The 71,128-nt window shown below is 46.7% G+C and overlaps 1 protein-coding gene and 3 long non-coding RNA genes across 5 annotated transcripts; all 4 read right to left on the bottom strand.

Moving 5' to 3' along the window:
- Window positions 1-46,923: 46,923 nt before the first annotated feature.
- Window positions 46,924-68,123, bottom strand: LOC148390169 (uncharacterized). 2 transcript variants are annotated; one of them, XR_015861801.1, is made up of 3 exons: window positions 67,062-68,123; window positions 65,123-65,211; window positions 46,924-47,061 (listed from the first exon to the last, which is right to left on the bottom strand). It is a non-coding gene; the product is annotated as an uncharacterized LOC148390169 (long non-coding RNA). The 2 variants fall into 2 exon arrangements; XR_015861802.1 differs by lacking the exon at window positions 46,924-47,061 and adding an exon at window positions 59,671-60,055.
- On the bottom strand, window positions 50,675-53,085 carry LOC148390172 (janus kinase and microtubule-interacting protein 3-like). The gene is made up of 8 exons (XM_088392471.1): window positions 53,012-53,085; window positions 52,743-52,805; window positions 52,558-52,656; window positions 52,235-52,468; window positions 52,049-52,114; window positions 51,919-51,987; window positions 51,475-51,842; window positions 50,675-51,395 (listed from the first exon to the last, which is right to left on the bottom strand). The coding sequence occupies exons 1-7, from the start codon at window positions 53,078-53,080 to the stop codon at window positions 51,615-51,617; spliced, it is 828 nt and encodes a 275-aa protein (XP_088248597.1). The 5' UTR covers window positions 53,081-53,085; the 3' UTR covers window positions 50,675-51,395; window positions 51,475-51,614.
- Window positions 53,172-53,794, bottom strand: LOC148390171 (uncharacterized). Its single transcript, XR_015861809.1, has 3 exons — window positions 53,708-53,794; window positions 53,467-53,571; window positions 53,172-53,322 (listed from the first exon to the last, which is right to left on the bottom strand). It is a non-coding gene; the product is annotated as an uncharacterized LOC148390171 (long non-coding RNA).
- On the bottom strand, window positions 55,059-56,114 carry LOC148390170 (uncharacterized). Its single transcript, XR_015861810.1, has 3 exons — window positions 55,902-56,114; window positions 55,449-55,642; window positions 55,059-55,324 (listed from the first exon to the last, which is right to left on the bottom strand). It is a non-coding gene; the product is annotated as an uncharacterized LOC148390170 (long non-coding RNA).
- Window positions 68,124-71,128: the final 3,005 nt, after the last annotated feature.

Raw genomic sequence — 71,128 nt, 5'->3', positions numbered from 1 at the left:
TGCCGCTGGAAGTGCAATGAGGCTCCGCGATCTCCTCCGCGGTGCTTATAAACAGCCGATCCGCTCGGCGGGAGCTTATTTCGGCCCTTTGGCGCGTGTGCACGGCCTCCCGGTGGAACCGGGTGGTGTGCGCGAGTGTGCTGGCCGCTGGAAGTGCAATGAGGCTCTGCAGTCTCCTCCGCGGAGCTCATAAACAGCCGATTCGCTAGGCGGGAGCTTATTTCGGCCACTTGGCGCGTGCGCACGGCCTCCCGGTGGAACCGGGTGGCGTGCGCGAGTGTGCTGGCCGCTGGAAGTGCAATGAGGCTCCGAGATCTCCTCCGCAGTACTTATAAACAGCCGACCCGCTAGGCGGGAGCTTATTTCGGCCACTTTGCGCGTGCGCACCGCCTCCCGGTTGTTCCGGGCGGCGTGCGCGAGTGTGCTGGCCGCTGGAAGTGCAATAAGGCTCCGCGATCTCCTCCGCGGTGCTTATAAACAGCCAATCCGCTAGGCGGGAGCTTATTTCGGCCACTAGGCGCATGCGCACGACCTCCCGGTTGTTCCGGGCGGCGTGCGCGAGTGTGCTGACCGCTGGAAGTGCAATGAAGCTCTGCGATCTCCTCCGCGGTGCTTATAAACAGCCGCTCCGAGAGGCGGGAGCTTATTTCGGCCACTTGGCGCATGCGCACGTCCTCCCGGTTGTTCCGGGTGGCGTGTGCGAGTGTGTTTGCCGCTGGAAGTGCAATGAGGCTCCGAGATCTCCTCCGCGGTGCTTATAAACAGCCGCCCCGCTAGGCGGGAGCTTATTTTGGCCACTTGGCGCATGCGCACGTCCTCCCGGTTGTTCCGGGCGGCGTGCGCGAGTGTGCTTGCCGCTGGAAGTGCAATGAGGCTCCGCGATCTCCTCCGCGGTGCTTATAAACAGCCGATCCGCTAGGCGGGAGCTCATTTCGGCCACGGCGCGTGCGCACGGCCTCCCGGTGGAGCCGGGCGGTGTGCGTGAGTGTGCTGGCAGCTGGAAGTGCAATGAGGCTCTGCGATCTCCTCCGCGGTGCTTATAAACAGCCAATCCGCTAGAAGGGAGCTTATTTCGGCCACCTGGCGCGTGTGCACGGCCTCCCGGTGGAACCGGGAAGCGTGCGCGAGTGTGCTGGCCGCTGGAAGTGCAATGAGGCTCCGCAATCTCCTCCGCGGTGCTTGTAAACAGCCGATCCGCTAGGCGGGAGCTTATTTCGGCCACTTGGCTCGTGCGCACGGCCTCAAGGTGGAATCGGGCGGCGTGTGCGAGTGTGCTGGCCGCTGGAAGTGCAATGAGGCTCTGCGGTCTCCTCCGTGGTGCTTATAAACAGCCGGTCCGCTAGGCGGGAGCTTATTTCGGCCACTTGGTGCGTGCGCACGGCCTCCCGGTGGAACCGGGAAGCGTGTGCGAGTGTGCTGGCCGCTGGAAGTGCAATGAGGCTCCGCTATCTCCTCCGCGGTGCTTATAAACAGTCGATCCGCTAGGCGGGATCTTATTTCGGCCACTTAGCGCATGCGCACGGCCTCCCGGTTGTTCCGGGCGGCGTGCGCGAGTATGCTTGCCGCTGGAAGTGCAATGAGGCTCCGCGATCTCCTCTGCGGTGCTTATAAACAGCCGATCCGCTCAGCGGGAGCTTATTTCGGCCACTTCGCGCGTGCGCACGGCCTCCCGGTGGAACCGGGTGGCGTGCGCGAGTGTGCTGGCCGCTGGAAGTGCAATGAGGCTCTGCAGTCTCCTCCGCGGTGCTCATAAACAGCCGATCCGCTAGGCGGGAGCTCATTTCGGCCACTTGGCGCATGTACACGGCCTCCCGGTTGTTCCGGGCGGCGTGCGCGAGTGTGCTTGCCGCTGGAAGTGCAATGAGGCTCCACGATCTCCTCCGCGGTGCTTATAAACAGCCGATCCGCTAGGCGGGAATTTATTTCGCCCACTTGGCGCGTGCGCACGGGCTTCCGGTGGAGTTGGGCGGCGTGTGCGAGTGTGCTTGCCGCTGGAAGTGCAATGAGGCTCCGCGATCTCCTCCGCGGTGCTTATAAACAGCCGCTCCGGTAGGCGGGAGCTTATTTCGGCCACTTGGCGCATGCGCACGTCCTCCCGGTTGTTCCGGGCGGCGTGCGCGAGTGTGCTTGCCGCTGGAAGTGCAATGAGGCTCCGCGATCTCCTCCGCGGTGCTTATAAACAGCCGATCCGCTAGGCGGGAGCTTATTTCGGCCACGGCGCGTGCGCACGGCCTCCCGGTGGAGCCGGGCGGTGTGCGTGAGTGTGCTGGCCGCTGGAAGTGCAATGAGGCTCTGCGATCTTGAAGGAATGAGGTCGAAATACAAAAAGTCCTGCCTCGCTACAAAAACAGATATGCTCAAACCTCATTGAATAAAGTACATAAGCAGACAAGTATATTCACATATTAAATAAATAAAAGAAACATTTGAAGCATATAATTATACCTACACACCAAATCAATAAAGAAGACATAACTAGACATTTTTGATAAGTGGTGATGAGAAAGGTTTTTATAACTTTATGATCTGATATATATATTTCTGAGGACTTTGAAATAACAAATGACTTTTGATATATTGCCTAAATACCTTAATGACCCTTAAGGAACTGTGGAATGCATGCCTGATGTTTTTTCTCTGAATCATGGACACGGCCACAGTCGTCTTGACCGTTCAGTACTTGATTGTATCTTATGTTTTGACTAATGCTAGACGCCAGTTTTTGATTACTACTGAACGTTCTGCACAGAGGGAAATATCTTGGCCTCACAAAGAAAAAGATACGGTTGAATGCGGTACGACAGTGTATGTCCGAGATTGGAGGAGAATGTTCACAGGAAGGTCACGTGGAGATAAAACCAGCTGGTGCCAGAAGGAGCCACCCGAGAACTCGGCCAAAGATGATCGCCAAGGCCGAGATACGGGATGGAAGACAACAACCCCCTCCACACACACACACCAACAGCCCCCACCAACACACCGAATCGCCCATAACCAGCACCACTCGCATGGAAGCAGACTCTCCTTCGAACTTGCCCCACCCCGAAGACTCATCGCCCATCAATCCCGGCCCACAATGTGCTACTGAATATAAAACTGATCTAACAACCTTGGACTTTGCCCTTTTCTGAATGGAGACTTTCCGCTCTTGAAGGGCCCAGCGCTGTATTGCACTTTCCTGAAAACAGAGCTTTTTGAACAAGAATTGTGATTGAACTCAACCAAGCTGTCTAAGTCTAATTTCTGCTTCAGTGTCTTTGCATTTTCCTAAATCTGAAGAAATCAAACGAGCACGCAGTGAGTAAATTGAATAACAGGTGATTGGCAAAGGCTTTTGCCGTGAGGCGCAGATAACGCGCTCCCTAAATTGTGGACAAAATCCAACAAATGGTGACCCCGACGTGATTTCTTCAGAAGGGAAAGTGCATGCTCCACAAAGGATTCTTCCTTCTCCGCTCTTGCTCAACAATATTCCAGTCCGATCGGCACAAAAGGTAAGGGGGAAACTTTTTTTTTTCTCTCTCCCAGTTCAGCAATATTGTGGAGTGAAAGCGGAATACAAAAATTAATAATTTCAGCTCTGTGTTCAGGAATGGTGGTTGTATAGAAGTGTGTGTTTGTGTGGAATTTGGTAAAAGTGATTTGTGGAAAAAATTAAAAATACAAAAACAGGTGAAGGCGTCGCTGATATAGCAGTACGGATGCCGAGCGACTCCAATAGTGTGACCTTAGAACATTATAGGGCTGTCTAAGGCGAGGGACATCTGGGATGTCCGAGTCGTGGTGAATTAAGAGAAAGGTGGTGAGGACTTTGTCTGATCAGCAAAGGGCGCTCACACCGCTGGAACTTGTGGGATGCCAGTGACTAGCATATGGGCACCTGAGTGGCCTCAATAGTAGACACTTAGGAACTTATACTGTTGCCTAAGGTCGGGGTCGATTGGATCGGCCAGGCCACCAATACGAGTCAGGGACTCGTGAAAAAAAAATATAATTAAAAAAAAAGAAAAAAAAAAAAAAAGAAAAAAAAAATGGTGAAGGCATCGCTGATATAGCAGGACGGATGCCTGGCGACTTCAATAGTGCGACCTTAGAGACTTATATTGTTGTCTAGGGCGAAGGGTAACTGGGTTAACCAGGTCGCTACATAATTGTTGAAGTGTGTCTATGATGATATTGTGTGGAAAGCAGGCTTGGCTGTCAGATGGGACAGCGGCGCAGCTGAAGAAGTGAGTGATTAGTTGTGGTGCTGTTCATGGGATGGAAGTGATGATTTGTGGTTCATGAAGAACAATAAGTTGATTTGTATAAAATTGTTGATTTTATTTTGATTTTGCATGAGAGTTGGACTCAGAAAAAATGGCTTAACAAGAATTTGATAAAGAATGTATATTTAATTAGCATGAAGGTTATATCCCATTGTGTGGTGGGGTTAAACTGTAACCATTTTTGTTTTCAAAAGGGTGCAGCTCTAAAGTTTGGGCCAAACGGTCAGGTGGGCACAAATGCACCTTTTGGACAGAGGTGGGGGGTTACATTGTGCGACGTGGTGATGGCGAGGCTCTCCGCACTTCAGTTGCCCCCCCCACCCTTGTTATCAACTGGGAAGATTGTCATGTCTATGTTGTGGGCCCGTGTGTTTGTTTATGTGTATGTTTGTCTTTGTGTATCAGTTCGTTATAAAGGATGGAATTGCGTTAAATTGGTGCACGGAAACGGTGTGCTAGACAATGGTTAATCAGATTTGCATTGTTAAATGTAAAAATTAGAAATGATAGAATAATCTGAGGGTTGTGGTCAGAAACTCGTCCAACGAGGAGAGTGCCCAGCCCTCATAAAAATGTGAGAGTAAGAGAGAACATACATTGTAGAATTGGATAAAATTAAATTATGATTGCAGATTTTAAATTTAGGGGGAATTATTGATTGGTTATGACATAAGACTATACAAGGACACATGTAAGGATAAGTCAAAGATTTGAATCACTTAGAGTTAAAAACAACAAATAAAAACGACATTGCAAGGGGGCACTTTTTATTAAAAGAACACCAAGTAAAGTAAGTAGGGGGCATTCGTGATTGGGATTAAATTAAGGATAAAATTAGGTCAATGATTAGAAATCAATGGTGCTCTACACAAAAAGGCTTAAATTTTTAATGGGGAAATATTTGGAGTACTGTGTTGGTCTACATAGGTCATGGGCCGAGTTTATTTGGTTTTGATTGTGGTTTGGGTTTATTTTGTTTATTGTTAGGTTTTCCTTGTGTTTATTGTTAAGGTGTTCCTTGTTATTCTCTTATCCCCTGCATTGTAAATGTCTTCTTTATGCAGATAGATTAACAGGCTAGGAATTTAGTGAGGAGAAAATTGATCAATTGATGGGGGTTAATAATTGTCCAAATCCTAGTTACATGTTTTGAGGGACCAGAGCAATGACATTATATTTAATTTGCAGGCCATTATTTCGTATGTGATGACAGTGTCTAGATAAGTAGACTGTTTTATCAAAAATGTGAGAGTGAAGGAGGAGGTTTGATTTGTAATCTGGCATTTGGGTGCCACTTTTAAGAGTCTGTGCAGGAGCATAGATTGTTTTTGTTTGTTTTTAAAGATATATTTGACAGTTTATCTCGGTGCAGTAAGGATAAAGCAATTTTGAAAGACTTAAAATTAAAAGCAAAATTACATTTTAATTCTGACACATGCCAGCTAACATGAGGATGGCAAATAAATGAATAAATACTCGCTCAAATGCGGCATGTGTTTTAAATTGGGCGATAAGACATTCACTTTCAAGCACTATCATTTAGCGCTGCTGACAACAATAACTTATGAGATGGTAAACCAAGGAGGAGTGTCATAGTTGGAACACAGGCGCTGTATGACCTATAGATTGAACAATAACATTCACCGCATATACAACCATGTTGGTAGATTGTTAAATTACATTACAGTTTATTACAAAGGATTTCGGAACTTTATTTGATGATAAACACTGGAACGAGGATTTTAGCCGTGTTAATGGGTAGGGTGGATGGATTACTCGAAAAAAAAAAAAAAAAAAAGCTTTTGATAAGGGCGGCTTGATAGTAAGATGATGTGTGTGCGCAACTGATAGGATACAATATGTTAATGGGAAGATTTGGGGTGTAAGGAACAAATACTACACATGAAGACTGATAACACGAAGATAGTTTTGTGAAATTTGTGTCCCAGTGTGTTCTGCCCTCGCGCATGGCACAAGTCCTGAACTGAGTCCTTGTACTCTACTGGCTGCCTCAAAATCAACAGAGGACTGTCCCTGGTCATGAGACACCTTTGACCTTTGGGAGAACAACAGGAACTATTATCATGCTTGAAGGGGCAAGCACAGCTCTTCACAGGACAAGAACCATATAGTTGGTGGAATACACACAGTTGCAGATCAAAAAGAAAATGGACTGAAAGAACAAAGACAAGATGGACGCATTTGAGAATGGCGGACGGTCCAGCCCTGAATCATCATCATGAGAATCTAAGAGGAGAGGCTGCTAAAGACTTGCACGAGTCACATGAAGTCAAACTGGACACATTGCTAAAGACTGCTGAAGCATTACAAAGTTGGTGGAGTGTGGGACAAAAGGGATGGAAGTGTGTTTGGGTGCTGGGGCAGACATAACTGAGGAGTTTTGATAAAAGTGGGAATAATAAGGCTGCTTATTGACACTGAAACGGGGATAAAAAAAAATAAAATACATAGATAGGGACAGTGAAGATGCACTGACAAATTACACAACCGCGTGATCAGAAACTTTGCAAGGTGGACATTGATCAATAGAAATTAAATCTTTTGAATCATAAATTTTTATATGTAACTTAGCATTTCGAAGACATAATTAATCTAACTGAAATAATGAAATTTTATAATTGGACCAGTGAAAATTTGGATTCGGGCAACAGAAGGCTGAATTGCTAAACTTAATTGACCTTTATCAAAACAACAGAATTTAATTACACATCAACTGCGACTGACTTATAGGATGCATATTTCAGCTTGAATGGGTGAGGGGCCATAAGAAAGTTGGAATTCTGGATAGTCGGCAAAATAGTAATACAGTAGGGCTTTAAATAACAAATACATTGACATGACCCTTGCGACAATTGATTTAAATGGCAATTTATGATCGGCATTTGGGGTTAGGATTAACAATCCATCCATCCATCCATTACTGGTGTGGCTTGTCCTTACGAGGGCCACAGATGATTAACAATAATAACTAGAATTATTCATTTCTGTAGAAATTGCGTGTGAAAGCGAAGAGGCTGAATAAAAATTCGGGGAAAGCTACAAGGTTATGTTTAAATTTGGAACGTGATGAATTGGCTAGAAAATTGATAAAAATTTAGAAAGAATTTTGTAAAATTGGGCGTGAATTTTAAAGTTGAAAATTTGAAATTTGGGGAGTGGGAAGTTTTGGAATAGGTAGGCATAAGATGAACAGTTAAAAAAAAAAAAAAAAAAAAAAATTGAAATGAGTTGAGTCAGTGGAAAAAAAAAAAAAAGAAGAAAAAAGGAAAACTAGAAGAAATTAGAAGGGAAAAAAAAATGAAACTTTGCAAAATTTTACCGCAATGTTGGAAGTGAGGATGTGAAATTTGAATTTGAATCTCGGAGGTTAAAAGTGTAATGGAGTAAATCAGATGAATTATGTGGAAGTAGTTAAGATTAAAATAAAAGGAAGAGGAATGCAGAAGAAGTTGAATAATAATAAAGTCAAGGCAATTCAAATTTATTTATATATCCCACAAGCAAGTCTCAAAGGGCTCCAAATGTACAAAAATTGCCAATTTAAAATACAAGAACAATAAGTGTGAGGGCCACAATGATGATCATGACAGCAAAAATATTTCTAATTGGTTTTGATAGGAACAAAGGGGGAACATGGAAGAAGGTTTTCAAAATTTGTGATATAGCGTCACTCAATTATCAAGAGTAAGTATTTCTTTTTAATTCTAAGAATTGGCATCAACAAAAATGAGAACGATAATCCAAGGTTATAGTGTAAGTGGCAGGAGGAAGCTGTGTATATTTTTTAAACATTATTTTCAGTATCATTATTTCTTAGGAGGGTCAGTAATGCTTGTGAGGAGATGAATGAAGGAACAAGGTGACAGTAAAAGGGAGTGCTCTAAAAATTTTTGGTTTTTTGCCAGAGGTAGTTATTTGGAGGGATGAATTTAAACTGAAAGCAAAATGGAACTGTTTAGTGGAAGAAATATGAGAAGGTGGAAATATTGAAGTTACAGCTCAACACAAAGTGTCAAATAGTCTAAGTGTGAGATGTGAGCAAACTAAATGGGGAGTTAAATCATGTTCCAGTATTATGCATATTGGCAAACGATGTGAGGACAGGAGACCAGACAATTAGATATTAATTTTGGATTTAAAATAAAAAAGGGAAATTTTAATTGTGGAGAAAATTTTGCATAGGGAGGGTTCTTTTTACAATTTAATATTGTATGTTTTATGTGTGTGTTGTGGGATGACAGTTTGTCTGTCATGCTGTATGAATGTCAAGTCTGTACTTGGGATGGGGTTTGTGTATTGTGAATGGTTAACATGATTTAAGGTTGGGGTGATGTGATCACAGCAGAGGATAACATTCCTCTCACCTGAAAAATATAAAGATACTACAGATTTGAAAAAAGCAAGATTGATCAGGGCTCATTTTGGACTAAATATGGGTTTAGGATTACTCTGGGGCACCATTGACAACAAAAGACTTCAATGGAGAAGGCCCATTTCAAGATTATGACCAGACGTGACTATACCAGCATTGACAATCAAGACTCTGAGCCAAGACAGTGTATGACAACAACTCTGGACTTACCTGACAGTGTGACGAAATGTATGTGACGGAATTTGTGATGACTTGCTTTGTTTTGATGTTTTACCTAATTGTATTGCAGCCTCTAACAGCAACCCAGGGAGCAGATTGTGCTTTATTTGTTAAACTTGCTTTACTTTGCAGGTTGTCAACTGCAGTCTTGGAGAATTTTGTGTCATGTCTGTGAACATGCATTAACAACTAACCCCTTACTTTTCATAACGAGTTTGTAAATGTGATCGGTTTCATGACAGGCTCGGCAGGCTCCAATTTTCTATTTCATGCGTTTGACATGCGCCCATGTGTGGATTATTTTTATCATTATGAATTTTATTTTTTGGTATTATGGATGTTTATTGTACGGAGAGCTGCATGCACAGCTACAGGTGGGTGGTGGCTTTTGTTCATACAGCCATGGGAGATGCTGCCAGTCGAGTTTCAGGGACTGAGAATTGGTGATTCCAGGCTAGGATGGCATCTGGAGGTACACCGAAGTCCAGCTGGCGATGGGTATGTCACCATGGATATTGTTATTTTTACTTTTTAACCATTGTGACACATTTTTTAGAATGTGTCAAAAGGGGGAGGTAGAAAAATAATAAAAAAAAAAAACAAAGGGGGGAATTGTGAGATTTTAAGTGTTTTCAGATTTGATGGTTTTTAAGTCTTCAACATGCTGGACGGAGGAGAAGAAGCAGCTCGGCAGAAATGAAGTGAATGGGAGACAACATCATGAGATGGAGCCAAAGCCTGGTAACAAGTGTGAAGAGTTTCAAAATAGCTCATAATAAACTGTAGACCTTCACAAGATAGGATCAAATAGGTGGGAGAGTATTAAATGTAAAAAATTAGAACAATAACATACAGACTCCAAACAAATTGGGAACAGGTGGATTATGAACGTTAAAGTTTGAATAACACATTATTCACGTGATTGCAGGATAAACAATGGAAGGGATTGATAAACTGAACAAATTTAAGATGATTGCGGTAGTATTATGTCGAAAACAAATAGATTCAACAAGTTTTTTCCCTATAAAATGGTGCCGTTTGGGTTTGAAGTACATAGTCGCTTCAAAGGAGGAAAAGCATGATTTAAGATACGTGATTGATCAATGAGAAGGCTATCCCTTGTACCAGGGGGGTCAAACTCATTTGTTCACGGGCCGCAGTGTAGTCATAGCTTCTTTCGGAGGACCGGTATGACTGTCATACCCAAATAAATGTGTGAGCACCTCATATTATATAGAGTAAAAGCTACAAAACAAACTGACAAGTAACTCGCTTTCAAATCAGACAAATAAAAACTGGTCTAATATTTAAAAATAAAATATTATTAAAAGTGAAGACAATTTGCAATTCGAGTAATGACTCATGAATAAAAAGCACAATTTGTCTTCGGGGGCCGCATAAAATCATGTGTCGGGCTGCATCTGGCCCCCAGGTCTTGAGTTTGACACCTGTGCCTTATACAAAGGTAAAGTAGGATTAGAATTTGATAAAACAGATATGGACATCATCATATTCCATTAGAGTTTGAATTGCTTGCAATACAATTACAAATTAGTTAACACCTGTGTGATTGATTGATTGATTGATTGATTGATTGGGTGGTTGATTGATTGATTGGTTGGTTTATTGATTGAGTGATTCATTGAGTGACTGACTGAAGGGCTGAGTGGCCGAATGGGCAATTGTTCGATGTCTGTCTGTCTATATGTATGTACTATATATGTATGTATGTATTTCGTTATTTGTTTTACGTATGTAATTCGTTATTTGTTTATGTATTTCTCTTTCACATTTTCTTTCTCATCTTCCACTTCTTTCGGCTGCTCCTGTTAGGGGCCGCGACTGCAGAGCGATCGTTTCCATATCTTTCTGTGCCACCAACCATCTGCATGTCCTATCTTTGTCTCTGCCACACTCTCCATTATTTTGGCTAGTAGATTTCCAAGCCTCGCTTCTAACATTCTTTCCGATAACTTCATGCTTTGCTTAATAAACATAACAACACCTCTGTAGCTACTACAGTTCTGCGCATCGCCGTGGTCTGAATTAAGAAATAGAAGTCAACACCTTTCCGGGGAACTTCTCGCTTTTTAAGAATCTCCCCTGCCATCTCTCCTTGATAGTTCCATGCTGTCACTGGAATGTCGTCTAGGCCAATTGCCTTTCCACTCTCCATCTTTTACAAATGTCTGGGTATGAATTTTATCTATATTTATTTTTCTCACTCATTGGCGGCCCCACAGAGGGACTTGTAGCGGCTCCACAGAGGGACGTGGTGTGCCAACAGAGGGACCCTGGTGGCATCAACGATTTTGGTGACCTCAGTAAAACTGAGGTCAACAGAGGGAGTGAAGGAATGAGGTCGAAATACAAAAAGTCCTGCCTCGCTACAAAAACAGATATGCTCAAACCTCATTGAATAAAGTACATAAGCAGACAAGTATATTCACATATTAAATAAATAAAAGAAACATTTGAAGCATATAATTATACCTACACACCAAATCAATAAAGAAGACATAACTAGACATTTTTGATAAGTGGTGATGAGAAAGGTTTTTATAACTTTATGATCTGATATATATATTTCTGAGGACTTTGAAATAACAAATGACTTTTGATATATTGCCTAAATACCTTAATGACCCTTAAGGAACTGTGGAATGCATGCCTGATGTTTTTTCTCTGAATCATGGACACGGCCACAGTCGTCTTGACCGTTCAGTACTTGATTGTATCTTATGTTTTGACTAATGCTAGACGCCAGTTTTTGATTACTACTGAACGTTCTGCACAGAGGGAAATATCTTGGCCTCACAAAGAAAAAGATACGGTTGAATGCGGTACGACAGTGTATGTCCGAGATTGGAGGAGAATGTTCACAGGAAGGTCACGTGGAGATAAAACCAGCTGGTGCCAGAAGGAGCCACCCGAGAACTCGGCCAAAGATGATCGCCAAGGCCGAGATACGGGATGGAAGACAACAACCCCCTCCACACACACACACCAACAGCCCCCACCAACACACCGAATCGCCCATAACCAGCACCACTCGCATGGAAGCAGACTCTCCTTCGAACTTGCCCCACCCCGAAGACTCATCGCCCATCAATCCCGGCCCACAATGTGCTACTGAATATAAAACTGATCTAACAACCTTGGACTTTGCCCTTTTCTGAATGGAGACTTTCCGCTCTTGAAGGGCCCAGCGCTGTATTGCACTTTCCTGAAAACAGAGCTTTTTGAACAAGAATTGTGATTGAACTCAACCAAGCTGTCTAAGTCTAATTTCTGCTTCAGTGTCTTTGCATTTTCCTAAATCTGAAGAAATCAAACGAGCACGCAGTGAGTAAATTGAATAACAGGTGATTGGCAAAGGCTTTTGCCGTGAGGCGCAGATAACGCGCTCCCTAAATTGTGGACAAAATCCAACAATCTCCTCCGCGGTGCTTATAAACAGCCAATCCGCTAGAAGGGTTCTTATTTCGGCCACTTAGCGCATGCGCACGGCCTCCCGGTTGTTCCGGGCGGCATACGCGAGTATGCTTGCCGCTGGAAGTGCAATGAGGCTCTGCGGTCTCCTCCGCGGTGCTTATAAACAGCCGATCCGCTAGGCGGGAGCTTATTTCGGCCACTTGGCTCGTGCGCACGGCCTCAAGGTGGAATCGGGCGGCGTGTGCGAGTGTGCTGGCCGCTGGAAGTGCAATGAGGCTCTGCGGTCTCCTCCGCGGTGCTTATAAACAGCCGGTCCGCTAGGCGGGAGCTTATTTCGGCATCTTGGTGCGTGCGCACGGCCTCCCGGTGGAACCGGGAAGCGTGCGCGAGTGTGCTGGCCGCTGGAAGTGCAATGAGGCTCTGCTATCTCCTCCGCGGTGCTTATAAACAGCCGATCCGCTACGCGGGATCTTATTTCGGCCACTTAGCGCATGCACGCGGCCTCCCGGTTGTTCCGGGCGGCGTGCGCGAGTATGCTTGCCGCTGGAAGTGCAATGAGGCTCCGCGATCTCCTCCGCGGTGCTTATAAACAGCCGATCCGCTAGGCGGGAGCTTAATTTGGCCACTTGGCGCGTGTGCACGGCCTCCCGGTGGAACCGGGTGGCGTGCGCGAGTGTGCTGGCCGCTGGAAGTGCAATGAGGCTCCGAGATCTCCTCCGCAGTACTTATAAACAGCCGATCCGCTAGGCGGGAGCTTATTTCGGCCACTTTGCGCGTGCGCACCGCCTCCCGGTTGTTCCGGGCGGCGTGCGCGAGTGTGCTGGCCGCTGGAAGTGCAATAAGGCTCCGCGATCTCCTCCGCGGTGCTTATAAACAGCCAATCCGCTAGGCGGGAGCTTATTTCGGCCACTAGGCGCATGCGCACGACCTCCCGGTTGTTCCGGGCGGCGTGCGCGAGTGTGCTGACCGCTGGAAGTGCAATGAAGCTCTGCAATCTCCTCCGCGGTGCTTATAAACAGCCGCTCCGAGAGGCGGGAGCTTATTTCGGCCACTTGGCGCATGCGCACGTCCTCCCGGTTGTTCCGGGCGGCGTGTGCGAGTGTGCTGGCCGCTGGAAGTGCAATGAGGCTCTGCGGTCTCCTCCGTGGTGCTTATAAACAGCCGGTCCGCTAGGCGGGAGCTTATTTCGGCCACTTGGTGCGTGCGCACGGCCTCCCGGTGGAACCGGGAAGCGTGCGCGAGTGTGCTGGCCGCTGGAAGTGCAATGAGGCTCCGCTATCTCCTCCGCGGTGCTTATAAACAGCCGATCCTCTAGGCGGGATCTTATTTCGGCCACTTAGCGCATGCGCACGGCCTCCCGGTTGTTCCGGGCGGCGTGCGCGAGTATGCTTGCCGCTGGAAGTGCAATGAGGCTCTGCGGTCTCCTCCGCGGTGCTTATAAACAGCCGGTCCGCTAGGCGGGAGCTTATTCCGGCCACTTGGCGCGTGCGCACGGCCTCCCGGTGGAACCAGGAAGCGTGCGCGAGTGTGCCGGCCGCTGGAAGTGCAATCAGGCTCCGCGAACTCCTCCGCGGTTCTTATAAACAGCCGATCCGCTAGGCGGGAGCTTATTTCGGCCACGGCGCGTGCGCACGGCCTCCCGGTGGAGCCGGGCGGTGTGCGCGATTGTGCTGGCCGCTGGAAGTGCAATGAGGCTCTGCGATCTCCTCCGCGGTGCTTATAAACAGCCAATCCGCTAGAAGGGAGCTTATTTCGGCCACGGCGCGTGCGCACGGCCTCCCGGTGGAGCCGGGCGGTGTGCGCGATTGTGCTGGCCGCTGGAAGTGCAATGAGGCTCTGCGATCTCCTCCGCGGTGCTTATAAACAGCCAATCCGCTAGAAGGGAGCTTATTTCGGCCACCTGGCGCGTGCGCACGGCCTCCCGGTGGAACCGGGAAGCGTGCGCGAGTGTGCTGGCCGCTGGAAGTGCAATGAGGCTCCGCAATCTCCTCCGCGGTGCTTATAAACAGCCGATCCGCTAGGCGGGAGCTTATTTTGGCCACTTGGCGCGTGTGCACGGCCTCCCGGTGGAACCGGGTGGTGTGCGCGAGTGTGCTGGCCGCTGGAAGTGCAATGAGGCTCTGCAGTCAAGTCAAGTCAAGTCAAGTCAAGTCAAGTTTATTTGTATAGCCCTAAATCACAAACAGTCTCAAAGGGCTTCACATAGCCAAAAATTGACAATTATTCTCAAAGCATCCCCTGATCATAAGCTCCCAAAAGGGCAAGGAAAAACTCAAAAAACCCCTGCCAGGGGAAAATGAGAAACCTTGAGAAGGGACCACAGATGGAAGGATCCCCCTTTCAGGATCACCAGGTTATAATGGATGCAGAGAGTGCAAAAGTACTGGTGGAACCGGGTGGCGTGCGCGAGTGTGCTGGCCGCTGGAAGTGCAATGAGGCTCCGCAATCTCCTCCGCAGTACTTATAAACAGCCGATCCGCTAGGCGGGAGCTTATTTCGGCCACTTTGCGCGTGCGCACCGCCTCCCGGTTGTTCCGGGCGGCGTGCGCGAGTGTGCTGGCCGCTGGAAGTGCAATGAGGCTCCGCAATCTCCTCCGCGGTGCTTATAAACAGCCGATCCGCTAGGCGGGAGCTTATTTCGGCCACTTGGCTCGTGTGCACGGCCTCAAGGTGGAATCAGGCGGCGTGTGCGAGTGTGCTGGCCGCTGGAAGTGCAATGAGGCTCTGCGGTCTCCTCCGCGGTGCTTATAAACAGCCGGTCCGCTAGGCGGGAGCTTATTTCGGCCACTTGGTGCGTGCGCACGGCCTCCCGGTGGAACCGGGAAGCGTGCGCGAGTGTGCTGGCCGCTGGAAGTGCAATGAGGCTCCGCTATCTCCTCCGCGGTGCTTATAAACAGCCGATCCGCTAGGCGGGATCTTATTTCGGCCACTTAGCGCATGCGCACGGCCTCCCGGTTGTTCCGGGCGGCGTGCGCGAGTATGCTTGCCGCTGGAAGTGCAATGAGGCTCTGCGATCTCCTCCGCGGTGCTTATAAACAGCCGATCCGCTCGGCGGGAGCTTATTTCGGCCACTTGGCGCGTGTGCACGGCCTCCCGGTGGAACCGGGTGGTGTGTGCGCGAGTGTGCTGGCCGCTGGAAGTGCAATGAGGCTCTGCAGTCTCCTCCGCGGAGCTCATAAACAGCCCATCCGCTAGGCGGGAGCTTATTTCGGCCACTTGGCGCGTGCGCACGGCCTCCCGGTGGAACCGGGTGGCGTGCACGAGTTTGCTGGCCGCTGGAAGTGCAATGAGGCTCCGCTATCTCCTCCGCAGTACTTATAAACAGCCGATCCGCTAGGCGGGAACTTATTTCGGCAACTTTGCGCGTGCGCACCGCCTCCCGGTTGTTCCGGGCGGCGTGCGCGAGTGTGCTGGCCGCTGGAAGTGCAATGAGGCTCCGCGATCTCCTCCGCGGTGCTTATAAACAGCCAATCCGCTAGGCGGGAGCTTATTTCGGCCACTAGGCGCATGCGCACGGCCTCCCGGTTGTTCCGAGGGGCGTGCGCGAGTGTGCTGGCCGCTGGAAGTGCAATGAAGCTCTGCGATCTCCTCTGCGGTGCTTATAAACAGCCGCTCCGAGAGGCGGGAGCTTATTTCGGCCACTTGGCGCATGCGCTCGTCCTCCCGGTTGTTCCGGGCGGCGTGTGCGAGTGTGCTTGCCGCTGGAAGTGCAATGAGGCTCCGCGATCTCCTCCGCGGTGCTTATAAACAGCCGATCTGCTAGGCGGGAGCTTATTTCGGCCACGGCGCGTGCGCACGGCCTCCCGGTGGAGCCGGGCGGTGTGAGTGAGTGTGCTGGCCGCTGGAAGTGCAATGAGGCTCCGCTATCTCCTCCGCGGTGCTTATAAACAGCTGATCCGCTAGGCGGGATCTTATTTCGTCCACTTAGCGCATGCGCACGGCCTCCCGGTTGTTCCGGGCGGCGTGCGCGAGTATGCTTGCCGCTGGAAGTGCAATGAGGCTCCGCGATCTCCTCAGCGGTGCTTATAAACAGCCGATCCGCTCGGCGGGAGCTTATTTCGGCCACTTGGCGCGTGTGCACGGCCTCCCGGTGGAACCGGGTGGTGTGCGCGAGTGTGCTGGCCGCTGGAAGTGCAATGAGGCTCTGCAGTCTCCTCCGCGGAGCTCATAAACAGCCGATTCGCTAGGCGGGAGCTTATTTCGGCCACGGCGCGTGCGCACGGCCTCCTGGTGGAGCCGGGCGGTGTGCGTGAGTGTGCTGGCCGCTGGAAGTGCAATGAGGCTCTGCGATCTCCTCCGCGGTGCTTATAAACAGCCGATCCGCTAGGCGGGATCTTATTTCGGCCACTTAGCGCATGCGCACGGCCTCCCGGTTGTTCCGGGCGGCGTGCGCGAGTATGCTTGCCGCTGGAAGTGCAATGAGGCTCCGCGATCTCCTCCGCGGTGCTTATAAACAGCCGATCCGCTCGGCGGGAGCTTATTTCGGCCCTTTGGCGCGTGTGCACGGCCTCCCGGTGGAACCGGGTGGTGTGCGCGAGTGTGCTGGCCGCTGGAAGTGCAATGAGGCTCTGCAGTCTCCTCCGCGGAGCTCATAAACAGCCGATTCGCTAGGCGGGAGCTTATTTCGGCCACTTGGCGCGTGCGCACGGCCTCCCGGTGGAACCGGGTGGCGTGCGCGAGTGTGCTGGCCGCTGGAAGTGCAATGAGGCTCCGAGATCTCCTCCGCAGTACTTATAAACAGCCGACCCGCTAGGCGGGAGCTTATTTCGGCCACTTTGCGCGTGCGCACCGCCTCCCGGTTGTTCCGGGCGGCGTGCGCGAGTGTGCTGGCCGCTGGAAGTGCAATAAGGCTCCGCGATCTCCTCCGCGGTGCTTATAAACAGCCAATCCGCTAGGCGGGAGCTTATTTCGGCCACTAGGCGCATGCGCACGACCTCCCGGTTGTTCCGGGCGGCGTGCGCGAGTGTGCTGACCGCTGGAAGTGCAATGAAGCTCTGCGATCTCCTCCGCGGTGCTTATAAACAGCCGCTCCGAGAGGCGGGAGCTTATTTCGGCCACTTGGCGCATGCGCACGTCCTCCCGGTTGTTCCGGGTGGCGTGTGCGAGTGTGTTTGCCGCTGGAAGTGCAATGAGGCTCCGAGATCTCCTCCGCGGTGCTTATAAACAGCCGCCCCGCTAGGCGGGAGCTTATTTTGGCCACTTGGCGCATGCGCACGTCCTCCCGGTTGTTCCGGGCGGCGTGCGCGAGTGTGCTTGCCGCTGGAAGTGCAATGAGGCTCCGCGATCTCCTCCGCGGTGCTTATAAACAGCCGATCCGCTAGGCGGGAGCTCATTTCGGCCACGGCGCGTGCGCACGGCCTCCCGGTGGAGCCGGGCGGTGTGCGTGAGTGTGCTGGCAGCTGGAAGTGCAATGAGGCTCTGCGATCTCCTCCGCGGTGCTTATAAACAGCCAATCCGCTAGAAGGGAGCTTATTTCGGCCACCTGGCGCGTGTGCACGGCCTCCCGGTGGAACCGGGAAGCGTGCGCGAGTGTGCTGGCCGCTGGAAGTGCAATGAGGCTCCGCAATCTCCTCCGCGGTGCTTGTAAACAGCCGATCCGCTAGGCGGGAGCTTATTTCGGCCACTTGGCTCGTGCGCACGGCCTCAAGGTGGAATCGGGCGGCGTGTGCGAGTGTGCTGGCCGCTGGAAGTGCAATGAGGCTCTGCGGTCTCCTCCGTGGTGCTTATAAACAGCCGGTCCGCTAGGCGGGAGCTTATTTCGGCCACTTGGTGCGTGCGCACGGCCTCCCGGTGGAACCGGGAAGCGTGTGCGAGTGTGCTGGCCGCTGGAAGTGCAATGAGGCTCCGCTATCTCCTCCGCGGTGCTTATAAACAGTCGATCCGCTAGGCGGGATCTTATTTCGGCCACTTAGCGCATGCGCACGGCCTCCCGGTTGTTCCGGGCGGCGTGCGCGAGTATGCTTGCCGCTGGAAGTGCAATGAGGCTCCGCGATCTCCTCTGCGGTGCTTATAAACAGCCGATCCGCTCAGCGGGAGCTTATTTCGGCCACTTCGCGCGTGCGCACGGCCTCCCGGTGGAACCGGGTGGCGTGCGCGAGTGTGCTGGCCGCTGGAAGTGCAATGAGGCTCTGCAGTCTCCTCCGCGGTGCTCATAAACAGCCGATCCGCTAGGCGGGAGCTCATTTCGGCCACTTGGCGCATGTACACGGCCTCCCGGTTGTTCCGGGCGGCGTGCGCGAGTGTGCTTGCCGCTGGAAGTGCAATGAGGCTCCACGATCTCCTCCGCGGTGCTTATAAACAGCCGATCCGCTAGGCGGGAATTTATTTCGCCCACTTGGCGCGTGCGCACGGGCTTCCGGTGGAGTTGGGCGGCGTGTGCGAGTGTGCTTGCCGCTGGAAGTGCAATGAGGCTCCGCGATCTCCTCCGCGGTGCTTATAAACAGCCGCTCCGGTAGGCGGGAGCTTATTTCGGCCACTTGGCGCATGCGCACGTCCTCCCGGTTGTTCCGGGCGGCGTGCGCGAGTGTGCTTGCCGCTGGAAGTGCAATGAGGCTCCGCGATCTCCTCCGCGGTGCTTATAAACAGCCGATCCGCTAGGCGGGAGCTTATTTCGGCCACGGCGCGTGCGCACGGCCTCCCGGTGGAGCCGGGCGGTGTGCGTGAGTGTGCTGGCCGCTGGAAGTGCAATGAGGCTCTGCGATCTTGAAGGAATGAGGTCGAAATACAAAAAGTCCTGCCTCGCTACAAAAACAGATATGCTCAAACCTCATTGAATAAAGTACATAAGCAGACAAGTATATTCACATATTAAATAAATAAAAGAAACATTTGAAGCATATAATTATACCTACACACCAAATCAATAAAGAAGACATAACTAGACATTTTTGATAAGTGGTGATGAGAAAGGTTTTTATAACTTTATGATCTGATATATATATTTCTGAGGACTTTGAAATAACAAATGACTTTTGATATATTGCCTAAATACCTTAATGACCCTTAAGGAACTGTGGAATGCATGCCTGATGTTTTTTCTCTGAATCATGGACACGGCCACAGTCGTCTTGACCGTTCAGTACTTGATTGTATCTTATGTTTTGACTAATGCTAGACGCCAGTTTTTGATTACTACTGAACGTTCTGCACAGAGGGAAATATCTTGGCCTCACAAAGAAAAAGATACGGTTGAATGCGGTACGACAGTGTATGTCCGAGATTGGAGGAGAATGTTCACAGGAAGGTCACGTGGAGATAAAACCAGCTGGTGCCAGAAGGAGCCACCCGAGAACTCGGCCAAAGATGATCGCCAAGGCCGAGATACGGGATGGAAGACAACAACCCCCTCCACACACACACACCAACAGCCCCCACCAACACACCGAATCGCCCATAACCAGCACCACTCGCATGGAAGCAGACTCTCCTTCGAACTTGCCCCACCCCGAAGACTCATCGCCCATCAATCCCGGCCCACAATGTGCTACTGAATATAAAACTGATCTAACAACCTTGGACTTTGCCCTTTTCTGAATGGAGACTTTCCGCTCTTGAAGGGCCCAGCGCTGTATTGCACTTTCCTGAAAACAGAGCTTTTTGAACAAGAATTGTGATTGAACTCAACCAAGCTGTCTAAGTCTAATTTCTGCTTCAGTGTCTTTGCATTTTCCTAAATCTGAAGAAATCAAACGAGCACGCAGTGAGTAAATTGAATAACAGGTGATTGGCAAAGGCTTTTGCCGTGAGGCGCAGATAACGCGCTCCCTAAATTGTGGACAAAATCCAACAAATGGTGACCCCGACGTGATTTCTTCAGAAGGGAAAGTGCATGCTCCACAAAGGATTCTTCCTTCTCCGCTCTTGCTCAACAATATTCCAGTCCGATCGGCACAAAAGGTAAGGGGGAAACTTTTTTTTTTCTCTCTCCCAGTTCAGCAATATTGTGGAGTGAAAGCGGAATACAAAAATTAATAATTTCAGCTCTGTGTTCAGGAATGGTGGTTGTATAGAAGTGTGTGTTTGTGTGGAATTTGGTAAAAGTGATTTGTGGAAAAAATTAAAAATACAAAAACAGGTGAAGGCGTCGCTGATATAGCAGTACGGATGCCGAGCGACTCCAATAGTGTGACCTTAGAACATTATAGGGCTGTCTAAGGCGAGGGACATCTGGGATGTCCGAGTCGTGGTGAATTAAGAGAAAGGTGGTGAGGACTTTGTCTGATCAGCAAAGGGCGCTCACACCGCTGGAACTTGTGGGATGCCAGTGACTAGCATATGGGCACCTGAGTGGCCTCAATAGTAGACACTTAGGAACTTATACTGTTGCCTAAGGTCGGGGTCGATTGGATCGGCCAGGCCACCAATACGAGTCAGGGACTCGTGAAAAAAAAATATAATTAAAAAAAAAGAAAAAAAAAAAAAAAGAAAAAAAAAATGGTGAAGGCATCGCTGATATAGCAGGACGGATGCCTGGCGACTTCAATAGTGCGACCTTAGAGACTTATATTGTTGTCTAGGGCGAAGGGTAACTGGGTTAACCAGGTCGCTACATAATTGTTGAAGTGTGTCTATGATGATATTGTGTGGAAAGCAGGCTTGGCTGTCAGATGGGACAGCGGCGCAGCTGAAGAAGTGAGTGATTAGTTGTGGTGCTGTTCATGGGATGGAAGTGATGATTTGTGGTTCATGAAGAACAATAAGTTGATTTGTATAAAATTGTTGATTTTATTTTGATTTTGCATGAGAGTTGGACTCAGAAAAAATGGCTTAACAAGAATTTGATAAAGAATGTATATTTAATTAGCATGAAGGTTATATCCCATTGTGTGGTGGGGTTAAACTGTAACCATTTTTGTTTTCAAAAGGGTGCAGCTCTAAAGTTTGGGCCAAACGGTCAGGTGGGCACAAATGCACCTTTTGGACAGAGGTGGGGGGTTACATTGTGCGACGTGGTGATGGCGAGGCTCTCCGCACTTCAGTTGCCCCCCCCACCCTTGTTATCAACTGGGAAGATTGTCATGTCTATGTTGTGGGCCCGTGTGTTTGTTTATGTGTATGTTTGTCTTTGTGTATCAGTTCGTTATAAAGGATGGAATTGCGTTAAATTGGTGCACGGAAACGGTGTGCTAGACAATGGTTAATCAGATTTGCATTGTTAAATGTAAAAATTAGAAATGATAGAATAATCTGAGGGTTGTGGTCAGAAACTCGTCCAACGAGGAGAGTGCCCAGCCCTCATAAAAATGTGAGAGTAAGAGAGAACATACATTGTAGAATTGGATAAAATTAAATTATGATTGCAGATTTTAAATTTAGGGGGAATTATTGATTGGTTATGACATAAGACTATACAAGGACACATGTAAGGATAAGTCAAAGATTTGAATCACTTAGAGTTAAAAACAACAAATAAAAACGACATTGCAAGGGGGCACTTTTTATTAAAAGAACACCAAGTAAAGTAAGTAGGGGGCATTCGTGATTGGGATTAAATTAAGGATAAAATTAGGTCAATGATTAGAAATCAATGGTGCTCTACACAAAAAGGCTTAAATTTTTAATGGGGAAATATTTGGAGTACTGTGTTGGTCTACATAGGTCATGGGCCGAGTTTATTTGGTTTTGATTGTGGTTTGGGTTTATTTTGTTTATTGTTAGGTTTTCCTTGTGTTTATTGTTAAGGTGTTCCTTGTTATTCTCTTATCCCCTGCATTGTAAATGTCTTCTTTATGCAGATAGATTAACAGGCTAGGAATTTAGTGAGGAGAAAATTGATCAATTGATGGGGGTTAATAATTGTCCAAATCCTAGTTACATGTTTTGAGGGACCAGAGCAATGACATTATATTTAATTTGCAGGCCATTATTTCGTATGTGATGACAGTGTCTAGATAAGTAGACTGTTTTATCAAAAATGTGAGAGTGAAGGAGGAGGTTTGATTTGTAATCTGGCATTTGGGTGCCACTTTTAAGAGTCTGTGCAGGAGCATAGATTGTTTTTGTTTGTTTTTAAAGATATATTTGACAGTTTATCTCGGTGCAGTAAGGATAAAGCAATTTTGAAAGACTTAAAATTAAAAGCAAAATTACATTTTAATTCTGACACATGCCAGCTAACATGAGGATGGCAAATAAATGAATAAATACTCGCTCAAATGCGGCATGTGTTTTAAATTGGGCGATAAGACATTCACTTTCAAGCACTATCATTTAGCGCTGCTGACAACAATAACTTATGAGATGGTAAACCAAGGAGGAGTGTCATAGTTGGAACACAGGCGCTGTATGACCTATAGATTGAACAATAACATTCACCGCATATACAACCATGTTGGTAGATTGTTAAATTACATTACAGTTTATTACAAAGGATTTCGGAACTTTATTTGATGATAAACACTGGAACGAGGATTTTAGCCGTGTTAATGGGTAGGGTGGATGGATTACTCGAAAAAAAAAAAAAAAAAAAGCTTTTGATAAGGGCGGCTTGATAGTAAGATGATGTGTGTGCGCAACTGATAGGATACAATATGTTAATGGGAAGATTTGGGGTGTAAGGAACAAATACTACACATGAAGACTGATAACACGAAGATAGTTTTGTGAAATTTGTGTCCCAGTGTGTTCTGCCCTCGCGCATGGCACAAGTCCTGAACTGAGTCCTTGTACTCTACTGGCTGCCTCAAAATCAACAGAGGACTGTCCCTGGTCATGAGACACCTTTGACCTTTGGGAGAACAACAGGAACTATTATCATGCTTGAAGGGGCAAGCACAGCTCTTCACAGGACAAGAACCATATAGTTGGTGGAATACACACAGTTGCAGATCAAAAAGAAAATGGACTGAAAGAACAAAGACAAGATGGACGCATTTGAGAATGGCGGACGGTCCAGCCCTGAATCATCATCATGAGAATCTAAGAGGAGAGGCTGCTAAAGACTTGCACGAGTCACATGAAGTCAAACTGGACACATTGCTAAAGACTGCTGAAGCATTACAAAGTTGGTGGAGTGTGGGACAAAAGGGATGGAAGTGTGTTTGGGTGCTGGGGCAGACATAACTGAGGAGTTTTGATAAAAGTGGGAATAATAAGGCTGCTTATTGACACTGAAACGGGGATAAAAAAAAATAAAATACATAGATAGGGACAGTGAAGATGCACTGACAAATTACACAACCGCGTGATCAGAAACTTTGCAAGGTGGACATTGATCAATAGAAATTAAATCTTTTGAATCATAAATTTTTATATGTAACTTAGCATTTCGAAGACATAATTAATCTAACTGAAATAATGAAATTTTATAATTGGACCAGTGAAAATTTGGATTCGGGCAACAGAAGGCTGAATTGCTAAACTTAATTGACCTTTATCAAAACAACAGAATTTAATTACACATCAACTGCGACTGACTTATAGGATGCATATTTCAGCTTGAATGGGTGAGGGGCCATAAGAAAGTTGGAATTCTGGATAGTCGGCAAAATAGTAATACAGTAGGGCTTTAAATAACAAATACATTGACATGACCCTTGCGACAATTGATTTAAATGGCAATTTATGATCGGCATTTGGGGTTAGGATTAACAATCCATCCATCCATCCATTACTGGTGTGGCTTGTCCTTACGAGGGCCACAGATGATTAACAATAATAACTAGAATTATTCATTTCTGTAGAAATTGCGTGTGAAAGCGAAGAGGCTGAATAAAAATTCGGGGAAAGCTACAAGGTTATGTTTAAATTTGGAACGTGATGAATTGGCTAGAAAATTGATAAAAATTTAGAAAGAATTTTGTAAAATTGGGCGTGAATTTTAAAGTTGAAAATTTGAAATTTGGGGAGTGGGAAGTTTTGGAATAGGTAGGCATAAGATGAACAGTTAAAAAAAAAAAAAAAAAAAAAAATTGAAATGAGTTGAGTCAGTGGAAAAAAAAAAAAAAAGAAGAAAAAAGGAAAACTAGAAGAAATTAGAAGGGAAAAAAAAATGAAACTTTGCAAAATTTTACCGCAATGTTGGAAGTGAGGATGTGAAATTTGAATTTGAATCTCGGAGGTTAAAAGTGTAATGGAGTAAATCAGATGAATTATGTGGAAGTAGTTAAGATTAAAATAAAAGGAAGAGGAATGCAGAAGAAGTTGAATAATAATAAAGTCAAGGCAATTCAAATTTATTTATATATCCCACAAGCAAGTCTCAAAGGGCTCCAAATGTACAAAAATTGCCAATTTAAAATACAAGAACAATAAGTGTGAGGGCCACAATGATGATCATGACAGCAAAAATATTTCTAATTGGTTTTGATAGGAACAAAGGGGGAACATGGAAGAAGGTTTTCAAAATTTGTGATATAGCGTCACTCAATTATCAAGAGTAAGTATTTCTTTTTAATTCTAAGAATTGGCATCAACAAAAATGAGAACGATAATCCAAGGTTATAGTGTAAGTGGCAGGAGGAAGCTGTGTATATTTTTTAAACATTATTTTCAGTATCATTATTTCTTAGGAGGGTCAGTAATGCTTGTGAGGAGATGAATGAAGGAACAAGGTGACAGTAAAAGGGAGTGCTCTAAAAATTTTTGGTTTTTTGCCAGAGGTAGTTATTTGGAGGGATGAATTTAAACTGAAAGCAAAATGGAACTGTTTAGTGGAAGAAATATGAGAAGGTGGAAATATTGAAGTTACAGCTCAACACAAAGTGTCAAATAGTCTAAGTGTGAGATGTGAGCAAACTAAATGGGGAGTTAAATCATGTTCCAGTATTATGCATATTGGCAAACGATGTGAGGACAGGAGACCAGACAATTAGATATTAATTTTGGATTTAAAATAAAAAAGGGAAATTTTAATTGTGGAGAAAATTTTGCATAGGGAGGGTTCTTTTTACAATTTAATATTGTATGTTTTATGTGTGTGTTGTGGGATGACAGTTTGTCTGTCATGCTGTATGAATGTCAAGTCTGTACTTGGGATGGGGTTTGTGTATTGTGAATGGTTAACATGATTTAAGGTTGGGGTGATGTGATCACAGCAGAGGATAACATTCCTCTCACCTGAAAAATATAAAGATACTACAGATTTGAAAAAAGCAAGATTGATCAGGGCTCATTTTGGACTAAATATGGGTTTAGGATTACTCTGGGGCACCATTGACAACAAAAGACTTCAATGGAGAAGGCCCATTTCAAGATTATGACCAGACGTGACTATACCAGCATTGACAATCAAGACTCTGAGCCAAGACAGTGTATGACAACAACTCTGGACTTACCTGACAGTGTGACGAAATGTATGTGACGGAATTTGTGATGACTTGCTTTGTTTTGATGTTTTACCTAATTGTATTGCAGCCTCTAACAGCAACCCAGGGAGCAGATTGTGCTTTATTTGTTAAACTTGCTTTACTTTGCAGGTTGTCAACTGCAGTCTTGGAGAATTTTGTGTCATGTCTGTGAACATGCATTAACAACTAACCCCTTACTTTTCATAACGAGTTTGTAAATGTGATCGGTTTCATGACAGGCTCGGCAGGCTCCAATTTTCTATTTCATGCGTTTGACATGCGCCCATGTGTGGATTATTTTTATCATTATGAATTTTATTTTTTGGTATTATGGATGTTTATTGTACGGAGAGCTGCATGCACAGCTACAGGTGGGTGGTGGCTTTTGTTCATACAGCCATGGGAGATGCTGCCAGTCGAGTTTCAGGGACTGAGAATTGGTGATTCCAGGCTAGGATGGCATCTGGAGGTACACCGAAGTCCAGCTGGCGATGGGTATGTCACCATGGATATTGTTATTTTTACTTTTTAACCATTGTGACACATTTTTTAGAATGTGTCAAAAGGGGGAGGTAGAAAAATAATAAAAAAAAAAAACAAAGGGGGGAATTGTGAGATTTTAAGTGTTTTCAGATTTGATGGTTTTTAAGTCTTCAACATGCTGGACGGAGGAGAAGAAGCAGCTCGGCAGAAATGAAGTGAATGGGAGACAACATCATGAGATGGAGCCAAAGCCTGGTAACAAGTGTGAAGAGTTTCAAAATAGCTCATAATAAACTGTAGACCTTCACAAGATAGGATCAAATAGGTGGGAGAGTATTAAATGTAAAAAATTAGAACAATAACATACAGACTCCAAACAAATTGGGAACAGGTGGATTATGAACGTTAAAGTTTGAATAACACATTATTCACGTGATTGCAGGATAAACAATGGAAGGGATTGATAAACTGAACAAATTTAAGATGATTGCGGTAGTATTATGTCGAAAACAAATAGATTCAACAAGTTTTTTCCCTATAAAATGGTGCCGTTTGGGTTTGAAGTACATAGTCGCTTCAAAGGAGGAAAAGCATGATTTAAGATACGTGATTGATCAATGAGAAGGCTATCCCTTGTACCAGGGGGGTCAAACTCATTTGTTCACGGGCCGCAGTGTAGTCATAGCTTCTTTCGGAGGACCGGTATGACTGTCATACCCAAATAAATGTGTGAGCACCTCATATTATATAGAGTAAAAGCTACAAAACAAACTGACAAGTAACTCGCTTTCAAATCAGACAAATAAAAACTGGTCTAATATTTAAAAATAAAATATTATTAAAAGTGAAGACAATTTGCAATTCGAGTAATGACTCATGAATAAAAAGCACAATTTGTCTTCGGGGGCCGCATAAAATCATGTGTCGGGCTGCATCTGGCCCCCAGGTCTTGAGTTTGACACCTGTGCCTTATACAAAGGTAAAGTAGGATTAGAATTTGATAAAACAGATATGGACATCATCATATTCCATTAGAGTTTGAATTGCTTGCAATACAATTACAAATTAGTTAACACCTGTGTGATTGATTGATTGATTGATTGATTGATTGGGTGGTTGATTGATTGATTGGTTGGTTTATTGATTGAGTGATTCATTGAGTGACTGACTGAAGGGCTGAGTGGCCGAATGGGCAATTGTTCGATGTCTGTCTGTCTATATGTATGTACTATATATGTATGTATGTATTTCGTTATTTGTTTTACGTATGTAATTCGTTATTTGTTTATGTATTTCTCTTTCACATTTTCTTTCTCATCTTCCACTTCTTTCGGCTGCTCCTGTTAGGGGCCGCGACTGCAGAGCGATCGTTTCCATATCTTTCTGTGCCACCAACCATCTGCATGTCCTATCTTTGTCTCTGCCACACTCTCCATTATTTTGGCTAGTAGATTTCCAAGCCTCGCTTCTAACATTCTTTCCGATAACTTCATGCTTTGCTTAATAAACATAACAACACCTCTGTAGCTACTACAGTTCTGCGCATCGCCGTGGTCTGAATTAAGAAATAGAAGTCAACACCTTTCCGGGGAACTTCTCGCTTTTTAAGAATCTCCCCTGCCATCTCTCCTTGATAGTTCCATGCTGTCACTGGAATGTCGTCTAGGCCAATTGCCTTTCCACTCTCCATCTTTTACAAATGTCTGGGTATGAATTTTATCTATATTTATTTTTCTCACTCATTGGCGGCCCCACAGAGGGACTTGTAGCGGCTCCACAGAGGGACGTGGTGTGCCAACAGAGGGACCCTGGTGGCATCAACGATTTTGGTGACCTCAGTAAAACTGAGGTCAACAGAGGGAGTGAAGGAATGAGGTCGAAATACAAAAAGTCCTGCCTCGCTACAAAAACAGATATGCTCAAACCTCATTGAATAAAGTACATAAGCAGACAAGTATATTCACATATTAAATAAATAAAAGAAACATTTGAAGCATATAATTATACCTACACACCAAATCAATAAAGAAGACATAACTAGACATTTTTGATAAGTGGTGATGAGAAAGGTTTTTATAACTTTATGATCTGATATATATATTTCTGAGGACTTTGAAATAACAAATGACTTTTGATATATTGCCTAAATACCTTAATGACCCTTAAGGAACTGTGGAATGCATGCCTGATGTTTTTTCTCTGAATCATGGACACGGCCACAGTCGTCTTGACCGTTCAGTACTTGATTGTATCTTATGTTTTGACTAATGCTAGACGCCAGTTTTTGATTACTACTGAACGTTCTGCACAGAGGGAAATATCTTGGCCTCACAAAGAAAAAGATACGGTTGAATGCGGTACGACAGTGTATGTCCGAGATTGGAGGAGAATGTTCACAGGAAGGTCACGTGGAGATAAAACCAGCTGGTGCCAGAAGGAGCCACCCGAGAACTCGGCCAAAGATGATCGCCAAGGCCGAGATACGGGATGGAAGACAACAACCCCCTCCACACACACACACCAACAGCCCCCACCAACACACCGAATCGCCCATAACCAGCACCACTCGCATGGAAGCAGACTCTCCTTCGAACTTGCCCCACCCCGAAGACTCATCGCCCATCAATCCCGGCCCACAATGTGCTACTGAATATAAAACTGATCTAACAACCTTGGACTTTGCCCTTTTCTGAATGGAGACTTTCCGCTCTTGAAGGGCCCAGCGCTGTATTGCACTTTCCTGAAAACAGAGCTTTTTGAACAAGAATTGTGATTGAACTCAACCAAGCTGTCTAAGTCTAATTTCTGCTTCAGTGTCTTTGCATTTTCCTAAATCTGAAGAAATCAAACGAGCACGCAGTGAGTAAATTGAATAACAGGTGATTGGCAAAGGCTTTTGCCGTGAGGCGCAGATAACGCGCTCCCTAAATTGTGGACAAAATCCAACAAATGGTGACCCCGACGTGATTTCTTCAGAAGGGAAAGTGCATGCTCCACAAAGGATTCTTCCTTCTCCGCTCTTGCTCAACAATATTCCAGTCCGATCGGCACAAAAGGTAAGGGGGAAACTTTTTTTTTTCTCTCTCCCAGTTCAGCAATATTGTGGAGTGAAAGCGGAATACAAAAATTAATAATTTCAGCTCTGTGTTCAGGAATGGTGGTTGTATAGAAGTGTGTGTTTGTGTGGAATTTGGTAAAAGTGATTTGTGGAAAAAATTAAAAATACAAAAACAGGTGAAGGCGTCGCTGATATAGCAGTACGGATGCCGAGCGACTCCAATAGTGTGACCTTAGAACATTATAGGGCTGTCTAAGGCGAGGGACATCTGGGATGTCCGAGTCGTGGTGAATTAAGAGAAAGGTGGTGAGGACTTTGTCTGATCAGCAAAGGGCGCTCACACCGCTGGAACTTGTGGGATGCCAGTGACTAGCATATGGGCACCTGAGTGGCCTCAATAGTAGACACTTAGGAACTTATACTGTTGCCTAAGGTCGGGGTCGATTGGATCGGCCAGGCCACCAATACGAGTCAGGGACTCGTGAAAAAAAAATATAATTAAAAAAAAAGAAAAAAAAAAAAAAAGAAAAAAAAAATGGTGAAGGCATCGCTGATATAGCAGGACGGATGCCTGGCGACTTCAATAGTGCGACCTTAGAGACTTATATTGTTGTCTAGGGCGAAGGGTAACTGGGTTAACCAGGTCGCTACATAATTGTTGAAGTGTGTCTATGATGATATTGTGTGGAAAGCAGGCTTGGCTGTCAGATGGGACAGCGGCGCAGCTGAAGAAGTGAGTGATTAGTTGTGGTGCTGTTCATGGGATGGAAGTGATGATTTGTGGTTCATGAAGAACAATAAGTTGATTTGTATAAAATTGTTGATTTTATTTTGATTTTGCATGAGAGTTGGACTCAGAAAAAATGGCTTAACAAGAATTTGATAAAGAATGTATATTTAATTAGCATGAAGGTTATATCCCATTGTGTGGTGGGGTTAAACTGTAACCATTTTTGTTTTCAAAAGGGTGCAGCTCTAAAGTTTGGGCCAAACGGTCAGGTGGGCACAAATGCACCTTTTGGACAGAGGTGGGGGGTTACATTGTGCGACGTGGTGATGGCGAGGCTCTCCGCACTTCAGTTGCCCCCCCCACCCTTGTTATCAACTGGGAAGATTGTCATGTCTATGTTGTGGGCCCGTGTGTTTGTTTATGTGTATGTTTGTCTTTGTGTATCAGTTCGTTATAAAGGATGGAATTGCGTTAAATTGGTGCACGGAAACGGTGTGCTAGACAATGGTTAATCAGATTTGCATTGTTAAATGTAAAAATTAGAAATGATAGAATAATCTGAGGGTTGTGGTCAGAAACTCGTCCAACGAGGAGAGTGCCCAGCCCTCATAAAAATGTGAGAGTAAGAGAGAACATACATTGTAGAATTGGATAAAATTAAATTATGATTGCAGATTTTAAATTTAGGGGGAATTATTGATTGGTTATGACATAAGACTATACAAGGACACATGTAAGGATAAGTCAAAGATTTGAATCACTTAGAGTTAAAAACAACAAATAAAAACGACATTGCAAGGGGGCACTTTTTATTAAAAGAACACCAAGTAAAGTAAGTAGGGGGCATTCGTGATTGGGATTAAATTAAGGATAAAATTAGGTCAATGATTAGAAATCAATGGTGCTCTACACAAAAAGGCTTAAATTTTTAATGGGGAAATATTTGGAGTACTGTGTTGGTCTACATAGGTCATGGGCCGAGTTTATTTGGTTTTGATTGTGGTTTGGGTTTATTTTGTTTATTGTTAGGTTTTCCTTGTGTTTATTGTTAAGGTGTTCCTTGTTATTCTCTTATCCCCTGCATTGTAAATGTCTTCTTTATGCAGATAGATTAACAGGCTAGGAATTTAGTGAGGAGAAAATTGATCAATTGATGGGGGTTAATAATTGTCCAAATCCTAGTTACATGTTTTGAGGGACCAGAGCAATGACATTATATTTAATTTGCAGGCCATTATTTCGTATGTGATGACAGTGTCTAGATAAGTAGACTGTTTTATCAAAAATGTGAGAGTGAAGGAGGAGGTTTGATTTGTAATCTGGCATTTGGGTGCCACTTTTAAGAGTCTGTGCAGGAGCATAGATTGTTTTTGTTTGTTTTTAAAGATATATTTGACAGTTTATCTCGGTGCAGTAAGGATAAAGCAATTTTGAAAGACTTAAAATTAAAAGCAAAATTACATTTTAATTCTGACACATGCCAGCTAACATGAGGATGGCAAATAAATGAATAAATACTCGCTCAAATGCGGCATGTGTTTTAAATTGGGCGATAAGACATTCACTTTCAAGCACTATCATTTAGCGCTGCTGACAACAATAACTTATGAGATGGTAAACCAAGGAGGAGTGTCATAGTTGGAACACAGGCGCTGTATGACCTATAGATTGAACAATAACATTCACCGCATATACAACCATGTTGGTAGATTGTTAAATTACATTACAGTTTATTACAAAGGATTTCGGAACTTTATTTGATGATAAACACTGGAACGAGGATTTTAGCCGTGTTAATGGGTAGGGTGGATGGATTACTCGAAAAAAAAAAAAAAAAAAAGCTTTTGATAAGGGCGGCTTGATAGTAAGATGATGTGTGTGCGCAACTGATAGGATACAATATGTTAATGGGAAGATTTGGGGTGTAAGGAACAAATACTACACATGAAGACTGATAACACGAAGATAGTTTTGTGAAATTTGTGTCCCAGTGTGTTCTGCCCTCGCGCATGGCACAAGTCCTGAACTGAGTCCTTGTACTCTACTGGCTGCCTCAAAATCAACAGAGGACTGTCCCTGGTCATGAGACACCTTTGACCTTTGGGAGAACAACAGGAACTATTATCATGCTTGAAGGGGCAAGCACAGCTCTTCACAGGACAAGAACCATATAGTTGGTGGAATACACACAGTTGCAGATCAAAAAGAAAATGGACTGAAAGAACAAAGACAAGATGGACGCATTTGAGAATGGCGGACGGTCCAGCCCTGAATCATCATCATGAGAATCTAAGAGGAGAGGCTGCTAAAGACTTGCACGAGTCACATGAAGTCAAACTGGACACATTGCTAAAGACTGCTGAAGCATTACAAAGTTGGTGGAGTGTGGGACAAAAGGGATGGAAGTGTGTTTGGGTGCTGGGGCAGACATAACTGAGGAGTTTTGATAAAAGTGGGAATAATAAGGCTGCTTATTGACACTGAAACGGGGATAAAAAAAAATAAAATACATAGATAGGGACAGTGAAGATGCACTGACAAATTACACAACCGCGTGATCAGAAACTTTGCAAGGTGGACATTGATCAATAGAAATTAAATCTTTTGAATCATAAATTTTTATATGTAACTTAGCATTTCGAAGACATAATTAATCTAACTGAAATAATGAAATTTTATAATTGGACCAGTGAAAATTTGGATTCGGGCAACAGAAGGCTGAATTGCTAAACTTAATTGACCTTTATCAAAACAACAGAATTTAATTACACATCAACTGCGACTGACTTATAGGATGCATATTTCAGCTTGAATGGGTGAGGGGCCATAAGAAAGTTGGAATTCTGGATAGTCGGCAAAATAGTAATACAGTAGGGCTTTAAATAACAAATACATTGACATGACCCTTGCGACAATTGATTTAAATGGCAATTTATGATCGGCATTTGGGGTTAGGATTAACAATCCATCCATCCATCCATTACTGGTGTGGCTTGTCCTTACGAGGGCCACAGATGATTAACAATAATAACTAGAATTATTCATTTCTGTAGAAATTGCGTGTGAAAGCGAAGAGGCTGAATAAAAATTCGGGGAAAGCTACAAGGTTATGTTTAAATTTGGAACGTGATGAATTGGCTAGAAAATTGATAAAAATTTAGAAAGAATTTTGTAAAATTGGGCGTGAATTTTAAAGTTGAAAATTTGAAATTTGGGGAGTGGGAAGTTTTGGAATAGGTAGGCATAAGATGAACAGTTAAAAAAAAAAAAAAAAAAAAAAATTGAAATGAGTTGAGTCAGTGGAAAAAAAAAAAAAAGAAGAAAAAAGGAAAACTAGAAGAAATTAGAAGGGAAAAAAAAATGAAACTTTGCAAAATTTTACCGCAATGTTGGAAGTGAGGATGTGAAATTTGAATTTGAATCTCGGAGGTTAAAAGTGTAATGGAGTAAATCAGATGAATTATGTGGAAGTAGTTAAGATTAAAATAAAAGGAAGAGGAATGCAGAAGAAGTTGAATAATAATAAAGTCAAGGCAATTCAAATTTATTTATATATCCCACAAGCAAGTCTCAAAGGGCTCCAAATGTACAAAAATTGCCAATTTAAAATACAAGAACAATAAGTGTGAGGGCCACAATGATGATCATGACAGCAAAAATATTTCTAATTGGTTTTGATAGGAACAAAGGGGGAACATGGAAGAAGGTTTTCAAAATTTGTGATATAGCGTCACTCAATTATCAAGAGTAAGTATTTCTTTTTAATTCTAAGAATTGGCATCAACAAAAATGAGAACGATAATCCAAGGTTATAGTGTAAGTGGCAGGAGGAAGCTGTGTATATTTTTTAAACATTATTTTCAGTATCATTATTTCTTAGGAGGGTCAGTAATGCTTGTGAGGAGATGAATGAAGGAACAAGGTGACAGTAAAAGGGAGTGCTCTAAAAATTTTTGGTTTTTTGCCAGAGGTAGTTATTTGGAGGGATGAATTTAAACTGAAAGCAAAATGGAACTGTTTAGTGGAAGAAATATGAGAAGGTGGAAATATTGAAGTTACAGCTCAACACAAAGTGTCAAATAGTCTAAGTGTGAGATGTGAGCAAACTAAATGGGGAGTTAAATCATGTTCCAGTATTATGCATATTGGCAAACGATGTGAGGACAGGAGACCAGACAATTAGATATTAATTTTGGATTTAAAATAAAAAAGGGAAATTTTAATTGTGGAGAAAATTTTGCATAGGGAGGGTTCTTTTTACAATTTAATATTGTATGTTTTATGTGTGTGTTGTGGGATGACAGTTTGTCTGTCATGCTGTATGAATGTCAAGTCTGTACTTGGGATGGGGTTTGTGTATTGTGAATGGTTAACATGATTTAAGGTTGGGGTGATGTGATCACAGCAGAGGATAACATTCCTCTCACCTGAAAAATATAAAGATACTACAGATTTGAAAAAAGCAAGATTGATCAGGGCTCATTTTGGACTAAATATGGGTTTAGGATTACTCTGGGGCACCATTGACAACAAAAGACTTCAATGGAGAAGGCCCATTTCAAGATTATGACCAGACGTGACTATACCAGCATTGACAATCAAGACTCTGAGCCAAGACAGTGTATGACAACAACTCTGGACTTACCTGACAGTGTGACGAAATGTATGTGACGGAATTTGTGATGACTTGCTTTGTTTTGATGTTTTACCTAATTGTATTGCAGCCTCTAACAGCAACCCAGGGAGCAGATTGTGCTTTATTTGTTAAACTTGCTTTACTTTGCAGGTTGTCAACTGCAGTCTTGGAGAATTTTGTGTCATGTCTGTGAACATGCATTAACAACTAACCCCTTACTTTTCATAACGAGTTTGTAAATGTGATCGGTTTCATGACAGGCTCGGCAGGCTCCAATTTTCTATTTCATGCGTTTGACATGCGCCCATGTGTGGATTATTTTTATCATTATGAATTTTATTTTTTGGTATTATGGATGTTTATTGTACGGAGAGCTGCATGCACAGCTACAGGTGGGTGGTGGCTTTTGTTCATACAGCCATGGGAGATGCTGCCAGTCGAGTTTCAGGGACTGAGAATTGGTGATTCCAGGCTAGGATGGCATCTGGAGGTACACCGAAGTCCAGCTGGCGATGGGTATGTCACCATGGATATTGTTATTTTTACTTTTTAACCATTGTGACACATTTTTTAGAATGTGTCAAAAGGGGGAGGTAGAAAAATAATAAAAAAAAAAAACAAAGGGGGGAATTGTGAGATTTTAAGTGTTTTCAGATTTGATGGTTTTTAAGTCTTCAACATGCTGGACGGAGGAGAAGAAGCAGCTCGGCAGAAATGAAGTGAATGGGAGACAACATCATGAGATGGAGCCAAAGCCTGGTAACAAGTGTGAAGAGTTTCAAAATAGCTCATAATAAACTGTAGACCTTCACAAGATAGGATCAAATAGGTGGGAGAGTATTAAATGTAAAAAATTAGAACAATAACATACAGACTCCAAACAAATTGGGAACAGGTGGATTATGAACGTTAAAGTTTGAATAACACATTATTCACGTGATTGCAGGATAAACAATGGAAGGGATTGATAAACTGAACAAATTTAAGATGATTGCGGTAGTATTATGTCGAAAACAAATAGATTCAACAAGTTTTTTCCCTATAAAATGGTGCCGTTTGGGTTTGAAGTACATAGTCGCTTCAAAGGAGGAAAAGCATGATTTAAGATACGTGATTGATCAATGAGAAGGCTATCCCTTGTACCAGGGGGGTCAAACTCATTTGTTCACGGGCCGCAGTGTAGTCATAGCTTCTTTCGGAGGACCGGTATGACTGTCATACCCAAATAAATGTGTGAGCACCTCATATTATATAGAGTAAAAGCTACAAAACAAACTGACAAGTAACTCGCTTTCAAATCAGACAAATAAAAACTGGTCTAATATTTAAAAATAAAATATTATTAAAAGTGAAGACAATTTGCAATTCGAGTAATGACTCATGAATAAAAAGCACAATTTGTCTTCGGGGGCCGCATAAAATCATGTGTCGGGCTGCATCTGGCCCCCAGGTCTTGAGTTTGACACCTGTGCCTTATACAAAGGTAAAGTAGGATTAGAATTTGATAAAACAGATATGGACATCATCATATTCCATTAGAGTTTGAATTGCTTGCAATACAATTACAAATTAGTTAACACCTGTGTGATTGATTGATTGATTGATTGATTGATTGATTGGGTGGTTGATTGATTGATTGGTTGGTTTATTGATTGAGTGATTCATTGAGTGACTGACTGAAGGGCTGAGTGGCCGAATGGGCAATTGTTCGATGTCTGTCTGTCTATATGTATGTACTATATATGTATGTATGTATTTCGTTATTTGTTTTACGTATGTAATTCGTTATTTGTTTATGTATTTCTCTTTCACATTTTCTTTCTCATCTTCCACTTCTTTCGGCTGCTCCTGTTAGGGGCCGCGACTGCAGAGCGATCGTTTCCATATCTTTCTGTGCCACCAACCATCTGCATGTCCTATCTTTGTCTCTGCCACACTCTCCATTATTTTGGCTAGTAGATTTCCAAGCCTCGCTTCTAACATTCTTTCCGATAACTTCATGCTTTGCTTAATAAACATAACAACACCTCTGTAGCTACTACAGTTCTGCGCATCGCCGTGGTCTGAATTAAGAAATAGAAGTCAACACCTTTCCGGGGAACTTCTCGCTTTTTAAGAATCTCCCCTGCCATCTCTCCTTGATAGTTCCATGCTGTCACTGGAATGTCGTCTAGGCCAATTGCCTTTCCACTCTCCATCTTTTACAAATGTCTGGGTATGAATTTTATCTATATTTATTTTTCTCACTCATTGGCGGCCCCACAGAGGGACTTGTAGCGGCTCCACAGAGGGACGTGGTGTGCCAACAGAGGGACCCTGGTGGCATCAACGATTTTGGTGACCTCAGTAAAACTGAGGTCAACAGAGGGAGTGAAGGAATGAGGTCGAAATACAAAAAGTCCTGCCTCGCTACAAAAACAGATATGCTCAAACCTCATTGAATAAAGTACATAAGCAGACAAGTATATTCACATATTAAATAAATAAAAGAAACATTTGAAGCATATAATTATACCTACACACCAAATCAATAAAGAAGACATAACTAGACATTTTTGATAAGTGGTGATGAGAAAGGTTTTTATAACTTTATGATCTGATATATATATTTCTGAGGACTTTGAAATAACAAATGACTTTTGATATATTGCCTAAATACCTTAATGACCCTTAAGGAACTGTGGAATGCATGCCTGATGTTTTTTCTCTGAATCATGGACACGGCCACAGTCGTCTTGACCGTTCAGTACTTGATTGTATCTTATGTTTTGACTAATGCTAGACGCCAGTTTTTGATTACTACTGAACGTTCTGCACAGAGGGAAATATCTTGGCCTCACAAAGAAAAAGATACGGTTGAATGCGGTACGACAGTGTATGTCCGAGATTGGAGGAGAATGTTCACAGGAAGGTCACGTGGAGATAAAACCAGCTGGTGCCAGAAGGAGCCACCCGAGAACTCGGCCAAAGATGATCGCCAAGGCCGAGATACGGGATGGAAGACAACAACCCCCTCCACACACACACACCAACAGCCCCCACCAACACACCGAATCGCCCATAACCAGCACCACTCGCATGGAAGCAGACTCTCCTTCGAACTTGCCCCACCCCGAAGACTCATCGCCCATCAATCCCGGCCCACAATGTGCTACTGAATATAAAACTGATCTAACAACCTTGGACTTTGCCCTTTTCTGAATGGAGACTTTCCGCTCTTGAAGGGCCCAGCGCTGTATTGCACTTTCCTGAAAACAGAGCTTTTTGAACAAGAATTGTGATTGAACTCAACCAAGCTGTCTAAGTCTAATTTCTGCTTCAGTGTCTTTGCATTTTCCTAAATCTGAAGAAATCAAACGAGCACGCAGTGAGTAAATTGAATAACAGGTGATTGGCAAAGGCTTTTGCCGTGAGGCGCAGATAACGCGCTCCCTAAATTGTGGACAAAATCCAACAATCTCCTCCGCGGTGCTTATAAACAGCCAATCCGCTAGAAGGGTTCTTATTTCGGCCACTTAGCGCATGCGCACGGCCTCCCGGTTGTTCCGGGCGGCATACGCGAGTATGCTTGCCGCTGGAAGTGCAATGAGGCTCTGCGGTCTCCTCCGCGGTGCTTATAAACAGCCGATCCGCTAGGCGGGAGCTTATTTCGGCCACTTGGCTCGTGCGCACGGCCTCAAGGTGGAATCGGGCGGCGTGTGCGAGTGTGCTGGCCGCTGGAAGTGCAATGAGGCTCTGCGGTCTCCTCCGCGGTGCTTATAAACAGCCGGTCCGCTAGGCGGGAGCTTATTTCGGCATCTTGGTGCGTGCGCACGGCCTCCCGGTGGAACCGGGAAGCGTGCGCGAGTGTGCTGGCCGCTGGAAGTGCAATGAGGCTCTGCTATCTCCTCCGCGGTGCTTATAAACAGCCGATCCGCTACGCGGGATCTTATTTCGGCCACTTAGCGCATGCACGCGGCCTCCCGGTTGTTCCGGGCGGCGTGCGCGAGTATGCTTGCCGCTGGAAGTGCAATGAGGCTCCGCGATCTCCTCCGCGGTGCTTATAAACAGCCGATCCGCTAGGCGGGAGCTTAATTTGGCCACTTGGCGCGTGTGCACGGCCTCCCGGTGGAACCGGGTGGCGTGCGCGAGTGTGCTGGCCGCTGGAAGTGCAATGAGGCTCCGAGATCTCCTCCGCAGTACTTATAAACAGCCGATCCGCTAGGCGGGAGCTTATTTCGGCCACTTTGCGCGTGCGCACCGCCTCCCGGTTGTTCCGGGCGGCGTGCGCGAGTGTGCTGGCCGCTGGAAGTGCAATAAGGCTCCGCGATCTCCTCCGCGGTGCTTATAAACAGCCAATCCGCTAGGCGGGAGCTTATTTCGGCCACTAGGCGCATGCGCACGACCTCCCGGTTGTTCCGGGCGGCGTGCGCGAGTGTGCTGACCGCTGGAAGTGCAATGAAGCTCTGCAATCTCCTCCGCGGTGCTTATAAACAGCCGCTCCGAGAGGCGGGAGCTTATTTCGGCCACTTGGCGCATGCGCACGTCCTCCCGGTTGTTCCGGGCGGCGTGTGCGAGTGTGCTGGCCGCTGGAAGTGCAATGAGGCTCTGCGGTCTCCTCCGTGGTGCTTATAAACAGCCGGTCCGCTAGGCGGGAGCTTATTTCGGCCACTTGGTGCGTGCGCACGGCCTCCCGGTGGAACCGGGAAGCGTGCGCGAGTGTGCTGGCCGCTGGAAGTGCAATGAGGCTCCGCTATCTCCTCCGCGGTGCTTATAAACAGCCGATCCTCTAGGCGGGATCTTATTTCGGCCACTTAGCGCATGCGCACGGCCTCCCGGTTGTTCCGGGCGGCGTGCGCGAGTATGCTTGCCGCTGGAAGTGCAATGAGGCTCTGCGGTCTCCTCCGCGGTGCTTATAAACAGCCGGTCCGCTAGGCGGGAGCTTATTTCGGCCACTTGGCGCGTGCGCACGGCCTCCCGGTGGAACCAGGAAGCGTGCGCGAGTGTGCCGGCCGCTGGAAGTGCAATCAGGCTCCGCGAACTCCTCCGCGGTTCTTATAAACAGCCGATCCGCTAGGCGGGAGCTTATTTCGGCCACGGCGCGTGCGCACGGCCTCCCGGTGGAGCCGGGCGGTGTGCGCGATTGTGCTGGCCGCTGGAAGTGCAATGAGGCTCTGCGATCTCCTCCGCGGTGCTTATAAACAGCCAATCCGCTAGAAGGGAGCTTATTTCGGCCACGGCGCGTGCGCACGGCCTCCCGGTGGAGCCGGGCGGTGTGCGCGATTGTGCTGGCCGCTGGAAGTGCAATGAGGCTCTGCGATCTCCTCCGCGGTGCTTATAAACAGCCAATCCGCTAGAAGGGAGCTTATTTCGGCCACCTGGCGCGTGCGCACGGCCTCCCGGTGGAACCGGGAAGCGTGCGCGAGTGTGCTGGCCGCTGGAAGTGCAATGAGGCTCCGCAATCTCCTCCGCGGTGCTTATAAACAGCCGATCCGCTAGGCGGGAGCTTATTTTGGCCACTTGGCGCGTGTGCACGGCCTCCCGGTGGAACCGGGTGGTGTGCGCGAGTGTGCTGGCCGCTGGAAGTGCAATGAGGCTCTGCAGTCTCCTCCGCGGAGCTCATAAACAGCCGATCCGCTAGGCGGGAGCTTATTTCGGCCACTTGGCGCGTGCGCACGGCCTCCCGGTGGAACCGGGTGGCGTGCGCGAGTGTGCTGGCCGCTGGAAGTGCAATGAGGCTCCGCAATCTCCTCCGCAGTACTTATAAACAGCCGATCCGCTAGGCGGGAGCTTATTTCGGCCACTTTGCGCGTGCGCACCGCCTCCCGGTTGTTCCGGGCGGCGTGCGCGAGTGTGCTGGCCGCTGGAAGTGCAATGAGGCTCCGCAATCTCCTCCGCGGTGCTTATAAACAGCCGATCCGCTAGGCGGGAGCTTATTTCGGCCACTTGGCTCGTGTGCACGGCCTCAAGGTGGAATCAGGCGGCGTGTGCGAGTGTGCTGGCCGCTGGAAGTGCAATGAGGCTCTGCGGTCTCCTCCGCGGTGCTTATAAACAGCCGGTCCGCTAGGCGGGAGCTTATTTCGGCCACTTGGTGCGTGCGCACGGCCTCCCGGTGGAACCGGGAAGCGTGCGCGAGTGTGCTGGCCGCTGGAAGTGCAATGAGGCTCCGCTATCTCCTCCGCGGTGCTTATAAACAGCCGATCCGCTAGGCGGGATCTTATTTCGGCCACTTAGCGCATGCGCACGGCCTCCCGGTTGTTCCGGGCGGCGTGCGCGAGTATGCTTGCCGCTGGAAGTGCAATGAGGCTCTGCGATCTCCTCCGCGGTGCTTATAAACAGCCGATCCGCTCGGCGGGAGCTTATTTCGGCCACTTGGCGCGTGTGCACGGCCTCCCGGTGGAACCGGGTGGTGTGTGCGCGAGTGTGCTGGCCGCTGGAAGTGCAATGAGGCTCTGCAGTCTCCTCCGCGGAGCTCATAAACAGCCCATCCGCTAGGCGGGAGCTTATTTCGGCCACTTGGCGCGTGCGCACGGCCTCCCGGTGGAACCGGGTGGCGTGCACGAGTTTGCTGGCCGCTGGAAGTGCAATGAGGCTCCGCTATCTCCTCCGCAGTACTTATAAACAGCCGATCCGCTAGGCGGGAACTTATTTCGGCAACTTTGCGCGTGCGCACCGCCTCCCGGTTGTTCCGGGCGGCGTGCGCGAGTGTGCTGGCCGCTGGAAGTGCAATGAGGCTCCGCGATCTCCTCCGCGGTGCTTATAAACAGCCAATCCGCTAGGCGGGAGCTTATTTCGGCCACTAGGCGCATGCGCACGGCCTCCCGGTTGTTCCGAGGGGCGTGCGCGAGTGTGCTGGCCGCTGGAAGTGCAATGAAGCTCTGCGATCTCCTCTGCGGTGCTTATAAACAGCCGCTCCGCTAGGCGGGATCTTATTTCGGCCACTTGGCGCATGCGCTCGTCCTCCCGGTTGTCCCGGGCGGCGTGTGCGAGTGAGCTTGCCGCTGGAAGTGCAATGAGGCTCCGCGATCTCCTCCGCGGTGCTTATAAACAGCCGATCTGCTAGGCGGGAGCTTATTTCGGCCACGGCGCGTGCGCACGGCCTCCCGGTGGAGCCGGGCGGTGTGCGTGAGTGTGCTGGCCGCTGGAAGTGCAATGAGGCTCCGCTATCTCCTCCGCGGTGCTTATAAACAGCTGATCCGCTAGGCGGGATCTTATTTCGTCCACTTAGCGCATGCGCACGGCCTCCCGGTTGTTCCGGGCGGCGTGCGCGAGTATGCTTGCCGCTGGAAGTGCAATGAGGCTCCGCGATCTCCTCAGCGGTGCTTATAAACAGCCGATCCGCTCGGCGGGAGCTTATTTCGGCCACTTTGCGCGTGCGCACCGCCTCCCGGTTGTTCCGGGCGGCGTGCGCGAGTGTGCTGGCCGCTGGAAGTGCAATAAGGCTCCGCGATCTCCTCCGCGGTGCTTATAAACAGCCAATCCGCTAGGCGGGAGCTTATTTCGGCCACTAGGCGCATGCGCACGACCTCCCGGTTGTTCCGGGCGGCGTGCGCGAGTGTGCTGACCGCTGGAAGTGCAATGAAGCTCTGCGATCTCCTCCGCGGTGCTTATAAACAGCCGCTCCGAGAGGCGGGAGCTTATTTCGGCCACTTGGCGCATGCGCACGTCCTCCCGGTTGTTCCGGGTGGCGTGTGCGAGTGTGTTTGCCGCTGGAAGTGCAATGAGGCTCCGAGATCTCCTCCGCGGTGCTTATAAACAGCCGCTCCGCTAGGCGGGAGCTTATTTTGGCCACTTGGCGCATGCGCACGTCCTCCCGGTTGTTCCGGGCGGCGTGCGCGAGTGTGCTTGCCGCTGGAAGTGCAATGAGGCTCCGCGATCTCCTCCGCGGTGCTTATAAACAGCCGATCCGCTAGGCGGGAGCTCATTTCGGCCACGGCGCGTGCGCACGGCCTCCCGGTGGAGCCGGGCGGTGTGCGTGAGTGTGCTGGCAGCTGGAAGTGCAATGAGGCTCTGCGATCTCCTCCGCGGTGCTTATAAACAGCCAATCCGCTAGAAGGGAGCTTATTTCGGCCACCTGGCGCGTGTGCACGGCCTCCCGGTGGAACCGGGAAGCGTGCGCGAGTGTGCTGGCCGCTGGAAGTGCAATGAGGCTCCGCAATCTCCTCCGCGGTGCTTGTAAACAGCCGATCCGCTAGGCGGGAGCTTATTTCGGCCACTTGGCTCGTGCGCACGGCCTCAAGGTGGAATCGGGCGGCGTGTGCGAGTGTGCTGGCCGCTGGAAGTGCAATGAGGCTCTGCGGTCTCCTCCGTGGTGCTTATAAACAGCCGGTCCGCTAGGCGGGAGCTTATTTCGGCCACTTGGTGCGTGCGCACGGCCTCCCGGTGGAACCGGGAAGCGTGTGCGAGTGTGCTGGCCGCTGGAAGTGCAATGAGGCTCCGCTATCTCCTCCGCGGTGCTTATAAACAGTCGATCCGCTAGGCGGGATCTTATTTCGGCCACTTAGCGCATGCGCACGGCCTCCCGGTTGTTCCGGGCGGCGTGCGCGAGTATGCTTGCCGCTGGAAGTGCAATGAGGCTCCGCGATCTCCTCTGCGGTGCTTATAAACAGCCGATCCGCTCAGCGGGAGCTTATTTCGGCCACTTCGCGCGTGCGCACGGCCTCCCGGTGGAACCGGGTGGCGTGCGCGAGTGTGCTGGCCGCTGGAAGTGCAATGAGGCTCTGCAGTCTCCTCCGCGGTGCTCATAAACAGCCGATCCGCTAGGCGGGAGCTCATTTCGGCCACTTGGCGCATGTACACGGCCTCCCGGTTGTTCCGGGCGGCGTGCGCGAGTGTGCTTGCCGCTGGAAGTGCAATGAGGCTCCACGATCTCCTCCGCGGTGCTTATAAACAGCCGATCCGCTAGGCGGGAATTTATTTCGCCCACTTGGCGCGTGCGCACGGGCTTCCGGTGGAGTTGGGCGGCGTGTGCGAGTGTGCTTGCCGCTGGAAGTGCAATGAGGCTCCGCGATCTCCTCCGCGGTGCTTATAAACAGCCGCTCCGGTAGGCGGGAGCTTATTTCGGCCACTTGGCGCATGCGCACGTCCTCCCGGTTGTTCCGGGCGGCGTGCGCGAGTGTGCTTGCCGCTGGAAGTGCAATGAGGCTCCGCTATCTCCTCCGCAGTACTTATAAACAGCTGATCCGCTAGGCGGGAACTTGTTGACCACTGCGCATGAAGAAATAACCACCTGCAACGTTTGGTTTAGGTTTTAGGTGCATTTTTAATTTTATTGCTTAAATTGCATTTTCTCGACGAGCTGAGCACGTTTTCTGAAATGTGCTCCTCCCGTCACTCTGGTTAGGTGCGCATAGTAAAAAGAGCTCTTGGCAGCTAGAGAGTGCCGCGTTGACCACTGCGCATGAAGAAATAACCACCTGCAACGTTTGGTTTAGGTCTTAGGTGCATTTTCAATTTTATTGCTTAAATCGCATTTTCTCGACGAGCTGAGCACGTTTTCTGAAATGTGCTCCTCCCGTCACTCTGGTTGGGTGCGCATAGTAAAAAGTGCTCTTGGCAGCTAGGGAGTGCCGCGTTGACCACTGCGCGTGAAGAAATAACCACCTGCAACGTTTGGTTTAGGTTTTAGGTGCATTTTTAATTTTATTGCTTAAATCGCATTTTCTCGACGAGCTCAGCACGTTTTCTGAAATGTGCTCCTCCCGTCACTCTGGTTGGGTGCGCACAGTAAAAAGTACTCTTGGCAGCTAGAGAGTGCCGCATTGACCACTGCGCATGAAGAAATAACCACCTGCAACGTTTGGTTTAGGTTTTGGGTGCATTTTTAATTTTATTGCTTAAATCGCATTTTCTCGACGAGCTGAGCACGTTTTCTGAAATGTGCTCCTCCCGTCACTCTGGTTGGGTTCGCATAGTAAAAAGTGCTCTTGGCAGCTAGAGAGTGCCGCGTTGACCACTGCGCATGAAGAAATGACCATCTGCAACGTTTGGTTTAGGTTTTGGGTGCATTTTTAATTTTATTGCTTAAATCGCATTTTCTCGACGAGCTGAGCACGTTTTCTGAAATGTGCTCCTCCCGTCACTCTGGTTGGGTGCGCATAGTAAAAAGTGCTCTTGGCAGCTAGAGAGTGCCGCGTTGACCACTGCGCGTGAAGAAATAACCACCTGCAACGTTTGGTTTAGGTTTTAGGTGCATTTTTAATTTTATTGCTTAAATCGCATTTTCTCGACGAGCTGAGCACGTTTTCTGAAATGTGCTCCTCCCGTCACTCTGGTTGGGTGCGCATAGTAAAAAGTGCTCTTGGCAGTTAGAGAGTGCCGCGTTGACCACTGCGCATGAAGAAATAACCACCTGCAACGTTTGGTTTAGATTTTAGATGCATTTTTAATTTTATTGCTTAAATCGCATTTTCTCGACGAGCTGAGCACGTTTTCTGAAATGTGCTCCTCCCGTCACTCTGGTTGGGTGCGCATAGTAAAAAGTGCTCTTGGCAGCTAGAGAGTGCCACGTTGACCACTGCGCATGAAGAAATAACCACCTGCAACGTTTGGTTTAGGTTTTGGGTGCATTTTTAATTTTATTGCTTAAATCGCATTTTCTCGACAAGCTGAGCAAGTTTTCTGAAATATGCTCCTCCCGTCACTCTGGTTGGGTGCGCATAGTAAAAAGTGCTCTTGGCAGCTAGAGAGTGCCGCGTTGACCACTGCGCATGAAGAAATAACCACCTGCAACGTTTGGTTTAGGTTTTAGGTGCATTTTTAATTTTATTGCTTAAATCGCATTTTCTCGACGAGCTGAGCATGTTTTCTGAATTGTGCTCCTCCCGTCACTCTGGTTGGGTGTGCATAGTAAAAAGTGCTGTTGGCAGCTAGAGAGTGTCGAGTTGACCACTGCGCGTGAAGAAATAACCACCTGCAACGTTTGGTTTAGGTTTTAGGTGCATTTTTAATTTTATTGCTTAAATCGCATTTTCTCGACGAGCTGAGCACGTTTTCTGAAATGTGCTCCTCCCGTCACTCTGGTTGGGTGTGCACAGTAAAAAGTGCTCCTGGCAGCTAGGGAGTGCCGAGTTGACCACTGCGCGTGAAGAAATAACCACCTGCAACGTTTGGTTTAGGTTTTAGGTGCATTTTTAATTTTATTGCTTAAATCGCATTTTCTCGTCGAGCTGAGCACATTTTCTGAAATGTGCTCCTCCCGTCACTCTGGTTGTGCGCGCATAGTAAAAAGTGCTCCTGGCAGCTAGAGAGTGCTGCGTTGACCACTGCGCATGAAGAAATAACCACCTGCAACGTTTGGCTTAGGTTTTAGGTGCATTTTTAATTGTATTGCTTTAATCGCATTTTCTCGACGAGCTGAGCACGTTTTCTGAAATGTGCTCCTCCCGTCACTCTGGTTGGGTGTGCACAGTAAAAAGTGCTCTTGGCAGCTAGAGAGTGCCGCGTTGACCACTGCGCATGAAGAAATAAGCACCTGCAACGTTTGGTTTAGGTTTTAGGTGCATTTTTAATTTTATTGCTTAAAATCGCATTTTCTCGACGAGCTGAGCACGTTTTCTGAAATGTGCTCCTCCCGTCACTCTGGTTGGGTGTGCACAGTAAAAAGTGCTCCTGGCAGCTAGGGAGTGCCGCGTTGACCACTGCGCATGAAGAAATAAGCAGCTGCAACGTTTGGTTTAGGTTTTAGGTGCATTTTTAATTTTATTGCTTAAATCGCATTTTCTCGACGAGCTGAGCACGTTTTCTGAAATGTGCTCCTCCCGTCGCTCTGGTTGGGTGCGCACAGTAAAAAGAGCTCCTGGCAGCTAGGGAGTGCCGCGTTGACCACTGCGCACGAAGAAATAAGCACCTGCAACGTTTGGTTTAGGTTTTAAGTGCATTTTTAATTTTATTGCTTAAATCGCATTCTCTCGACGAGCTGAGCACGTTTTCTGAAATGTGCTCCTCCCGTCGCTCTGGTTGGGTGCGCGTAGTAAAAAGTCTTCCTGGCAGCTAGAGAGTGCCGCGTTGACCACTGCGCATGAAGAAATAAGTACTTGCAACGTTTGGTTTAGGTTTTAGGTGCATTTTTAATTTTATTGCTTGAATCGCATTTTCTCGACGAGCTGAGCACGTTTTCTGAAATGTGCTCCTCCCGTCACTGTGGTTGGGTGCGCACATTAAAAAGTGCTCTTGGCAGCTAGGGAGTGCCGCGTTGACCACTGCGCATGAAGAAATAAGCACCTGCAACGTTTGGTTTAAGTTTCAGGTGCATTTTTAATTTTATTACTTAAATCGCATTTTCTCGACGAGCTGAGCACGTTTTCTGAAATGTGCTCCTCCCGTCGCTCTGGTTGGGCGCGCATAGTAAAAAGTGCTCTTGGCAGCTAGAGAGTGCCGCGTTGACCACTGTGCATGAAGAAATAACCACCTGCAACGTTTGGTTTAGGTTTTAGGTGCATTTTTAATTTTATTGCTTAAATCGCATTTTCTCGACGAGCTGAGCACGTTTTCTGAAATGTGCTCCTCCCGTCACTCTGGTTGGGTGTGCATAGTAAAAAGTGTCCTTGGCAGCTAGAGAGTGCCGAGTTGACCACTGCGCATAAAGAAATAACCAAAACGGCTCAGAAAATGTTCCTGATTTCACTTTATCAGTTCGAGAGGCTGAATCGACCCGCTCCGACCATCCGTGATACAGCAGAGCATTCTTTGGATGAAGAGATGAAACAAGTTTTGGATAATTAAAATTTAAATCAATATGAAAAGATCAAAATTTATCAGACCTTATTGCAGCGTTACTTAGGGCTGGTCAAACAAAAAGACTCCGAGCAAATTCCTATTACGATTCGCAACGAAGCCAATGAGGAGGGAGAAAGAAAGACCGGAGATGAGACCACAATCGAGGTGACAAGTAGACGCTATGAGGATATCTTGGATGCCATAGGTCCACGTTTCCGGCGCAATGCCAACTATGTGCTGAAAAGACTGTCGGCAGAAGATGTAAGCTGGACGCTGTTAAGTGAATTTATTTTTAGAGGGAAAACTATCAAAGGCTCCCATGTGAGCGATCTGTTGAGACATTTGCGTGCGAGTGGGAAAAAAATCAACGAGAAACCGGTAGGGTGGGGTGAATTTCTCCAGACGCTAGCCCGATTAAACTTGCCGGAAACAAGCATCTCCAACCCCTTGGCTCGCGCAGATTTTAAATGTTTGAAATACGCTACAGGTGAAGATGGGGATGTTTCTTATGTAGAAGATGTAAACGTGATGAATAAAAAAAAAAAAGAAAAAGGACATCGCCGATACTAAAATGGGTTAGTTATTAGATGATACTCTAGTGTTGTTAGTGAAAAAAAAAACATGACTCTGTAACTCTCTTTAACAATGTTTATTGAATAAAAGATATTTTTATAAAACATTAACACGGTTTCAGACAATGACATTTTTTAAATTTATGCAATGAACATGATGTTTGCCCGCCGCACATCCGGTCTGGCCTTCGACATTTTTTGACAAACTCACTAACCATGGCGTCGTTATGGAGAGGATCCGAATTATAATGAGTCAGCACTTCGCGATAGGTGAGGCCCCGCCCACGTTGACTTAGATAATACACACAATGTTGACCGCAGGTGTCTGTGAGCTCGTGTTGCAACTGCCCGTTCTGATAGTCAACCCGTTTAGAATGCTTCTTCAGAAATCTGTATATACTCGATGGGTAGTACAGGCTGTCCGGTGGCAGACCAAAAGGATCAAAGAATGTGGCCGAGCCGTCCGATTCTAAAGTCAAAGCGAGCCAGTGCTCACCGGGTAAATGTCTTGGATGCGTGTTGACGATGTAATATGTTGGAGGCGGGTCTCTGACGTCAGCTAACTCATCCGATGCGAAAACACCTCCAAATAATGTTCTCTGCATCCGGGTCATAATCATGTCCAATTCACGACCGTTCATAGCGTTAATAATAGTCCATCAATGCTTCCCTCTTAGCATTAATCTCGATAAGCGAATCGTATGCAGCGTATACAATAAGAGTGGCTGTGTGTGGTATTGGGGTTCTGAAGCGCAAATCGAGTCTCAGGACCCCGCTATTCACAGGTGACAAAGCCCCGGAATCATCTACCTGACTTAAATTGAAAACAAAAAGTGAGTAGCCCTGACTAAAATCCTGTTGATCGATACAAAGAGGTAGATCTTTCAGAAAACGCCCTGTTGCTGTGTATAAATTATGAAATTCACGTGTACATATCCCAGCTTCGAAATTGGGCTGAAAAGCTTTGGCAGGTATTTGTCGACCTTCGTGGCTGAGAGCTAAATACTCTATGTTATAATGCAAAAAATTAAACGGGTTTAAATCTCTCCGTCCCATGAAACTGTTGTGGTTTACGAGCGCTATTACAATTTGCTTGGGGATATGTCTGAGGAATAGATTATCCTGATGACAAATTCGTGAGTTTTGTGGTATGTTGCAGGTCTTCATGTTCACGCGAGTCAGCGGATAGAGGGCGTTACCTTTCTGTAATGCGGCGGCGTGACCTATTGCTATAGCCGGTGAAATTGATACTTTTTTTACAAATAAGGATGCTCCTAGTATTTTGAGACACGAATCGCTGTCTGGAGCGCTCATGAGACAGAAATCATCAGAAGCTCTAGTTAACTTTAGGCGTAGATCCACATTATTCAATAGATGGCGTTCGGAGAAGAAAATATCTCCATGAAGCGGTCCCATAAGATGAAATTCACGTGAGCCGGCAATCTGCTGTGCGCGCCGCACAAAACCAGCGTTAGCCACGCCCTCTTCGAAAGAAATCGCGTCCATACGCCCCCTACTGTCTTTTGCGAACATTCCTGCTGTGAATTGTGACTCCAAAGAATCGTTTGAAAAGTTTAACAGCAACTCGATGATGGATCTGTATGCGTGCATGGCACTAGATTGTGAGATTAACCGCCCACCCAACGAAATATCTAATTGACTAAAAATTGTGTTTATAGGAAAATTCACGATGCCAACTTGTTCTTGAGGTGGAATATTTGTCCCATCCCTACGCATCACCTTTGCACGGAGATGTAGTAAAGTGTCGGATAAATCTAAATATTTTGAGCCGTCCCCGGGTATAAAAAACTCTATGGGCCCCTGGTCCACAATCGCGGCCAGAGGGTGGAATTCGACATATGAGCTATCATCTATGGAGAATTGGGTCATGGGAGCCGTAAACAAATCGAGACTTGATAGCGTCGCCTCGTGGCTCTTGAAATGTAGAAGGGCCATTTTTAAGAGAAAATATCTGTCTTGCGTCTTCTCCGCTTTTTCCTGACAACTGGTCTGAGACCGGTGGAGCGTCTTTTCCTTTTAACGCTCCTTTTTCTCCGCCCCCCAGGATGGGTCGTCCCACGTGACAATACAGCAAGCCCGGAACCTTCTTGCTCGGGGCCTTGTTTCTGGTGGATTCTTTGAATGACGCGCCCCGCTACATCCGTTGCTATGTTTTTAGCGGCGGCTTGAAGATGCGGCTTCGCCAAGTTAAACCCGTTTTTAAACAAAGGCATCACGAAACGAAATAATTTTGCAAAAATAGATCCTATCCCTCGTCCAAACTGAACCGGCGCCCCTGCAAAACCGGCTTGAAACGAGCCCCCCACTTGTGTTTCATAATAATCAACAAAATGCATGTAGACTTAGTTATCATGCGTTGACATAATGGCGCACTGGTTAGCATGGCCACCTCTTAAGCATGATGTTGCGGGTTCGACGCCTGATCAATGTTAGCATGGAGTGAGCTGAAGTGCATGGCGCTGAAGATTTGAATCTTTGAAATGCGCTGAGGTCTGACATATCAGGCAGAATGGTTTGCCATCACGTTCAACAAAAAATAGAAACTTTCCCACTCTGATTAAAACGTCCTGTGTTCATCTACGTATTTTCGTTTTGCTGTGCATCTTTTCCCTGCCATTTCGAGAGCCCAATTGACACTCATAGTTTAAAGAAATGTGTTTGCCCATCCTACTTTGTGGAATTTCACCACATGCGCTTTTGACCAAAATACCAAATTGAACTCAAGTGAAGCCAACACGCACAACCCCCCCCCCACACACACACACAAATGTTGATATGAACATAAAAGAGCCGCATGCGGTTCGGGACTTGCGGCTTGGCCAAACCTGTACTATACAACTTTATTTGTATAAAATTTTCACAACAGCTGTCACACAAACAAAGCGGGAAAAACCGAAGACGTGCGTGTTCCGCCCACGCTGGATTTATTTGCACCTTTGAAAAGACACCGTATTGCCGCAGATGTGGCAAAGAGTACTTTTGGGCATCTGAGACGGAAGGATGTCCAAAGCATCACGTCACCTGCTCTGGTAGGCATGGTGGTGGGACGTTGAGGTCAACCGCTTTGGGGTTGGCTGAATCTTTGATCGCAGGATGCCACACACTTGAAGACAGAAGCAGAAAAGCAGAGCTAAATGCAAAATGTACTCACCGGTGACTCCAATTTTTTTCCCCCCTGAAGAAACAGCTGGACGGGTGGCCCCGGCTGGCCAGTGGGACTCTTGTTATTCTGACCCTTTTTAGTGCGCGTTTGGGGCAACAACCGTTTTTTGTGGCGCTCTCTTCTGGTTCAAAAGTGCCCTGCATGTGAATGTGCTTTTCCTGCCTTCTGATTGGATGAGCGCCGGTGTGACGCGGTGCCTCTGTCACCGTGGCGGGGGGTATACGTTGGCATCGGAGCGTCTGCCAACGTCTGAGACCGGCTGGCAGTGTATCGGAGGTGTCGAGTGCGGTGCCGCTGGAGCTCACTCACCAGCTGGTGTTAGGGCCACAGAATGAAGGCCAAGGAGAAGAATAGAAAGAGAAACAGAAACTTCTCCTCCAATTGTTTGATTTGTCTCTTCTGAGCTTCGATGAATTCTTTCAGCTCTTTGTTCCTCTAGGACGGACAAATGGAAAGTGGCATTCAAAAGCCAGTAAGCGTGCAAGTAAGTGCCGGGCTGGCTTTGGGCCCTTACCTGTTGCGCGCTGTGCAGCAGATCCATTCTCTCTTGGAGGATGCAAGCGTCGCGCTCCCTCAACTCGCACATCAGGGCTCGCTTCCATTGGTCCACGGCGCTCCTAAGCTCTTCTCTCTGATCCGCCGTCAGCACGTCATTCACGCCAGCGTGGCTGGCTTTTTCGCCGTCCGTGGCGGGGCAGTCCCGCTGCGGTAGCGCCTCGTACAACATGGCCTCCAGCTCCAGGATCCTCTGGGCCGCAATCCTCGTCCATCAGTGGTCCGGCGGGAGATTTGAGGGCGGCTTACCTTATGAGCCTGGTCCATGGAACACTTCCTGAAGTCCAACTCTTCATCCAGGTAGCCCTTCTGCTTGCAGAACATATCCTAGCACAGCTCAAGGTCAGAATTGTTGGGGCACATTGCCGGAGTTCCCCTTGGCTGATGTCGCGTGTCTGTCTACCTTCTCACTTTCAATGTCCAACATCTTCTGTTGAAGTGCTGACTTGGTCACTTTGATGTATTCTAACCACTGAGGAAAGGCTGCTGTCACATAAGCAGAATGCGAGAGCGTGCGTGGACGTGCGCGTTACCTTCTCGGCTAGGGTGAGAAGGGTCCTGGCGTGAATCACGACCACCTGCTCCTCGTTGGTGAGATTCTGCAAGAGCCCAAAGGCACAGCGTCAACAAGCTTCTTTCAGCGCAAAGCCTTCCAAAAGTCACATTTGAGCCGCCGAGTCTCGTGGAGTGCGAACATAAGGAGTTCGACATACACTTACGGCGTTATAGCCCAGGATGTCCAGCTTCTTCATCAGATCACTGATGACGATGTCCGGGGGAAAGGCGCAAGGAGCAATGTAAGGTGTTCTGGGACCTCGGGTTAAGGTTAGGGTTGCGAGGGACGCCTTACGTACGCTCACGCCCTCGGCCTCGCAGTAGATCTGCAAAGGGCTGAGGCCGTCTGGGAAACGGACTTGCAGAAACTTCAAGACGGGGGAGCGCCACTCCCTCTCCTGAAAGGCAGAGGCATGCATCCGTCCGTCCGTCCGTCCGTCCGTCCGTCACATCTCTGGCCTCAACACGCTTGTGCGAGTCTTCCCACCTCCAGCTCCAGGATGCGGAACTCAAGCAGTTCGTTTTGGTCTCGGATATCCTGGATGTGCTCTTTCAGACGCGCTTCTTCCGCCTCCATCCGCCTGACCTGAAAAGACAGTCAGACCTCATCTGCGGGGCTTCCCGACAGGTGTGACGCCAAGCGACTCCGCCCAGCGCCTTTCTTTCCGTCACCTTTTCGGCCAACTGCTGATTGCTCTGACGCAGCAGCTGCTTCTCCTCCACCCACTTGACATTCTAGAAGAGACAAACGCGTGGACAGCTTTGGAATGTTGTGTCATTTTCATCCACAAATTCTTTGGTTGACTGGAAAATGACATTTGCTTTTCTCCGCATTTTCCCAGCCACGTTCGGGGGGTTGGTCCAGTAATGCCAGACGGATGAGTGACTGAAGAATGTAGCTATTTTGTCTGAGAAAAAGGTGTGCTCATTGATGAGCTTACCTGTCCTTGTTGCTTCAGCACTGACTCCAGATCTGCTACTCTGCTTTGATAGTGACCCATTTCTACCATCAGCTTTTCTCTGGTCTGAAAGGAGGAGGAGGGAGGCTCCTCCTCCTCCTTTCAGACCAGAGAACACCCGAGGCTGGGTGAGAACGGGGAGGCTGCGACCCGGCCGGGGGTTGCGGGAAGGGGCGCCACCTTGATCTCCTTCTCGGCGTCGTAGTCCCCTTCGCTGGTCTGGGCTAGCAGAGCGTAGGCTCGTTGCAGCGCTTGATATTCTTGCGTCAGCTGGCGGTAGCGAAGCTCCGCCTCTTCATGCACACACCAATGCAACACAGCACTAGTACCAGAATCAGTCAGACTGGCGACAAAGCACCCGCGACGCAAAGACGAGTCCGATTCCAGGCTGAAGAGGAATGTTTGGTGCCAATACGCTGGCAGAAATGGCGGGCTACCTCTTCGGGTTCCGTGTCGGGGGTTCTGTCGGTGTGAAAAGACAAGGACGATCCGTCCGAGTCCACCAACACGTCTTCGTCGTAGCCGTAAAATGTTTCGATGACCTGCGGGCGCGGAAGCAAACATCGCTCTGAACAAACTGAAGCGACACCTCACGATGAATCGACGAGAGGAACGATAGCGAGAAAAAGGCCATTTCATCTTGCGCAACACCAAGCAGCCGCAAACAAACAGACTCACCTTGCAGGACCTCACGCTTTGTTCCTCCTCAGAGATTCTCGACGTCGGTATCGTAGCAGCAAATCTCTCTCCTGTCGACACAAATAATCCGCCTTTGAGATTCTTTGGATGCAAAGGGAACGAACGGCTCCGGCGCAGAAACAAACGCGACTCACAATGACATTTCTGACATGAGCTCCTGTCTCCAGAGCCTGAAAAACACGTCACCGGCGATGATTGGAGGGACGCTCGTCTTTTCCAAAAGTGACAACTACAGGGTGTGTCAGGGTTTTCCAGATTATCTTTATCGTATCATTGTGTTGCTTTGACTTTGACTGCGACCTGTAATAAATAATATTATTTATCCCTTATTTATCCCTATCGCTTATCCCTTCCTACACAAAGTCGTAAAACACCCCTTGCTATGTTTTGACTAGAGGTCAAGGGCTTCCTCTATTCAATCCACTCTTACACCCACCCTGTTTCTCTTAATTAAAATGCTCGTGCAGGAGCCGAGAGTCAGACTTCATTCGTACAACGGATGGACTCTCCACCTGCAGGTGTCCAAAAGAACTTACTTGTCTCCCGTGTGGTTCTTGCAAAATAAGTTGGAGCGAGCGCAACTCTAACAGGGTGCATTTTGCCACTAGCTGCCTACGGACAATGACGTCGCGCTCGCGGCTCATGGTTGACGGGCTGAGCAGCCGGGCAAGTCCGTCGTTTTCAGCGCACAGCGAGTGGCAAAGGCGCTGACAAAACGGGAGCTTTGAGCTGCTGAAAACGGCAAAACAAGTCTAAAGCGTGTTCAAACGCGTGCGCACAATGCTCCTGCTTGAAAGGTCGGAATTTAAGGGGCCAATTTTTTGGATGGCGGCCGCCGGCCAAGCTTTGGACGGAAAAGGTTTCCTGGCGACAGCGAGCGAGCGCGGCGCTGCCGTACGTGCACCGAGTCGCCTGCCTGAAGACCTTGGACAAGTCGTCGATGATGTGCCGCTGCTCCACAACTTGAAGGAACTCCATTTCACCGTCCTGCTGGCCGCAACCGCGGTCCAGGTCATTGAGCGAACTAGGCCTTCTCTGTGGAACACAAATGCAGTGGACTCTGTTGGCACGCCGCCGTTGTCCGCGTCGACTTACCAAGCTTGCCATCTCCTCGTTCTCCTGGGTGACAAAGCGCACTTTGTTTTCAAGGCGACACAGCACCAGCGAGAGTTCTTCATTCTTCCTGCTCAGGCGTTTGTTTTTGTACAGGAGTGGCAGAAACTGGCTTTCTGTTTCTCTCAGTCCCTTTAGCTGCAAGCATGAAGTGCGGGATGTGAAAGACGCACAACACGCGGGCCAGAACGTATCCATTCCTTTTGCATCGGTTTGAACGGAATCGTGGCTTTGGCTCCCAATAAAAGACATCTACCAGGCAACCGACTCACCGCGCCGCTCAACTAATAAGCAAGCGCAATGGGTGCCTCGCTGGATGGCGCGCATCAAACGTAGCGCAAACCTTCAAGCGTGCCGTCAATAAATTACCAGTTCATTGCGCTCTTCAGAAAGCAGGGCGTTTCGATCCTCCAGTTTCCTGATGACTGCGCTGAGCTCAGCGATTTTCAGATGAAACCGTCGCGTGTCCCGATCATCCTGAGACTGAAAACGCCCCGCAACACACACACACAAGCACTCGTTCAAAGTTCAAAACTGTTTTTGTGCTACCTTCCTCCAGCAACGAACTAAGTCATGCGTACTGCAAGTGTGTGATGAGGTGGCTTACGCAATGAAGAGGATTGCTAGTAGCGGCGTTGACCCCACTTCCAGGGTAGTTTAGGCCCGCCCTTTGGGAATCCCTCAGGGCAGCGATCTGCTGCTCGGCAGCCTGAGTCTGCAGCTGAAGGCGGTGGACGTGGCCGGCCCCAGGGCTTCATCCAAAACACTAACCGCTCTGTCTTTCAGCTTGATCTCATCCGTCTGGATGTACAAACGGGGAGCGCTCAGGCAGGCGGGCAAACTCATTTGCCAGAATTGTGACAAAAACAAAGAGAGCAACCGGCCAATTTTTTTTCTTGAATCGACTAGAACACCTTTGCTGTGACAAAAGCGAAGCGAGCAACCGGACATTTTCTTCTTGTGAAATAGAATAGAATAGAATGCCTTAGGTGTCATTGCACTGCAGGTATACAACGAAATTGGGAACATAGCCACGCACCGCGCATCTGATCAGTCCTACCAGTCGGCGGATCTCCCTCTCGCAGTCTCTCTTGGTTCGGCTCAGCTCCTCCCGATGCTGGTGATGAGCCGATCGGAGCTCGGCCGCTCGGGACTGCCAGGCCTGCTGGGCCGCTGCCAGGGCTTCTTCCGCGCTCCTGGTGGAGGCGACACCGCTCGGTCTCCCGACACCGCCGCGTCTCCTCCACCTCCGCCAGCAAAGCGCCCCCCCTCCTCACCTGAGCAGACATTGCGCCACACCGGGCCGTTGAGACCGCAACGGAGCGCCGCGACGCTTACTGGGGACAAGCTACACAATACGGTAGCGGCCGCATCGAAGCCCGACGTGGCGTGCGGATAGTCAGACACGGATAGAGCGGATCACCTTGTCCATGGAGCCGTCCCTCAGGCTGAGGACCAAGGCATTCAGTCGCTGGATCTCTCCATCTTTGATTTTGATCACTCTCATCAGCTCCATTTCATGCTGCCGCAGTAATGTCTCCCTGGTAATGGCTAACTCTTTCTGCTTCTCCTCATGGAGTTTGCTTTTGAGTTCCGTCATGGCGGCGGTGGCACGGTGGTGCTCCGCCCGCAGGTCCTGACTTCTCTCTCTCTCCAGACAGCTGACCTGACATGACTTAGACTTAGACTTAGACAAACTTTATTGTCATCTTGTCTGCACATGGTGCATACAAAACGAAATTCCGTTGCATACGTCTTACAACAAAGTAGTGATATTGCAGTTGAATAGAAGTAACATATCCTATGAAAATATATATATATACATATACTATATATATATATATATATATATTAAAAATAAGTATAAAGTGCAGCAGTGATAATTATGCAATAGTGCAAGTAGGCAAAACAGTATTCAAGAGTGTGCAGAGGAATGCTAAACCATGTATTAAACTTCTATTTAAAGGGTTTATACAAGTTCAGTAAAGTTGGTAGTGCAAGATAGAGGTCCGTAGTGTCATAAAGTACAGTTCTGTGAATGTGTGATGCAGAGTTCAGTTTAGAGCTCAACAGTTCTAGTGTTCAACAGTCTGATGACAGCAGGGAAAAAGCTGTTGCAGAACCTGGTGGACCTGCAGCGGATGCTGCAAACCTCTTCCCAGAGGGCAGCAGGGAGAACAGTCCATGGTGGGGGTGTGATGGGTCATTGATGATGTTACGGGCACGGGACATGCAGCGCTGAGATGAAATGTCCTGAATGGAGGGAAGAGGAGCCCCTATGATCCTCTCTGCTGTCCTCACCACTCTCCTCACGTTCTTCCAATCGGAGGCGGTGCAGCCTCCACACCACACAGAGAGACAGCTTGTCAGAATGCTCTCTATGGTGCTCCTGTAGAACGTCCTCATGATGGGTGGGGGCAGGTGGGCTCTCCTCATCCTCCGCTGTAAGTACAAGCGCTTCTGTGCCCTCTTGACCAGTGCCGTAGTGTTCATAGTCCAGGTGAGGTCTTCTGTGATGTGGACCCCCAGGAATTTGGTGGTGCTGACCACCTCCACAGCTGAGCTGTTGATGATCAGTGGAGCGTGGTGAGGCTGTTTTTTCCTGAAGTCGACGATGATCTCCTTCATCTTCTCCTCATTCAGGATCAGGCTGTTTTCTCTGCACCAGCCCACCAGCTGCTCCACCTCCTCTCTGTAGTCCAGGTCGTTGTTGTCTCTGATGAGCCCCACCACCGTTGTGTCGTCTGCTGACTTCACGATGTGATTGGTGGTGAACCTGAGGACGCAGTCGTGTGTCATCAGGGTGAACAGCAGGGGGCTCAGGACGCAGCCCTGAAGGGAGCCTGTGCTGAGTGTGATGACATCAGAGGTGTTCTGTCCGACCCGGACTGACTGAGGTCTGTTGCTGAGGAAGTCTAGCAGCCAGTTGCGAAGGGGGGTGTTGAAGCCCAGGTGTTCCAATTTTCCTACCAGATGCTGTGGGATGATGGTGTTAAACGCTGAGCTGAAGTCCAGGAACAGCCTCCGCACATGGGTGTTCTTCTCCTCCAGGTGAGCCAGGCTCAGGTGAAGAACGGAGGAGATGGCGTCCTGAGTGGAGCGGTTTTGCCGGTCGGCAAACTGGAACGGGTCAAATAATAGGGGGAGTCTGGAAACGATGTGACCTTTAAGCAGCCTTTCGAAGCACTTCATCATAACCGGAGTCAGTGCAACAGGCCGGTAATCATTAAATGAGGTGATTTGAGGTTTCTTCGGCACCGGAATGATGGAGGCAGTCTTAAAGCACGCCGGCACTGTGGCTTGGCCCAGCGAGGTGTTAAAAATGTCTGTGATGACCCCAGCCAGATGACTTGCACATTCCCTGAACACACGCCCAGGAATGTTGTCGGGGCCAGGGGCCTTACAGGGGTTGACTCTCCTCAGGGTCTTCAACACATCGGCGGAGTCAAGGCAGAGTACCTCCTCTTCCTGATGGGGGACAGTTTTAACTGCTGGAGTGCCGTTTAGTGCCTCGAACCTCCCAAAGAAGTTATTTAGACCATTTAGAAAGTCAGCATCAACTACACCCACCGGGGGGGGGGGAGAGTGAGTTGTAGTCTGTAATCGCCCGTATGCCTTGCCACATACTCCTGATGTTTTTGACGTCGTGGAAACGATCCTGAAATTTTCGACTGCGGTCTCGCTTCGCTATCCTGATGGCACGGTTCAAGTTGGCTCTCGCTGTCCTCAGTGTCTCCTTGTCGCCAGACTTGAAGGCAGAGTTCCGCGCTCGTAGCGTTTGACGTACCTCCTCAGTCATCCAGGGTCGTTGGTTGCCCCGGGTGATGATATTCTTAGTGGTGCTGACGTCCTCGGTGCATTTGTTGATGTAGGCTGACACAGTCATGGCACACGCATGTCTAATCTACATCGGGAAAACTGGGAGGGAGGGAGGGAGGCAGGCAGGGAGGCAGGCAGGGAGGCAGGCAGTGTCTGTCTGTTGAGGTTTTCACCTTGTTCTTCTCCTGCTGAAGTTCTAACTGGACGTCCATCAGTTTGGTTCTCAGCTCGTCATTGGCGGCCTGAAGGGCGTCCGTTCGCTCCGCCTTGGCCCGCCCTGCCGGAGCTCGTTTGGACATCTCTTACTCGAGTCTCGCCCGGTCGTCAGTCAGAGATCACAACATTTGTACCTGGAGAGCACAAACGCAGCGCTGTTTTCCACTGGCTTCGAACTCAACTTCAATCGGTACCGTAACTTACAACATCATAAACATAGAACTAGCTTGACTTATTCATTGAATAAATGCATTTGGTTCTTCAAAACTGCATCACGCAACATAGCGTGACCGAGACGGCCGTTATCCACCTGCGTGAAGTTATTTGGTGAAATGAATGAGATGTTTAAGACACCATCGTTCTGTCTCTATGTAGATGAAGGGAAATAATCGATTGCTGAAGGTCCAAAGGTGTTGTGATAAACAAATAAACATATTAGTGATTAGTGACATATTTGTGATAAACATATTAGGCAGGATAATCACATATGTTAACGTGACTGCCCACACTGTATTTATTTATGGTTATTTGTTAAATCGAGTACTGTTAGACATGAAATAGGAAGTGTTTAACATAAATGGAAGACGAAAGGGGTACTCACCATTGTAGCTCCTGCTGGTCAATGATACGAGCCTCTTCTTGCAGTGGAAAACATACAGCCAACAAACACCGTGGAACCTAAAGGAATGAAATTAAACATTAACATTTAGCCTCAACCAACATTCACAGATACAACGCAACGCAAACTACACAAACGTAAATCTTTTTAAACACAATGAGTTGTACTTACCGTGTACGCTCTAGACGGTCCACTTGCAAGCAGAAAATAAAGATATTTCTGTTGATAATCGTCGTGTTTGTATCCGGTGTCTCGCTCAAGGCCATTGCGCCCACAGATTTGAATTTTGGCGAGAGTTCAGCCTATTGACGTCATTTCCGCGGTGTAATACCCGCATATCTGAAACGGCAAAGTTAAGAGTAGAGTTAAATAAAGTTTTTAGTCAACGCAATAATTTACAACCGTTGACCAGTCGAAATAATCGTCGAAATTTGGCGTCTGTGGCTGGAAGCAGACGCCGAGTTCGACATTCCTCCCAAACGCCAAACTCCCTCGCTTTTCAGGGCTAAAAAAAAAACAGTTGTAATTACCTTGTACGCTCTAGACGGTCAAGTTGCAAGCTGAAAACAAAAATATTTGTGTTACTAACCGCTGTGTCTTGTTTGCCAGAATTGCCGCTTTCCTACTTCCTGTTGCAAGCCACGCCCACGGATTATAATTTTGCCGTGAGTTCCGCCTATTGACGTCAAGTCCGCGTCACATGACTGCGACATAATATTATCTAAAACTGTTTGTGCGGTATTGTGTTGTTCTGTGCGGTATTGTGTTATTCTGTGCGGCGTCGTGTTGTTCTGTGCGGCGTCGTGTTGTTCAGTGCGACGTCGTGTTGTTCAGTGCGGCATGGTGTTGTTCAGTAAGGCATGGTGTTGTTCAGTGCGGCATGGTGTTGTTCAGTGCGGCATAATGTTGTTCAGTGCGGCATAATGTTGTTCAGTGCGGCATGGTGTTGTTCAGTGCGGCATGGTGTTGTTCAGTGCGGCATGGTGTTGTTCAGTGCGGCATAATGTTGTTCAGTGCGCCATAATGTCGTTCAGTGCGGCATGGTGTTGTTCAGTGCGGGATGGTGTTGTTCAGTGCAGGATGGTGTTGTTCAGTGCGGCATGGTGTTCAATGCGGCATGGTGTTGTTCAGTGCGGGATGGTGTTGTTCAGTGCGGCATGGTGTTGTTCAGTGCGGCATAATGTTGTTCAGTGCGGCATGGTGTTGTTCAGTGCGGCATGGTGTTGTTCAGTGCGGCATGGTGTTGTTCAGTGCGGCATGGTGTTGTTCAGTGCGGAATGGTGTTGTTCAGTGCAGCATGGTGTTGTTCAGTCCGGGATGGTGTTGTTCAATGCGGGATCGTGTTGTTCTGTGCGGGGTGGTGTTGTTCAGTGCGGGATGGTGTTGTTCAGTGCGGCATGGTGTTGTTCAATGCGGCATGGTGTTGTTCAGTGCGGGATGGTGTTGTTCATTGCGGCATGGTGTTGTTCAGTGCGGCATGGTGTTGTTCAGTGCGGCATGGTGTTGTTCAGTGCGGCATGGTGTTGTTCAGTGCGGCATAATGTTGTTCAGTGCGGCATGGTGTTGTTCAGTGCGGCATGGTGTTGTTCAGTGCGGCATGGTGTTGTTCAATGCAGGATCGTGTTGTTCAGTGCAGCATAATGTTGTTCAGTGCAGCATGGTGTTGTTCAGTGCGGCATGGTGTTGTTCAATGCGGCATGGTGTTGTTCACTGCGGGATGGTGTTGTTCAGTGCGGCATAATGTTGTTCAGTGCGGCATGGTGTTGTTCAGTGCGGCATGGTGTTGTTCAGTGCGACATAATGTTGTTTAGTGCGGCATAATGTTGTTCAGTGCGGCATAATGTTGTTCAGTGCGGCATGGTGTTGTTCAGTGCGGCATGGTGTTGTTCAGTGCGGCATGGTGTTGTTCAGTGCAGGATGGTGTTGTTCAGTGCGGCATGGTGTTGTTCAATGCGGCATGGTGTTGTTCAGTGCGGGATGGTGTTGTTCAGTGCGGGATGGTGTTGTTCAGTGCGGCATGGTGTTGTTCAGTGCGGAATGGTGTTGTTCAGTGCGGCATGGTGTTGTTCAGTGCGGCATGGTGTTGTTCAGTGCAGGATGGTGTTGTTCAATGCGGGATCGTGTTGTTCAGTGCGGCATGGTGTTGTTCAGTGCGGCATGGTGTTGTTCAGTGCGGCATAATGTTGTTCAGTGCGGCATGGTGTTGTTCAGTGCGGCATGGTGTTGTTCAGTGCGGCATGGTGTTGTTCAGTGCGGCATGGTGTTGTTCAGTGCGGCATAATGTTGTCCAGTGCGCCATAATGTTGTTCAGTGCGGCATGGTGTTGTTCAGTGCGGGATGGTGTTGTTCAGTGCGGCATGGTGTTGTTCAATGCGGCATGGTGTTGTTCAGTGCGGGATGGTGTTGTTCAGTGCAGGATGGTGTTGTTCAGTGCGGCATGGTGTTGTTCAATGCGTCAGTGCGGCATAATGTTGTTCAGTGCGGCATGGTGTTGTTCAGTGCGGCATGGTGTTGTTCAGTGCGGGATGGTGTTTTTCAGTGCGGCATGGTGTTGTTCAATGCGGCATGGTGTTGTTCAGTGCGGGATGGTGTTGTTCAGTGCAGGATGGTGTTGTTCAGTGCGGCATGGTGTTGTTCAATGCGGCATGGTGTTTTTCAGTGCGGGATGGTGTTGTTCAGTGCGGCATGGTGTTGTTCAGTGCGGCATGGTGTTGTTCAGTGCGGCATGGTGTTGTTCAGTGCGGCATGGTGTTGTTCAGTGCGGCATGGTGTTGTTCAGTGCGGCATGGTGTTGTTCAGTGCGGAATGGTGTTGTTCAGTGCGGCATGGTGTTGTTCAGTGCGGGATGGTGTTGTTCAATGCGGGATCGTGTTGTTCAGTGCGGGGTGGTGTTGTTCAGTGCAGCATGGTGTTGTTCAGTGCGGCATGGTGTTGTTCAATGCGGCATGGTGTTGTTCAGTGCGGGATGGTGTTGTTCAGTGCGGCATGGTGTTTTTCAGTGCGGCATAATGTTGTTCAGTGCAGCATGGTGTTGTTCAGTGCGGCATGGTGTTGTTCAGTGCGACATAATGTTGTTCAGTGCGGCATAATGTTGTTCAGTGCGGCATGGTGTTGTTCTGTGCGGCATGGTGTTGTTCAGTGCGGCATGGTGTTGTTCAGTGCGGCATGGTGTTGTTCAGTGCAGGATGGTGTTGTTCAGTGCAGGATGGTGTTGTTCAATGCGGCATGGTGTTGTTCAGTGCGGGATGGTGTTGTTCAGTGCAGGATGGTGTTGTTCAGTGGGCATGGTGTTGTTCAGTGCGGAATGGTGTTGTTCAGTGCGGCATGGTGTTGTTCAGTGCGGCATGGTGTTGTTCAGTGCAGGATGGTGTTGTTCAATGCGGGATGGTGTTGTTCAGTGCGGGATGGTGTTGTTCAGTGCAGGATGGTGTTGTTCAGTGCGGCATGGTGTTGTTCAATGCGGCATGGTGTTGTTCAGTGCAGGATGGTGTTGTTCAGTGCGGCATGGTGTTGTTCAATGCGGCATGGTGTTGTTCAATGCGGCATGGTGTTGTTCAGTGCGGCATGGTGTTGTTCAGTGCGGCATGGTGTTGTTCAGTGCAGCGTAATGTTGTTCAGTGCGGCATGGTGTTGTTCAGTGCGGCATGGTGTTGTTCAGTGCGGCATGGTGTTGTTCAGTGCGGGATGGTGTTGTTCAGTGCGGCATGGTGTTGTTCAGTGCGGCATGGTGTTGTTCAGTGCGGGATGGTGTTGTTCATTGCGGCATGGTGTTGTTCAGTGCGGCATGGTGTTGTTCAGTGCGGCATGGTGTTGTTCAGTGCGGCATAATGTTGTTCAGTGCGGCATAATGTTTTTCAGTGCGGCATGGTGTTGTTCAGTGCGGGATGGTGTTGTTCAGTGCAGGATGGTGTTCAGTGCGGCATGGTGTTGTTCAATGCGGGATCGTGTTGTTCAGTGCGGCATGGTGTTGTTCAGTGCGGCATGGTGTTGTTCAGTGCGGCATGGTGTTGTTCAGTGTGGCATGGTGTTGTTCAGTGCGGCATAATGTTGTTCAGTGCGGCATAATGTTGTTCAGTGCGGCATAATGTTGTTCAGTGCGGCATAATGTTGTTCAGTGCGGCATAATGTTGTTCAGTGCGGCATAATGTTGTTCAGTGCGGGATGGTGTTGTTCATTGCGGCATGGTGTTGTTCAGTGCGGCATGGTGTTGTTCAGTGCGGCATGGTGTTGTTCAGTGCGGCATGGTGTTGTTCAGTGCGGGATGGTGTTGTTCATTGCGGCATGGTGTTGTTCAGTGCGGCATGGTGTTGTTCAGTGCGGCATGGTGTTGTTCAGTGCGGCATAATGTTGTTCAGTGCGGCATAATGTTGTTCAGTGCGGCATGGTGTTGTTCAGTGCGGGATGGTGTTGTTCAGTGCAGGATGGTGTTGTTCAGTGCGGGATGGTGTTCAATGCGGGATCGTGTTGTTCAGTGCGGCATGGTGTTGTTCAGTGCGGCATGGTGTTGTTCAGTGCGGCATGGTGTTGTTCAGTGCGGCATGGTGTTGTTCATTTCGGCATAATGTTGTTCAGTGCGGCATAATGTTGTTTAGTGCGGCATGGTGTTGTTCAGTGCGGGATGGTGTTGTTCAGTGCGTTATAATGTTGTTCAGTGCGGCATGGTGTTGTTCAGTGCGGCAAGGTGTTGTTCAGTGCGGCATGGTGTTGTTCAGTGCGGCATAATGTTGTTCAGTGCGGCATAATGTTGTTCAGTGCGGCATGGTGTTGTTCAGTGCGGGATGGTGTTGTTCAGTGCGGGATGGTGTTGTTCAGTGCGGCATGGTGTTCAATGCGGAATGGTGTTGTTCAGTGCAGGATGGTGTTGTTCAGTGCGGCATGGTGTTGTTCAGTGCGGCATAATGTTGTTCAGTGCGGCATGGTGTTGTTCAGTGCGGCATGGTGTTGTTCAGTGCGGCATGGTGTTGTTCAGTGCGGCATAATGTTGTTCAGTGCGGCATGGTGTTGTTCAGTGCGGCATGGTGTTGTTCAGTGCGGCATAATGTTCAGTGCGGCATAATGTTGTTCAGTGCGGCATGGTGTTGTTCAGTGCGGGATGGTGTTGTTCAGTGCAGGATGGTGTTGTTCAGTGCGGCATGGTGTTCAGTGCGGGATGGTGTCTTTCAGTGCGGCATGGTGTCGTTCAGTGCGGCATGGTGTCTTTCAGTGCGGCATGGTGTCGTTCAGTGAGGCATGGTGTTGTTCAGTGCGGCATGGTGTTATTTAGTGCGGCATGGTGTTGTTCAGTGCGGGATGGTGTTGTTCAGTGTGGCATGGTGTTCAGTGCGGCATGGTGTTGTTCAGTGCGGTATCGTGTTGTTCAGTGCGGTATCGTGTTTCTCAGTGCGGCATCGTGTTGTTCAGTGCAGTATCGTTGTGTTGTTCGTATTGTGTTGTGTTGTTCGTAATGTGTTGTGTTGTTCGTATTTTGTTGTGTTGTTCATATTGTGTTGTTCATATTGTGTTGAGTTGTTCGTATTGTGTTGTGTTGTTCGTATTGTGTTGCCTTTAACACTTAGCCTCTAACACTTAGCCTCTAACACTTAGCCTCTAGCATCTAGAAGGTAAATAAATAGGAAGGAAGGACTCACCGGTGACGTCTTCGCCCACGTCCAAGCGTTGTACTTTGTATTTTCATCCTTCTGACAGTGGAAAACATAGCCAACAAACACCGTGGAACCTAAACGAATGAAAGAAAACTATCATTTGGCCACAACCAACATTCACAGATACAACACAATGTGACGTGCGGGGTTGAGGTTAAAGGTTGAGTGAAGGGCCCTCGTTTTAAACTACTTTTTTGAAAAGGATTGGGAACAAGTAAGACGTATTTAATTTATTTAATGGGAAGTAGTAAGAGCTATTGAATTTAATCTATGTATTCTATTCTATTGTATTGTATTCTGTTGTATTCTTTTGGATTGTATTCACACTAACCCCACTAAAACTTCAGCCCACAAAAACTCGCCTCTGGCGCCTAGCCTCTGGCACTTAGCCTCTAACACTTAGCCTTTAACACTTAGCCTTTAACACTTAGCCTTTAACACTTAGCCTTTAACACTTAGCCTAGAAGGTGAATAAATAGGGTTAAAGGTTGAGTGAAGGGACCTCGTTTTAAACTACTTTTTTGAAAAGGAGTGGGAACAAGTAAGACGTATTTAATTTATTTAATGGGAAGTAGTAAGACTTATTAAATTTATTTAATCTACTTTTCTTCCCAGGCAAAATTTGATGTGCTGCAATTCCAAATTTCCAAAGTGAATGAAGGAATGAAGTCCTTTAAATTATGATTTTGTATAAATACTAGGCATTAACACAAAATCGACGGCACAAAATGGGCAGACTTTACTTGTTTGAAAAGGACTGGTTACAAGACAGACTTTTTTAATTTATTTAATGGGAAGAAGACTTATTTAGTTTAATTGATCTATTTTTGTTCCCTGGCAAAATTCGATTTGCTGCAATTCCAAATTTCCAAAGTGAATGAAGGAAAGAAGTCGTTTAAATTATGATTTTGTTTAAATACTAGGCATAGACACAAAATCTACGGCACAAAATGGGCAGACTTTACTTGTTTGAAGAGGACTGATTACAAGACAGACTTTTCTGATTTATTTAATGGGAAGAAGACTTATTTAGTTTATTTAATCTATTTTTGTTCCCTGGCAAAATTGGATTTGCTGAAATTGTATTTTGCCAAATCTTGCCTTGAGACCTGATAGGAAGTATTAAACGCTTAGTTAAATCAATACAAGTTGGTAATAAGAGCGAGTAATGTTGGTTGAACCGATGAATGAAGGTTGAAAGCAATTTAAATTATGACTTTGTATAAATACTAGATATTAACAGAACATCTACTGCGCGAAATGGGCAGAGTTTACTTGTTTGAGAAGGAGTGGCTTATTCAAAACTAAGATTTATTTAATCTGTTTGTTCCCAGGCAAAATTGGATGTGATGCAATTCCAAATTTCACCACATGATGGTGCCCAATTTTGACTTCATAGGACATATTAAACACTTAGCTTGTTATTATGTTCAAGGTAATCAGATTTGTTTATTATTCTAATGGCCTCTTCAAAACTATTCTGGATTACAACTTTGGATCTATTCTACATTACTTGGCAACAACATACTCTGTAACAGATTAGGCAGTATAATCATATATGTTAACTTGAGAGTGCCCACACTCAATCTACTTATCGTGATGTGTTAAATCAATTACTGTTAGACATTATTTGTCTGATAATCTACCAAATCTTTGAATTGAAGAATTTGTGATTTAATTAATAGCTTGTTCAGGGTAATCAGACTTGTATATAATTCTAATGGCCTTCTTTTGAAAACTATTCTGAATTACAACTTTGGATCTTATATTACTTTGCAACAATCTACTCGGTGACAGATTAGGCAGTATAATCACATATGTTAACTTCAGTGCCCACACTGTATTTATTTATGGTTATTTGTTAAATCAAGTACTGTTAGACATGAAATAGGAAGTGTTTAACATAAATGTTATGGCTACTCACCATTGTAGCTCGCTCCTGGTCAATGATACGAGCCTCTTCTTGCAGTGGAAAACTTGCAGCCAACAAACACCGTGGAACCTAAAGGAATGAAATTAAACATTAACATTTCGCCTCGACCAATTTTCACACGTACAACGCAACGCGGCTACACTTCTGCTATTACAAACGTAAATCTCCTTAAACACAATGAGTGTTACTTACCGTGTACGCTCTAGACCAGGGGTGTCAAACTCATTTTTTTTCACGGGCCGCAATGTACTCATAGCTTCTTTCAGAGGGCCATTATGTATATATGTATACAAATAAATGTATGAGCATCTCGTATTATATACAGTAAAAGGTACAAAACAAACTGACAAATAACTCGTTTTCAAATCAGACGAGTAAAAACTGGTCAAATGTTGAAAAAAAAAGATATTATTAAAAATGAAGACAATTTGCAATTCTAGTAATGACACGAATTTGATGCACAATCTGTCATCACGGGCCACATAAAATGATGTGGCGGGCCGTATCTGGCCCCCGGGCCTTGAGTTTGACACCTGTGCTCTAGACGGTCCAGTTGCAAGCAGAAAATAAAGATATTTCCGTTGATAATCGTCGCTGCTCAGTGGCTCACGGCCATCGCGCCAACAGATTTGAATTTTGGCGGAGGTTCGGGCAATTACGTCATATCCGCGGCACATGACTGCGACGTAATACCCGCTTATCTGAAACGGCAGTTAAAAGTAGAGTTACATCAAGTTTTCTTGGAACCTAAACGAATGAAAGAAAACTATCATTTGGCCACAACCAACATTCACAGATACAACACAACGTGCGGGGTTGAGGTTAAAGATTGAGTGAAGGGCCCTCGTTTTAAACTACTGTTTTGAAAAGGAGTGGGAACAAGTAAGACGTATTTAATTTATTTAATGGGAAGTAGTAAGACTTATTAAATTTATTTAATCTACTTTTCTTCCCAGGCAAAATTTGATGTGCTGCAATTCCAAATTTCCAAAGTGAATGAAGGAATGAAGTCCTTTAAATTATGATTTTGTATAAATACTAGGCATTAACACAAAATCGACGGCACAAAATGGGCAGACTTTACTTGTTTGAAAAGGACTGGTTACAAGACAGACTTTTTTAATTTATTTAATGGGAAGAAGACTTATTTAGTTTAATTGATCTATTTTTGTTCCCTGGCAAAATTCGATTTGCTGCAATTCCAAATTTCCAAAGTGAATGAAGGAAAGAAGTCGTTTAAATTATGATTTTGTTTAAATACTAGGCATAGACACAAAATCTACGGCACAAAATGGGCAGACTTTACTTGTTTGAAGAGGACTGGTTACAAGACAGACTTTTCTGATTTTTTTAATGGGAAGAAGACTTATTTAGTTTATTTAATCTATTTTTGTTCCCTGGCAAAATTGGATTTGCTGAAATTGTATTTTGCCAAATCTTGCCTTGAGACCTGATAGGAAGTATTAAACGCTTAGTTAAATCAATACAAGTTGGTAATAAGAGCGAGTAATGTTGGTTGAACCGATGAATGAAGGTTGAAAGCAATTTAAATTATGACTTTGTATAAATACTAGATATTAACAGAACATCTACTGCGCGAAATGGGCAGAGTTTACTTGTTTGAGAAGGAGTGGCTTATTCAAAACTAAGATTTATTTAATCTGTTTGTTCCCAGGCAAAATTGGATGTGATGCAATTCCAAATTTCACCACATGATGGTGCCCAATTTTGACTTCATAGGACATATTAAACACTTAGCTTGTTATTATGTTCAAGGTAATCAGATTTGTTTATTATTCTAATGGCCTCTTCAAAACTATTCTGGATTACTACTTTGGATCTATTCTACATTACTTGGCAACAACATACTCTGTAACAGATTAGGCAGTATAATCATATATGTTAACTTGAGAGTGCCCACACTCAATCTACTTATCGTGATGTGTTAAATCAATTACTGTTAGACATTATTTGTCTGATAATCTACCAAATCTTTGAATTGAAGAATTTGTGATTTAATTAATAGCTTGTTCAGGGTAATCAGACTGGTATATAATTCTAATGGCCTTCTTTTGAAAACTATTCTGAATTACAACTTTGGATCTTATATTACTTTGCAACAATCTACTCGGTGACAGATTAGGCAGTATAATCACATATGTTAACTTCAGTGCCCACACTGTATTTATTTATGGTTATTTGTTAAATCAAGTACTGTTAGACATGAAATAGGAAGTGTTTAACATAAATGTTATGGCTACTCACCATTGTAGCTCGCTCCTGGTCAATGATACGAGCCTCTTCTTGCAGTGGAAAACTTGCAGCCAACAAACACCGTGGAACCTAAAGGAATGAAATTAAACATTAACATTTCGCCTCGACCAATTTTCACACGTACAACGCAACGCGGCTACACTTCTGCTATTACAAACGTAAATCTCCTTAAACACAATGAGTGTTACTTACCGTGTACGCTCTAGACGGTCCAGTTGCAAGCAGAAAATAAAGATATTTCCGTTGATAATCGTCGCTGCTCAGTGGCTCACGGCCATCGCGCCAACAGATTTGAATTTTGGCGGAGGTTCGGGCAATTACGTCATATCCGCGGCACATGACTGCGACGTAATACCCGCTTATCTGAAACGGCAGTTAAAAGTAGAGTTACATCAAGTTTTCTTGGAACCTAAACGAATGAAAGAAAACTATCATTTGGCCACAACCAACATTCACAGATACAACACAACGTGCGGGGTTGAGGTTAAAGATTGAGTGAAGGGCCCTCGTTTTAAACTACTGTTTTGAAAAGGAGTGGGAACAAGTAAGACGTATTTAATTTATTTAATGGGAAGTAGTAAGACTTATTAAATTTATTTAATCTACTTTTCTTCCCAGGCAAAATTTGATGTGCTGCAATTCCAAATTTCCAAAGTGAATGAAGGAAAGAAGTCGTTTAAATTATGATTTTGTTTAAATACTAGGCATAGACACAAAATCTACGGCACAAAATGGGCAGACTTTACTTGTTTGAAGAGGACTGGTTACAAGACAGACTTTTCTGATTTATTTAATGGGAAGAAGACTTATTTAGTTTATTTAATCTATTTTTGTTCCCTGGCAAAATTGGATTTGCTGAAACTGTATTTTGCCAAATCTTGCCTTGAGACCTGATAGGAAGTATTAAACGCTTAGTTAAATCAATACAAGTTGGTAATAAGAGCGAGTAATGTTGGTTGAACCGATGAATGAAGGTTGAAAGCAATTTAAATTATGACTTTGTATAAATACTAGATATTAACAGAACATCTACTGCGCGAAATGGGCAGAGTTTACTTGTTTGAGAAGGAGTGGCTTATTCAAAACTAAGATTTATTTAATCTGTTTGTTCCCAGGCAAAATTGGATGTGATGCAATTCCAAATTTCACCACATGATGGTGCCCAATTTTGACTTCATAGGACATATTAAACACTTAGCTTGTTATTATGTTCAAGGTAATCAGATTTGTTTATTATTCTAATGGCCTCTTCAAAACTATTCTGGATTACTACTTTGGATCTATTCTACATTACTTGGCAACAACATACTCTGTAACAGATTAGGCAGTATAATCATATATGTTAACTTGAGAGTGCCCACACTCAATCTACTTATCGTGATGTGTTAAATCAATTACTGTTAGACATTATTTGTCTGATAATCTACCAAATCTTTGAATTGAAGAATTTGTGATTTAATTAATAGCTTGTTCAGGGTAATCAGACTTGTATATAATTCTAATGGCCTTCTTTTGAAAACTATTCTGAATTACAACTTTGGATCTTATATTACTTTGCAACAATCTACTCGGTGACAGATTAGGCAGTATAATCACATATGTTAACTTCAGTGCCCACACTGTATTTATTTATGGTTATTTGTTAAATCAAGTACTGTTAGACATGAAATAGGAAGTGTTTAACATAAATGTTATGGCTACTCACCATTGTAGCTCGCTCCTGGTCAATGATATGAGCCTCTTCTTGCAGTGGAAAACTTGCAGCCAACAAACACCGTGGAACC

Source organism: Syngnathus floridae, chromosome 12 (assembly GCF_059516105.1).
Source record: "Syngnathus floridae isolate MCC-2025c chromosome 12, RoL_Sflo_1.0, whole genome shotgun sequence".
Taxonomy (NCBI): Eukaryota; Metazoa; Chordata; class Actinopteri; order Syngnathiformes; family Syngnathidae; genus Syngnathus; species Syngnathus floridae.
The sequence above is the reverse complement of the archived record's forward strand: the minus strand, read 5'-3'. Positions and strand labels throughout refer to the sequence as shown.

Bases quoted from the DNA above. Each gene is read 5' to 3' on its own strand.
- LOC148390172 (XM_088392471.1), bottom strand. From the start codon at position 53,080: ATGGTAGAAATGGGTCACTATCAAAGCAGAGTAGCAGATCTGGAGTCA. The intron at 51,988-52,048 runs GTAACGCGCACG...GCCTTTCCTCAG, and splicing joins TTCTCACCCTAGCCGAGAAG to TGGTTAGAATACATCAAAGT. The intron at 51,843-51,918 runs GTAGACAGACAC...GAGCTGTGCTAG, and splicing joins TGGACATTGAAAGTGAGAAG to GATATGTTCTGCAAGCAGAA.